Source organism: Megascapheus bottae, chromosome 20 (genome assembly GCF_031878675.1).
Source record: "Megascapheus bottae isolate mThoBot1 chromosome 20, mThoBot2.hap1, whole genome shotgun sequence".
Classification (NCBI taxonomy): Eukaryota; Metazoa; Chordata; class Mammalia; order Rodentia; family Geomyidae; genus Megascapheus; species Megascapheus bottae.
The window spans coordinates 7,292,287-7,364,375 of record NC_143528.1 but is presented as its reverse complement, the minus strand read 5'-3'; the positions used below and the strand labels follow the sequence as shown (position 1 = coordinate 7,364,375).

The 72,089-nt window shown below is 37.6% G+C and overlaps 1 long non-coding RNA gene across 1 annotated transcript; it reads left to right on the top strand.

Moving 5' to 3' along the window:
• The first annotated feature begins 20,330 nt into the window (after positions 1-20,330).
• Positions 20,331-60,413, top strand: LOC150049129 (uncharacterized). Its single transcript, XR_016538963.1, has 4 exons — positions 20,331-20,397; positions 42,143-42,233; positions 50,384-50,585; positions 59,407-60,413. It is a non-coding gene; the product is annotated as an uncharacterized LOC150049129 (long non-coding RNA).
• Positions 60,414-72,089: the final 11,676 nt, after the last annotated feature.

The following is a 72,089-nucleotide window of genomic DNA, read 5'->3' as shown; positions in this document are numbered from 1 at the left end:
GATTTTCTTGTGTTATATAAAATTAATAGTAAATAAACTTGCATGGTTTGCTCCTGCTAATGTTTCTTTATCTATTGTGTTTTACAGCCAGAAGTCCTAAGTGAGTTGAGGAAGCCTCACTTCCATACCACTGATGAGGAAAAAAAAACTGGTACAATGTTGGGAATATTCCATTGGCAGAACCCAGCAAGGGTTAGGAACCAAATAATTTGTTCATCTCAACAGGAGATAGAGTGGAAGTAATTGATTGGAATATTTTTCAATGATTTTGCTTTCTTGTAGAGGGGTAGAGGGAAGGAGCTGGAGGGCTTTAGTCGACTTGAGAAAAATACATTACTTGTTTGAAACATCCACTCTTACCTCCCCAGCTGGCTCCCTTTCTCACTCAACTCACAAGATTAATACGGCCAAAGAGGTAATATTGAACTGCTAAATATTTATGAAACTTGTAAGGTGAATCATTGTATAAGTTTCTGGATTCGCCTTTTTCATCGTCCTTTCAACCACTTATAAAACAGCCTTGGAGGTGTGTGTGCGTGGAGGTGAGGCAGTAGGAAAATACAGATACTTTATTGAAGTAAAGATCAGATTTTTGTATAGTTTTGGCAGAAGGCTGAGAAATCAGCTAAAAGTTGAACATGCTCACACACATTGTATGAATAACATTTTCTTTTAGGTAATGCCTCTGGAATCTACTCAATTTGACAATGTGGAACCAGCACCGCAAAACTGGATTTATCGGAAGAACTCAACTTTTCTGGTCAGTGACTGTGTGTGTGTGTGTGAGAGAGAAAGAGAGAAAAAGAGACAGAGAGAGAGAGAGAGAGAGAGAGAGAGAGAGAGAGAGAGAGAGAGAGAGAGAGAGAGAGAGAGAGAGAGAGATCTCCAGGGCCTGGAACCTGTACCTGAGCTTTTTGTTCAAGCCTAACAATTTACCAGATAAAATGGTACAAATTAAATGATTATATTTCTAAAGGATCTAGCAAGACATGGGCAAGGTAATATTGGCTCTGGACATACAAAATTTCCTCTCTCCACATCCATAATGTTCTGATTAGCCAAGTTCAGAGAATTTGCATATTCTTCCATTTAGATGAGGTAGTCTCAGACAACTTCAACTTCACGGAAGGTTTAGACTTTTATTTTTAAAGTATCTAAATATTTAGATCCTTTCTTTAGAAAGGAAGCTCTAACATGATGAATTGAAAATCTGATGATTTCACTGTTTTTTTCCCCAGCTTCCCTACATAATTTCAAGGTAGCCCAAGTAATAGAATTCTAATGTAACTCTAAGAGAAAAGAAATTGCTTAAATTATCCTGTTTTAAGCTGAGTTAAACTTCAATCTATGGCTAGCTAGTTGGTATCTGAAAGTAAATACTTCCATAAATACTTTGTCTTAATTTATTTGCCATATTTTTTGCAATGGGAAAGAAACTTTATCAACAAATGGAATAATAATATTAAAAAAGACTAAAGACAGCTTTGTCTTGACTCTAGGAAAAGTGATATTTCATATTCCTGTCAATGTTTCTAAACCACTTTTGGAGGAAGAGGATTTATTTTGGACCCTGGATGCAGATTCAGGGGGTTTAACCTGAGATTTAATCATGGTCAGATGGCTCCATTGACTCTAAAGCTATAGCTCAGCAGAAACATCATGGTGGAAAGGCATGGCAGAGGAAAGCCATGATCTCATGACAGGAGAGGATAGGGGGGAGAAGAGAGATATTATTACAATTACTATTTGACCACATTGTTTTCATGTCTGGGAAGTCTGGTCAGTAATAGTGTCTTTAATTTCTGCCATTTCTCTTCTACCTTAAGTGACTTTTCATCCAAACGTTCCTCTAGTCTACTAATACTATTCCTGTCATCCAGGGCATCCAGAGATGCCCTGCTCCAGCAGAGTTCTTTGCTATATTTATTGTGACAAGCAGAAAAGACATTCTGCTTAAAGCTTGATTTTTCCTATTTATACACGCAGAAAATATCATTCAATTCTTACCTCTCCAAGTTGCCAAGTTGGAAGTACAGATTTATAGAGCTTACATAACATTCTGTCCCTTTCATAATTATAGGCAATGATTTAGTCTCAGTTTGTTATTATATGGCTCTAGAAGTGTACCTTCAAATAGTAGCTATGAATAGAATTGAACTTAGAAGTCAAAAAAATGAAATCATAATAAAAATGTAGATGGGGGCACAGTACACCCTGTCATTGCACACAAATATTTGCAGGCTAATTTCATACTTGGTGATGTGTAAATTTCTGACCTTCTTTAACAGATTTGAGGTCTCCAGCCTAGTGTTTTGGAGAATTTTAATATTTTTAGGGTTTGGGGAGATTTTTTTTTAAAAAATCAGTGAAAGGGTGAGGAGAAAAGGAAAGAGAGGAGGAAAGGGAGGTAGAAAGATGGGAAGCGATGGAGACAGAGTGGAAGGAAGAGGGAAAAAAAGAAAAAAGAAAGAAGGCAGCAGAAGTTGGAAGAGATGGGAGAATAGAAGGGGGAGAAAGAAAAAGAGAGGCAGATTTAAAATGAATCTGAGACATACATTCTCAAGAGATATCTTCAAAATGCACAAAGCATAATTTTATGAGGTAAAAAGCAGTTACATATATACATATAGATATATAATGTGCTTTTGTATTTACAATAGAAATATGTACTTGTGTAACATTAAAATTTACTATGTTTTTGTGTTTGACAATACCATGGCTTAAACTCAGGGCTTTGGTATTTGTGGCTTTTTCACTCAAGGCTAGAGCTCTACTTTTGAAACACATCTTCAGTTTTAAAATTTCATCTTTTAGAGGGAATAGCTAGGAAGAAATTGACTAAACGCATATTCCTGGGCCAGGAGTTTGGCCTAGTGGTAGAGTGCTTGCCTAGCATGCATGAAAGTCTGGGTTTGATTTCTTAGTACCAAATACACAGGAAAAAAATAAAAGCCAGAAGTAGTAGTGTGACTTAAGTAATAGTGTTATCCTTGGGAAAGCCAAGGACAGTGCTCAGGCCCTGAGTTCAAGCCTTCTGGAAAATGTATATATATACATACATATATATATGTATATATACATACATACATATACATATACATATACATATACATATACATATATTCCTCCATGAACTTCAAGAAAGGGAGGGAGGAAAGAGGTTTTTCTTTGTGATTGTTGTTTTAATGTACTATATGAAGTTCTTTCTTCTTCCTTTGTTCCTTGATGTTGTCACTGTATCTGATTTTGGTACCTGGTGTATTGCATATACGTTATTTGAATTAGGGACGTGAAGGGAAACAACAAAATGGTGAAGCAAAGGACAGAGCATAAGCCAATGCAACAGTGATACTCACATGAAAATATGTTGGAAATGAACTTTACAATTTTAGGGAGAAGGGCTGGGGAGGGAAAATATGAGGAAAAACCAGGGAGGGTGTAAAAATGTTCAATAAAAAATGAACTCACTACCATAATGTATGTAATGGTAATCTCTGTACATCATCCTGACACTAAAATTAGATTAAACAGACACTCCTCCAGGAGAAATATAAGAAGAAAAGGTGAGAAAACACTACTTCAGGAAAACGGCATAACACACTGAAAAGTAGAATCATGTAAAAGTCTTCTTAAAATCAAAAAGAATCCAAGTCAAATTACGAGAATGAAATGTGACAGAGAAGTAAAATCATGAATTATACAGGGAATTAAAATACACATTAATTTTCAATTCACATCCATATATAACATAGAGCAATAGGTCCAAGACTTGTGACCAGAAACTTCCTAGTAAAAGAAAGAGGTTTAATGTACTATGCTATCTCTCATCCCTTTCGCTATCCCTTGGTTATCTCATATTGTTAAAGTATTTCACTTTGTTACCTGATATATCGGATATATTTATATTTGGTTATTTGAAATTGGATAGGGAAAGGGGGAAAACAAGGTGAGGGGTGGAGGAGGGAGGAGGGAAATGGGAAACCAAGACATGTGAAAGGGTATCAATGTATGTGAATTAATGCACCTTCTATCTGGCAAATATCATGTAACCCTTCTATTAATTACAACAAAAAATATATGAAAAAAGAGGCATAAAAGACAAATGTTTCATCTACTGAGTTAGAGAGGAATAGATAGGTTTATTTGATTAATTAACATTATTTTGTATTAACTGAATGGAACAAAACTTCACTGTCAGTTCTGCCAGGTGTGGTGCCTATAATCTAAGCATTTAGGAATCGGAGGGAAGAGGATGGAGGACAGTCTGGGATACAGGCCTTTTTTCAAAGTAAAAAAACAAAACAAAACAAAAAACCATCGGTTTCTTATAATAGATCTAAAATGCTTTCCTATATCTGTGATAGGAGATTGTCATTTTGTTCATGTTGACTAAGGCTGCTGCATATCCTAGGTCAAAACAGGAAAGAGTGTTCTGTCATCAGGGCCTGATTCATGAGGATGCAAGCAGTGCTGGAAGTCAAGCAGCTTTATGCATGGGAAGCTTCGGGCTGGGCTTTGACACTCTGCTGTGCCTAAGGTGAAAGTTACTATACACATAAACTTGTATCGTCTTTATGGCACTCAGCCTTGAAGTGAGGAAACCAGCCCTGAGAACAGAATGGCAGATGAACAGACACATTAGGACTTTTGAACAAATAATTGCCTACTCAATTTAAATTCTCAAGGTAATTATGAGAAAGCTTCCTGAGCCTGCAAAAGCGACAGTCCAGTGTTTCCTGCATGGGTCCTCTGAGGATAAAGATTCCCTGAGCCTTTGCATAACTCAGTGTGTAAGCTGTTTAAATTCCAAAATATATCCTTATTTAACAAGCAGTGTTAGGACCAAAGTGGGGCTGAAATCATGACTAGACTGATCTCTCATTATAGTCACAGCATGGACCAATTTGATCATTACCTGATCACTGTGAAGAGCTGCTAGATAAAGGTTGAAAGATGCACTAAAATAAATACAGTATGTGATGAATTGGTCTTACATTAGACAGCGGAGAGATCTTGAGTAGTATATGCATACATACCATGCTACGTATAGATGCATGCATACCATGCTACACATGCATATGTGCATGCATATATAAATATATATAAAGACCCACACAAGGCAATGTTCACAACTGCTCCTATTGGCTATAAAATTCTGTCACTTTATGTTGCAGAATGGATGATGGATAAGTGTGACAGACTGTCTTTAACAGAGTAAAATTTGTGGATGAGCCACCAAGGTTTTGCTTCTAATGTTTTATAAACTGTCTGCAGTCAGTGGCGCTCAGGTGGCTGGTTGTCCTGCAGAAGCTGATGATACTTTAGATGTTGGAAGTTTGACTGTGGTAATGGCAAAGACAAATATTGACCGAGAATGCCCTCTCTCTTTCTCTGCAATAATCACAAAGAATGTGAATGGTCCTGATCAGATCCTGAGGTAGCTCTGATCCATTTTTTATGCACAGGCTCTGTTCAGAGATGGCAGCAGGGAGTCAGGAAAGAGGTACTCAGCGAGTTGAATTGTCTTTCTCCCTCAGGGAGGCTACAGTTCTTTGCCGATCATATGAAGGTGTGATTCTCACATTTAATGAAATCCTGAAATTTGAAGCTTTTAGTTAACATCTGGTCCAAAACAGAGAAACTCTGGGCAGACAATGAAAAAGGCATCAAGTCCTCCTCTCCAATGAAGGTAGCAGGAGAGAATGGCTCAGTTCCATTTGCCCAGCAGGGAGAAGGCAGGCAGAAGGAACCCATTCAAAGTGCAGGAGACTCATGACAGCTGGCTTCTGCCCTTCTCAGCCTGCGTCCTCTAATCAGGTAGCTGTTCAATTATGTCCAATGAACCCTAGCTGAGCAATTAAAAAAAAGAGCAAAAGCTTACAGAGAATGGCTTGGCTGGAAAAATTGATAAATTTGCCTTTGCTTGTGACTCAAGGCGCTGTGTAAGCTGTCAAATGTTACTCTGGAGCTGTGGCTTACAGGAGCTTTTAAAGGAAACTTACCCTTTTCAAAAGGAATGGGCCCAGATTTATACCCACTGGTAGCAGAAGGTCTCACTCCCTGATGGTATTTCTCCATGTTTCCCTCCTCTCAATAAGAATTGCATCTTTCTGGGGGTGGTGGCAATTATCATTGCAGTGGCTTGAAATGGCTGTATTTACAGTAAGATCCCACTGTACCCTTTTCCCTATTTTGCCTTCACACTCTAAGGTTATTTTGATTCAAGAACTCATTCAAGAAAACTTTTTTTTAGTTGTTAGCTCTCCTTTTCTTCTGCAGACATTTTTGTCTCCTCTATTTTGTCTTACATTTGCTGTTACAGCTGACCTATCAGACTTCCAAAAACAAATATTTCAGAAGAAACTATGCCATCAGGATACAGAGACTTGGAACAGAACCTTGAACTTGCTATCCTGTTCACTGAGGAAATGGCTGTGACTTAGACTATCATTGAGTGTCAAGAGCAGCTCTCCCTGTAGACAGTTTGTAGAACATGTTTGTATTTTTGTAAAAGGATACAAATATAATGTATTGAAACCTTAAGAATATTAGAAACATTGACATAAGATCCCATACATAAATTTATATTCAGGAGAGTTAAAGATGTCTGTCAAGTGTGCAGAATGAAATTTAAAAGGGAATGGAAAAAAAGAGGAAATAAAAATAGGATACAACCTTGAACAAGGAAAGACCATCTCATTAATAATAATGATGACAATAATCAAAGTAATGATAAAAGTAAGGATACTGGCTAAATTACTGAGAGGAGACCAAAATATACTTTTCCAAAAATGGACCTTTGCATTGTACAGCTCATTTTAAGCCAGATGTTTTAAGAAAACGCAAATATGAGAGTTCTGAAAGCAGAAGAGAAAATACTATGTCATAAAAAAATTGTTTTATGAAGCAACTTTTGTATGGTGTCTTCTCACTCTGCCAGAAGGAATGATGACTGAGTCAGAAGAGATTGTGAGAGTTACGTCAGCAAGATGGCAGAAGAGGTCTGTGCAAGGCTAGACTCTTGTGGACACTTCAATTTGCACTTGTCCATGAGCCAAAACTTCCTTCACCAGAGCAAAGCAATCCAGGAGAATGATTTCTATAACACATGTGTATTTCAACCAAGCAAAAAGAGGTACATTGAAATGGAGAAGAAGGATAGGTTACTATTACTCTCGCTCCCCTTTGGCAAGCTTGCACAGCAGAGCTTGCAGAGAAATACCTTTCATGTGGGGAAGCAGAGACAGTAGCTGCTGCAGTCTCAATACTATCCCCTGCCGCCCCCTAGTGCCAAGGCCCTTACTGTGGCGTGAGAGCAGGCTAGCCCTCATGGACTTTAATGAGCTTTAATTAAAGACAGGCCATGTAGAGGAACAAAAACACAAAGGGCTTGAATGAAGTGATTAAAGCCTATGGAGCTATTTGAACATCAACAAATACTATGTACATTTGGAAATTTAAGAGGAAGCAGAGGAAGTAGAAAGGGGTGGAAAGTTCATTTAAAGGGGAAAAAAAAAGCTAAGTGCTGAAGGCTGATATGTTTAATCTTAGCATAATCTTACAATATGACATCTTTCTTCTATGTAGAAATACACGGATTTCTGTGTATGGTAATGTTTCAAGATTGATCTTGGTCATGAGGTTTTGAACCATCTGTTCCTTGGCACATGTGTCTTTTAGTCCATACCCATTGTCCTCTCCTTCACAGAGAAGGAAATTGGCCTTTGACTGAAGCTGGAATAGCAATGGGCCTTTAAGTTCAAATAAGTTTCTAAAGATGCTTGGAATTGTCCCATCTCAATGTAATAGCTCAAAAATTAATTGGGAAAAATTTACCTTAACTCCCACTTTTCACATGATAGAAATAAATATTATTATGGTACAATTCCTTGGAAAAATCATGTAAAGATTAATATGTTCTTTTATATACTCCATGATCAGGTGAAGGAATACATGTTCTTGATAAGATCAAAGGCCCTGGGAGAAGGGTGCATTCTTTTCCTTGTATATGGCTAGGGGGAAATATGGTAAGACCGTAAATTGGTCTTGGCTATATTGTGTTTCAAATATACTGAGGTATTCTAGTAGAGATAAGTAGTTAACACTTAAGCAAGGAGAATAACAGATATGACCATTGGCATATTGAGAATATTTAAAAGTTTGGGGGCTGGGAGTATAGCTCAGTTTGTATAGTGCCAGACAAATGTTTATAAAGTACCCATAACAACCAGACCTTGTTATTGACACGTAATTTTTCTTCCCATAACTTACCCCATCATAAAGAGACTGGAAACTCATGTCTCCAGACTTAATTATGAATAGGAAAGTTCCATCATACCATTTGGAACGTATATAATCAGAGAAAGTATTCTCTTTAGGCAGGACTTGGCTTCCTGTTCTCTGGCCTAATCATTCTTTACTTCCGAATTCTTTATTGGGGTCATACCTTTCCTATTTAGTCCCCTCTGATTTAAAGTAATGCTCCAGAACAGCTCTAAGTTTAATTAATCCACTTGCAGGCACAGACACACTGGGGTTGGGAGGAGAGCAATGAGATCAAAGAATGCAGTTCTCTTCTGAGCATACTCAGGCTGTTCAACACGCCTGTTTGCTATCCTTTTCCTTACTTGCATATCAAGTTCCTTCCACACCTTACAGCAGTTTAGACCCAAGGATCAAGTATCTTGAACTTCTATTATTTGTGTCGATGAGTATGCAACCTAATTGAGCTATAATAGCTAAAAAAAAATATACAGCACTCTTATTTGTCAAAGAATGATCTTTCTTTGGTTTCGGAATAACTCCAAAATTTCTTCTCTTAATCACTGACTGGTCTAATAGTATCATTTAATGTAATGACACTCTACATCTTCTGAAATAGCTCCTAAAGGAGCATTACAATGAGCAGAATATCGATTAAGCAAGATTATAGCATTTTGTATAAAATTATTTAAAGCTATTTTAAGACTTCTCTGGGGACTCTTTGCATATGTAAACCTATATCCCAATTTACACATGGGCACCAACATATATGAAAATATATCTATGAAATGGTATATTCTCTATGCATCAAGGCCAAAATGATTTAGTCTTTTCAAGATATGTAGACTATGATTTAAAAATGCTTTATTTTTAGGTAGTTTATAAAGGAGTTGTCATTCACCACAGTAGTTTATGAAGACAATGCATCTTGATCAATGTCACTCCTTCCAATATTGTCACCCATCCCTCTCCAACCCACCATTTCTCTACTCTTCTTAAATTCTGTAGGATATATATTGACATTTTTTTGGAGGGTGGGGCTCATGGGGCTTGAACTTGGCCTGGGCACTGTTCCTGAGCTCTTCAGCTCAAGGCTACTGCCCTACCCTTGAGCCAACCCTCACTTCCCCTTTTCTAGAGGTTAATTGGAGATAAGAATCTCAGGTCCTTTTGGGCCCGGCCTGGCTTTGATCTTCAGATTTCAGCTTCCTGAGTAGCTAGGATTACAGACCTGAGCCACAGGCGCTGGCTTATATTGAGATTTTTTTTTTTACTTGATTCTCCCCACCATTCTGCTTTCCACAGAACCATATAATCTTTGTAATACTTTAGTTCAGCCCAATCTTGTTTAAGATATTTCAGATAACACCTTCCCTGTGATTATTTCCAACTTAAAAGCTTGTACAGAGTTTTCTGACATGGAAAAGCAGTAAGCTTTCTTTTGATGTGGTCTGCTGCTACATCTTTTATTATTATATCAAGTCTTCCATAATTACATTGCCTTAAACACTAGATTGAGTAACAAGAGATATTATTTTAAGAAACAATTATGTAACTCTTGATTATACCTGCACTAACTTCACAATCTTACAAAAAAAGTCATTATTTCCATCACATGGAGATAAATGGATTTCTGTTGAAAGTGAATCATTTTGACTTTGAATTTTTATATCAAGTCTTTCCTAACACTTTTGCCCCCTTCTCCATTAATCATTGAAACTGTTTGATAGTTGTATTTGGCATAGCAATCATAAGGCTTTTAAGTCTTATTTTTCTTTTTTCTTTCTTTCTTTTTACTTTTTGCCCATTGCTGTGCTTGAACTCTGGCCCTGGGTGCTGTCCCTGAGCTCTTCAGCTCAAGGCTATCACTCTACTACTTTGAGCCACAGCACCACTCTCAAATTTTCTGGTGGTTAATTGAAGATGGGTCTCACAAACTTTCATGCACAGGCTGGCTTTGAACCACCATCACTAGATCTTAGCCTCTTGAGTAGGATTACAGGTATAAGCTACTGAGATATGACTGGAAATAACCTTTTGCTTTCCCAGGAAAATATCATATTTTTGTTCTACAGAGCATGACAAATAATAACATAACACTGCTGTTGCAGAAGTAGAATAAATATTTCCTTTTCATTCTGAAATCATTTTTAGCTTTTCATATATTTTTATAATTTCTATAGATGAGTGATAATTATTATTATTATAGATGAGTAATATTATTATTGTTATTGAACAAGGACCAGGAGGCAACTGGCAAAAGACAGAGAAACTGCCCTGTCTTGCTTTGGTGTCTCATCCTGTTGTATGACTGCAATGAACACCTTTCAAGAAGGGCAGATTCATTGGTCTGGGGAAGAGCGTGAAGGAGGGACATTGTGAACTTTGGTATTCACTGTAATAGTTCCCCTGCCTAGGAAACGAAACTCAGATCCACAAAGGCTAAAATAAAATAGAAGAATTTTAATAACTATGATAGGGGATTGGCATTTGGATTCAAGAAGAAAATTCTGGCTGAAACACTGAAAAGATTTAAAATAATGATACCTAAGAGGCTGGAATCTCTGATGTAAAGAAGAAAATATTTTTTCGTATCTTATTTTTCTATCATTTTATATGTCAAAAATCTGGAACAATTTCCCAGAAACTTTATTAGCCTATCAGAACTTCAATATATATGCAGAAGCAAGCTTTAGTGACATTCCTTAGTACCTGTAGGACATGTGGTCATTAGGGTTTGAATTTGGCCTTGCTTTGACTTTATGATCCTATGTTTACTTGGCAGTATTCTAATTTTCTCTATCTCCATGGAAAACTGTTAGGCCTCGTGTTGAGTTCATTAGCATGGCCCAGTAAATTAAAATGTGGGAGACAGCTTAGAAAGAACAAGAGAACACTACATTCTTTGTTAATGAAGCATCTTAGGTGAACATTTTTCTCCCCTAATCAGGCTAGGAAAAACAAAGCTCTGTTCAGCAAGGTGCCCGTGCAGGAGAAAAGAAGGGGAAGAATCACTGATTTTGTAAATGAAGTATTCAGACTCTCAGGGAGGAGTCTGCATTTGCCGAACTGTCCTCAGTGTTTCTGGCTGATTGAAGAGTCACTGCAGTTCAGTGCCTTTAAATGTGTTTATGTGGGGACTTCTGAGATATGTTAGGAGAGCTGGATTTTGAGAAAACAAATTTTTGAGTGATGATGAGGGATCGACATAGGTGCACGTGCATAACTAGTTGTATTTTAGCTCAGCCTCTCTGTAATACTATATCAGCCATAAAAAATATCTGACAATATGTCTCCAGGCTGAAGACACCCACCCATCCAGGCTCAAGCGCCACAGAGTGACTGAAAACCATTTACAGCTTCCCATCAAGCAAGGGATAAAAGGAAGAATCTCCAAGCAAAGTAATCTGGTTCTAACATTTTTGTCTTTTTTCTTGCTTTCCTTGTACAAATTTCACCATGAGCTGTACAAATGCTCTGTATTTCTATAGACATCATGTCAGATGTCAAGGTATTATCCTTGTTGTCTTAGGTCTCTCATGACCATGACATCCCTTCCCATCACTCTTAGTGCTGTCACAAAATTTATTTCTCCTTTTAAGATAGCTCTAGCTCTAGTGTGGCATCAGATACCTGTAATCCTAGCACTTAGAAGACAAAGCCAAAAGAGGATTATAAGTGGCTGGGACTACTTAAAAGACCGTGTTTCCAAAAACACAGGAATACATAATTAACTCAATTAATGAATAAGTAACTGAATAAATAAGTAAATATAACCTCAATACTACACACACACACAGACACACACACACACACACACACACACACTTAAGCAGGCTTTATATTTTCACTGTAATGTACAGCAATAAAAGTGACCATGAATGCTAAAATCAAGCATAATGGTATTAACAATAATCAAGACCATCATGATTGCACTATGCTTTTCAAACTGATTTGGTCAAAATATTTAAGGGCTGGGAGTGTGGCCTAATAGTAGAATTCTTGCCTAGCATGTCCAGAGCCCTGACTTCTATTGCTTGGTACTACATTACAGAAAAAGCTGATGGTGCTGCTGTGGTTCAAGTGGTAGAGTGCCAGTCTTGACAAAGCCAAGGACAGTGCCTGGGCCATGAGTTCAAGCCCTAGGACTGGCAAACAACATATTTAAAATAAAATTATCAAATATGATTATACAAAAGTAAAAATAGAGAAAAATTCATTTATTTGATATGAAATCATTAAAAATCATTAGGAAAATAGATGACCTTTTTTTTAAAAAAATTGGCAGAAAATGTATACAATAGTTTGATGTATAGAATAGTTTGATGTATAGAATTGCATGGTGGCAATTTAAAATATAAAGCAAGGACCCAAGCCATGGTGCTATGGTTTCAAACTCTGTGTCCTCCCTTAATTTATATGTTGAAACTGTCTTTAAAGGTGAACGTGTTAGGAGACAGGGAGCTTTGGTAGGTGATGATAAGAACACATGCCCTTGCACAAGAGGCTCAAGTGAGCTGATTTGCCCTCTCCACATCACTAATAATTAAGTAGGACACAGAGGCACAGTGTTTTCCTTAGGATTCTCAGCATCTGGGACTCTGTTTACAGTATCTGGACCAGCCTATAACACTTGATCAACTGTCATGTTCCTAAATTGGGGTCCACTTGCAAAATTGTATTCTAGGGTCTTTGAATATCATGAAGATGTCAAGATTTTCTTTAATGTTTAGGGAAGTTATTCCAGCATCATTTCTCCCAGGGTGTCTTAATCTTTTCCATTCAATCTCTTTCTTCATTCGATTTTTACTGAGGTCCTCTGGATATCACATACCCAGGGGAAGGCAGCAATAGGTTAATATCCTCACAGTTGATTATCCCTTCTGTAATTCTACATTAAATTCTTTTAGTTGAAATTTCACTTCAATACCCTTTTTTTCATTTGTATGTATGTGTATTTAACCATTAGACAATTCTCTTTTATTATTATTTATATTTGTAAAATGTTATTTGATCCCCTTCTTAGGAGACAAGACATAACACAAATGAACCTTTGTTGTCTTAGATTATGAAAGTCTGAATTAGACCAATACATTATGGATGTGGATGAGTCAATATGTTGGAAACATATCCAAGAGGTTAAAAAAACAACAACTCCTCCTTACCATTTTACTACATTTTAGGAAATGAGACAAAGAGAAGAAATAGTTAAAGCTGATCTTCAATCTTTGCTTTCCCCGTGCATTAAATTAAGCAGTTGCAAGAAAAAGCCAAGTTCCTGCCAATGCAGAGTTCTAGCAGCAGAGTATCTGTCACATAGCTGATGTTTGTTAACTTTTAACTTTTTCTTTCCTAAATCATGTGACCTTCCTTTGCGTTCTCCCTAGACCACTGACTTTACAAACGAATTCCTTTTGCAACCAACAGCATGACCTAAAATGATTTTAGGGAATTATCTGAGTATTCATTTCTTAATTGTTAGTGATTTTTAAAGTGTTCAGTGTGTAGACTGAATATGATGAGAATATACCCTGAATGTAGAAGTGGAGGCAAGAGGGTCGTAAGTTCAAGGCCAGTTTGGGAAACGTAGTAAAACCCTATCTCTAAATCAAAAAGTAAATCCAATGCCTTGACTATACTCAATCCTTCTGATTTACATGGATTAGATGTTATGAATTAGTGGTTAAATTGTCTGAATTTTTCATAAGAATCCACTAGAAAAAGTAAATTCTAAAGGGGAATGGTACTAAGTGAACTCATCCAAGGGCTAGGCAACATTTCCTTTTCCTTTGTCTATTTTGACAGCTTTCTTGTTTGCATTTCATATGGGCACATTCTAGGGAGAAATGCATTTTTTGGTGTGATTCTTGACAGACATATTATTTAAGATTTGAAATGCTTTGCCTCCTGAGACCTCCAGTCACATTTGTTAATGTTTGATACTCTACTCATAAGCTTGCTAAACACATTTAATGAGCATCCATTCTCACAATAGCTCATATGTGGCCAGAAAATGTTATTTACAGCTTCTCAATGAAGGATGTGTCACAACAAGAGCTTAGATCACAGGCAAAAAAAAAAAAATCTGAACCAAGAGAAGTTGGGATCCAGTAACTTCACATAATGCAATGTAAAAGGCTCATGTGACCAAACAAAAATTGTGATACTGTAACATGTACGTAACTGGCCATATCAGATGTTGCAAGGTTCAAAGATCCAAAACTCAGAGGGAATCAAAATGCTTTGTTATAATCTTATAGATCCAAGAAAACATTATTCAAATTGAAGAAAGGAGACCTAGATAATCAGAAGAAAAAAATATTTTCAATGGGTTGGCATGAGAATAAAAAAAGGTATGAGCAGGAGTTGCAAAATTACAAAGGTGAAGGAAGAGAGACAGGCAATCTTTTTATGATAAGGAATGAGCTGGGCACTAGTGGCTCATGCCACTCTGCATTCTTTCTTCACTAACAAAATGACAACCTTACTATAGAAGAAATTAAAGTTAACAATGTCAATTCTCAACTTCCTTCAATTTGTTCCTGAAAGGAGTCATAAAATATGTTTATAAAATTTCCAAAATGTACGATATTTATAAGCAATTAGTAAACTTCATTTTTACTCATACACTATCATCTAGAAGACTAATCAAAGTAAATATTATTTGTGGATGTGGTGTTCTATACAATATAAATGTATATATGTGTATGTCACATAATTTTAACCAGCTCTGTATATAGACATAGGATTATGATTTGCCATCATTTCTATGTAGGTATATCTTTTAGGAATACATTTACCTTCTATCTTTGTAGCTGGACCAATGTCATAAAGACAGAAGATCCAAGTTGTCAGGAGATATGATAGCACCTGTGACATAGATAGGTGATGGAAGGAACAAAAGTGTGAAATGTATGAAAAGAAAAATACTCAAAATTAAATAGATAATTTATTGGCGGGAAACCTTGACATGGTCCCAAACATTGACAACTTTCTAATATTTTATACATTCCCAGTCACTTGTAAAAATGAGAATTGGTTTCTGAAACAATGAGTACTTAAAACATATTTTATCACAGCAAATTCAATATAACGACATTAGAAATCAGGTCATAGTTTTTGATGGAGTAGAGATCTGGCATTACTACAAATATATTCAAAATCCATACTTTATAATTTTTTTCTTTTTCTTTTTTGGCTACACCAAACTGGTACACCTCTAGATTATGTCGTGATCTCATCAGAAAACTTCCAAATATGAACAATACAAGAAACATTCAGTAGATGGCCTACTCGTCAGACTATAGATAGTAGAAGATAATGGGTTGGAAATCCTCAGGCACTTAATCTGTGCCCAGTGTGTTTGGGGGATGCTCTTGTCAGACCAGAGAAGGTCAAGTAGAATAGAAATCTCAGAAGGCACATCAAGAAAATGGAAATTAGGTAAAGAATAGGGACTCTGGTCAGCTTTTGGTGGCTAATTCCAGTAATTCTAGCTGTCCAGGAGGCTGAGATCCAGAGGACCAAGGTTCTTTTATTCATTTATTTTTATTGTAATTAATAGAAGGGTTACATTATATTCACCAGATAAAAGGTGCATTACTTCAAAACATTGATACCCTTTCTCAGGACCAAGGTTCTAAACCAGATAAATCCAAAAGACTCCATGTCCAAAATACATAAAAAAAAAGTCTGGCTGGAGCTATGGCTTAAGGAATAGAACACCAGCTGAGCAAGAAAATTAAGCAAGAGGGTAAAGCCCTATGTTCAATCCCCAGTACCAGAAAAACAAGCAGACAAAAATAGGGATTTAGTATGAATTATGACTTAATGAGCCAGGTAACTTCAGAAAGTTATATTCAGAAAATATTTCTATTATTCTTTTCAGATTTGACCTCTTTTAGTTGTTTAGTCATGGAGAGGCCCTCTTATTATGGGTGCCATCATAAATCACTTAGTAAGCCATCAAAGGTGTGTGGCATGACATAAAGTGACAGAGTCACTTTGTGTTCCCTGAAACCTTATCACATACGACACCAAGCATTGGCTGTTGAAAGTGGACGAGAGATTTTTACAGTTCCGTAAGAAAGATGCTTCCATTCAGACTCTCACTTTCTGTGGATTTCGTTATGCGCAGTAAATTCCAGACTGAAAATATTAACTGGAAAATTCCACACATAAATAACTTATGGGTTTAAAATTTTACATGCATTATTTATGATAAACCCTAGCACTATCTTACTCCATCCTGCCTGGGAAGTGAATCTCACCTTACAGTAAATATTACACACCAGTTTGTCATTAGAAGCCATCTCAGTAGTCAGATCATTTGTTCCAAGCTGACAGTGCTGTGTTCAAACAGTTCTTATATCACTTAGTTATGACATAAAACCACAAGAGTGATGATACTAACCTTTTATTTATCATTATTATTTGTGTGTGTGTGTGTGTGTGTGTGTGTGTGTGTGTGTGTGTGTGTGTGTGCATGTACTGGTCCTGGGGCTTAAACCGAGGGCTTCAGGCTGGCTAATGCTCTTATCACTTAAGCCACTTGAGCATCACTTTCACCTTTTCAGTGGTTAGAGATAAGAGGACTTTCTACCTGAACTGAGTTCAATCCATGATCCTCAGATCTAAGCCTCTGTGTAGCTAAGGTTACAGGCATGAAACAGTGGCACTGGAAATGCTAACAATTTAGATCCTCCAAAGAGAAAGTAAAAATTCCCTTAAGTGGAAAATGTGAATGACAATACATTAAGATACTTCGACCACATTTATGTTTTATAAATGATTTTTATAGCTGTTCTATTTTATTTATTTTTATAGTTTTTTATTTTAATGTATAGAGGGGTTACAGTTATATTTTCTAGATAGAAGCTGCATTAATTCCCACACATTGATATCCCTTCTTATGTTTTATTCCCATTTCCCTCCCTCATTTTCCCCTCCTATTTCAAATAAACAAGTAAACATCCATATAATATACCAGGTAACAACATGGGATACTGTAACATTATAATAGCTGCTCTATTTTTAAGTCAATTGTTATCTGTGCTTAATTTCTACATTAAACTTTAATGTAGACTTACGTACAGGAAAAACATATTTTGTACAATGTCCTGGACTACCTGATTTCAAGCATGCACTGGAGCTCATAAACTCTCATGGATAACAGAAGTACTCTCCATTCCTAATGAGCTGCATGCAGTGGAAGACACTTGTTTTGACCATTCATACTTAACAAAAACTAAATGACCCAGTCATGGTACTCTAGATTAGGAAATATATTTATAAATGCACATACATATTTGATTTCATACATTGTTTCATCTATGTTGTATATAGTGTCAGGGAAGTACTGGTTAGAAATTGTGAATGTTACCAACTCAGGACAGCATTCTGCCCAATGACAATAAGTCCTTGGCATTATTTCCACATATACTGTCTGTGAACTCAATGAGCAGAACGTGTGTCATTGGATTCAATTAACTCCCAGGTTTGGACACATCAGAAGTGTTGAGATAAGCTAAGTTGATGGGTGTTGTTAGGTCCCACCCTCATGCCGGCTTTGCTGGGATATACACTTGATGGCAGCAATACCTTGATGAGGGCACCCTTCCGTGATGAGATTTCATTTCTATTTAGTTCATGAAGGCTCAGTAGGCAAGCCGGCATTTTAAATATATAAATTGACCTAACTTGACTAATTTAGAGGGTATGAATATATGATTTGGAAGTTTACTCATTTTTTATGCTAACACTAAGTTTACAAATAGATGGGAATTCTCAAAGTGGGTCTTCAACAGAATAATTACACAAACACAGTGGCATAGTAGAATAAAATGTACACGGATGGGTTCTCTCTGTCTCAATTAGGCTTCATTTAGAAGTATCTTCAGCTTTCCTATGGCACCCCTGAATTGGTAACATCAGTTGTGTTATGCTTTGGGTTCATTGTAAAGTCTAAGATAAGCTTCCTTAGGTAAAACATCATGGTGGTCTGACAGCAGAGGGCTCAGTGTCTGTTGGAGGGTAGTATATACAACATGGATATGAAGACAAGGGGATGATATATGCCTTACAGGGACAGAGAGCGAGGCAGGAGATTTCATCAGGCTACCCACTAAGCTGCACAATTTAAAATGCATGAATTGTTCATTTTGGAAATTGCTTCCTGTAATATTTCTGACAAGCAAAATATACAACTGAGCATGCTGTAAATTTTTACCCAACATGCAAGGTATCTTCATGTAGGAGAGTATCTCTTTAAACAGTTCCCTTTTTTCTTCTCCCTTTTCCTCCTTCCTTTGTTTCTTTCTTTCTGTTAAAAAGTATAAAACACTGATTTATCATTTCTACATGTTAATTAAATTTTAGAATAAAAACTACAAATCCCACATGACCCATGCATGTAAAGAAGATAGAAATGAAAGGGGTGTATGTATTTGTGAAATTAAAAAGAGAACTGAACAGTGTATCTTTGGAAAATGAGCAATCGCTCAAAAACAGAAAACACAGATGTAATCAGATTTCAATTCACTCTAGCATCTTTTCAAATACTTTGCATCTGATATGAGCAGGAATAGGAATATATTATATCAAAATGACAAATAGAAAGGGCTTACCCAGCCGACAGATGAGGTTCTGAGTTCTGGGGATGGTGCTATTTAATGCATTTATGACTATTCTTAAGCATATTCTGAACTGTACAACAGTGATACAAATAGCTACTGTATCTCAGTGCAGACACATCTGCATACAATGCATATGGAAAGTGCATTTCCACTGCACACGTTACCCTCAAATCACCAGTGTTAATGGTTATCCAAAAATTTTATTGGAAAAACAAATGCTAGAAACGAAAGCCACGGTGTAGCTTCTGGGAAGAATGGCTGGCCTCCGATTTATCACTAACACATATTTTAAATAAGTTTTTTTTTTAAAAATCAAATGTAAGCTGCGAGTTTCATGATGAATTAGACTTTTAGCATGGCATTATTTTCCTAAGTATCAAGGAAAGAAATTATCATCTCCTATCTGATATGGGTTTAAGGGTCCTTTCTTTTTCATGTATTGTCAGGATAATGTATAAAGGGGTTACAGTTACATTCGTCAGGTAGTAGGTGCACTCCTTCTCACACCTTTTAAAGGAGAGACACAAAGAGGAAACTCATATGCTTCAATTTAGCCAACCAAGTTAGAAAGGGACCCAAACAGAGGATGAATTCCAAAGAAAGACAGTTGATTACATATTAATGGCAGATATTTTCTAAAGTTCATTAGAAATGCACACCAAAAAAAAAGAAATACCTGCCCATGTATGTGTACTGGTGAACCTAAAGCTCTTTGGGATGTGTGAAATGTCTTGTCTTCATTTTTTTTTGTAGCTTTTGAATTTGGAAGCTTTCCTGTTTCGTTATATCTTTTTTATAGCAGCAATTCTCACGTTTTTATAGCATTTTTATGACCCATAGAAAGGCCTCTTGGTACAATCTTTGGCAATGTTTCACCTTTGATGCTGTCAAGCAAGGATTCACAACAGTCAAGAGCAAACCTTCATCAAGGAATACAATCAAAACCTAACCAGTCCTAACCAGGACTCCCAAGTCGTCTGCTACTAACTTGACTTTACTTAGTTCCCAAAATGTGTAGCACCTAAGCTGGGCCTAAATCATTAGTACCTTTTTTCGTAGTTGGTAACTTCACAGGTTTAAGCTCTGTCTCACGACATCTACCTGAGAACCAAATTGCTGGTGCATTTCATGAAATTCACTAAGACCTCAATCCATCTAATATGTCTTCTTCCTGAGGTTTCAATGGCCAAATTTCTTCTCTAATGAAACCAAAACTTCACAGTAAATTGTATATGAGATTTCTAGGGTATCAATAATTTCTTTCTATGGAGTATCTCTCAAATTTCAAAGCCTGGTGTACTTTATCTGAGCTTCATGGGATCAGATATTGAATGGGGCCCTGTCTAAACTTACCCAAACTCTCACACAAGGTTCTTTGTCAATTTTCAAGGCTGTCTTAACATTCTTGTCATTCCAGAATCTTCAAGGAGGAGACTGAGATCTATTTGTCAAGAGAAGATTTGGAAACTATAAGGAAAAGGCCAAGATTCCCACGCAAATGGTGAGCTGGAATAAGATAATTCATTCTGCCTTTTGCATTTCATCCCCTAGTCTTGGAAGAGCATGAATAGTATTGTCATATTAAGAAAGAAATGGAGGGGCCGGGAGTTTGGCCTAGTGGTTAAAGTGCTTGCCTAGCATGCATGAAGACCCGGGTTCAATTCCTCGGTACCACATACATAGAAAAAAGCCAGAAGTGGTGCTGAGGCTCAAGTGGTAGAGCTCTAGCCTTGAGAAAATCCAAGGACAGTGCTCAGGCCCTGAGCTCAAGCCCAGGACTGGCAAAAAAAAAAAAAAAAAAAAAGAAAGAAATGGAGCCACTGGATGCTGATAGCTCACATCTGTAATGCCAGTTACTCAACAGGATTAAGTGAAGCCAGGGCTGGCAAAAAAGTACCTATCTAGATAGATAAATAGATAGATAGATACATAGATAGATAGATAGATAGATAGATATTCTGTGAACCTTTCCAATTCCAAACAATAACCAGAAAAATCAGGGCGGATTCAAGTGGGAAAGCACATGTCAAGCAATCCAGCCATGGTGTAAACCCCAATACCACCAATAAATAAATAAATAAAGAGTAAAGGAAGAATGAAAGAATCAAAGGTGGTAGGAGGAGAGGTGAGGAAGAAAGCAAAAAAGGGGCAAGTGAGGAAGAAACATAGAAATAAAAGTAAAACCAATGGAGTAATTAGAAAACCTATATGAGAAACATACTATACCTACGAAGAGCTCCATTTTAATTCCCTAATTTCACATTCCCAATTATTTGTTTCATTACATGTTGGAAATTAAGTTCAAAGCCCTTTCTTTTGATCCCAGAGGCAGTATGAATGTAAGTCAATCTGAGAAGCCCACTACATTTAGCAAACAAGTGAATAATCCTGAGGATATCAAGGCACTTAAATCACTTCTCTTTTCCACATCCCTCTTCTCCACACTCAGTGCTACATCTTGGTAACAACAATTCATTTTAACAGACTTCTAAAAAACGAGAGAGTTCTTAAGCTCTGTGATTTTAGTTATAATATACTTTATTTCTTTTTTCTTTTCTTTTTTTAATTTCTTTTTGTGGGTCATGAGGCTTGAACTTGGCCTGAGCACTGTCCCTGAGCTCTTCAGTTCAAGGCTACTGCCCCACCTCTGGGCCAGGGTGTTGTCTCTGAGCTTTTCAACTCAAGGATATTGTCCTACCCTTGAGCAAGCCCCACTTCCCATTTTCTAGTGGTTAATTGTAGATAAGAGTCTCAGGCCCTTTTGTGTCCAGGCTGGCTTTGAACCTTGATCTTCAGATCTCAGTCTACTGAGTAGCTAGGATTGCAGGTGTGAACCACTGTGTTCAGTTTTTATTGTATTTCTTGAATTCTCTTTATTCCTATTTCTACGAAGAGAGCTTTTTTTTTCTCAAGGCCAATATTAGAAGCCATATCCATCCTGAAGGATTCTCTTGTGGTAACTGGACTATCTCAATCAGTAAAATGAATCAGAACATTGTACCAATTTGTCTAGTTTTAGTTCATTTGCCAGTTCTGGTGGAAAAATACTAATGCAAGTGAATAATTACATCACTATTATCTTACATAGTAATAGTGCTAGTAAATTTTCTTTCTTTTAAAAAAATTTGTACAAAAGTTTGAATTCAAAGCCTCACAGTCTCAGCTTTATTGCTTTGCTTGAACTATATGATCCAGTAATGGCTCTTACTGCCTACTTAAGAGTTGGAATCTCACCAAACCTTCTGCCCAGGATGGCTTTGAAGCCTCAATCCTTGACAGATCTTAATTTCTTGAGTAACTAGGATTACAAGTGTGAGTTGCTAACATCTGGCAGTAAGTCTCACCTATCCTTCAGAAAATAGTGCCAGACTTTCTGAAAATCCAGCCCCTTTATCAAAAGCATACAACTTGTGAAATGAAAAAAAACTTATTTCTAGAAATTTTCTAATAGATGTATATACTCATTTTGCTTCATGTGGTATTGGAGTTGGAATCCAGGACCTTGTGCTGGTTACAAAGGTGCTTTGTCACTTTGTGCCACTCTTGCAGCACTTTTGGCTTTGATTACCTTGATGTAGGGTGTCATCTCTGCACTGTCAGACTAGACCACAGACTTCTTATTTGATAAAAACTCTGCCATCCCATCCAATCTTTCCTTTTGTGACATTTTACCAAGGCTGATCTTGAACCATGACTGTCCCAGAGCATCCTAATACATAGCTAGGCCTATAGGTGTAAGCCACCATGCCTTCATCTATTTAGTTTTTGTGTTTCTACATAACAAAACTGTGAAACTGACATATCATTACTGTATATGCATGTGTGCATACACAGGTATAATGTATGCCAAATATGGTGCTTGTTATAAAACATACAATTATGAGTGCAAAAATGAAAGATAAAAATGTAGCATGCTTTGAATAATGCCATATAAAATAATATATCTGCACATCAATTCCGAGATAGTCCAGGGACACAGTGGTGTTAGAATGCTAAGATTCGATTGTGGCCCTGCAATAAGGACTCAAGGAAATGCAAGTCATTTCCCAGCATTTCTGGCGATTCCCAACAGTTCATCCACTCCCAACCCAGCAGCTACTTTTAAGGGATAATCATTGTCTTCTTTTCTTTAAATATATTTTTGCACTGTGAAGACTAAAGAAAATCCTCCTACTTTTACAGGATAATCATTGTCTTCTTTTCTTTATATACATTTTTGTATTGTGAAGACTAAAGAAAATCCTCCTCCTTTGTTGTTTCTGAGAGGGAGAAAGAATTTGACAAGTAGTACTTATAACAAAGCTCTATCGTTATTATTGAGGTGATACACAGAGGGGTTAACATTTCATGTGTTAGGGGATGAATCCATTTCTCTTTGAATGAGGTCACCCTTCCTGCTGTGTTCCTCCAGTGGGGGGTAGTGTTTTTAAGATTTCACTGATATGGGTGTTTGTTCTATTTTTAAACAGTTTACATAAACCATAACTTTACTCACACAAAGCAATGAGTTTCGTGTATCTCTTTATGGAAGAAAGGAGATTTGGGGGTTGGTTAAATTGAATTTTGACAACTTGTTGTGTCTCCATCTTATAAATCTCCTCCTCTCCCCTGCTGCTTTCTATCTTCCTTAATCTTCACTCCTCCCTCTGTATGCTTCAATACACTAGTAACCCCTGCCAAGAGGTCAAGAACATCAAACATCATTATATATTTATTGGTTATTACAGTCATAATTAACCACGTTGAAGTACATTTATTTTCACAGAAGCAAAATGGAATGGAAATATGCCAAAAATTAAATTCTTACTATGACTTTTATTACTTTTTCTGACCTTTCTTTCTTTCCTTCTTTCTTTCTTCCTCCTTCTCTCCCATCCTCTCTCTGTTTCTTCCTTCCTCCCTTCCTCCCTCCTTTTCCATTCCCTCCCTCCTTCCTTCTTTCTACCTTTCATGCCAATCCTAGGGCTTTAACTCAAGACCTGGATACTATCCCTGAACTTTTATGCTCAAGGATGATGCTCTATGTCTTGAGCCATAGCTCTGCTTCCAGCTTTTTGGTGGTTAAAGAGAAGACTCTTACAAACTTTCCTTCCCTGGCTGGCTTTAAACTGTAATCTTTTTTTTTTACTTTTTTTTATATATTTTCATTTTAATTAATAAAAGGGTTGCATAATATTTGCCAGATAGAAGGTGCATCAATTCACATACATTGATACCCTTTCACATGTCTTGGTACCCATTACCCTCCCCCCAGCCCCCACCCACCCCCCATTTTGGTTTTCCCCCCTTCCCTATCAAATTTCAAATAACCAAATACAAATAAATTCAGTGTATCAGATAACAAAGTGAGATACTGTAACAATATGAGATACCCAAGGGAGAGCAAAGGAGATGAGAGATAACATCGTACATTAAGGACAACAATCATTTGTTATATGGCTTTTGTTTCAATATCCTGGAGGTCCTTCCAATTAGCTTCATACTATATGGCCTTATGTATCAAGGTTTTGCTCTATTGCAGATCTCTGCTAGTAGAGCCCAAGGTTTCTACTGATTATGACAAATGAGGGAAACCATTGAGCCTAAGTTCCTTTGAGTCTGGCTTACTTCACTTAATATGATTTTTTCTAAGTCTTTCCATTTCCTAACAAGTGGGTCGATGTCTTTTTTTCTGACAGCAGCATAGAATTCCATTGTGTACAAATACCACAACTTGTTGATCCACTCATCAACTGAGGGATATCTAGGTTGGTTCCATATCTTTGCTATGGTGAATAATGCTGCAATGAACATTGTTGTGCTAGTGGATTTAGTATGCCGTAGATTCTGGATGGTTGGGTAAATGCCAAGTAGTGGAATTGCTGGGTCATAGGGGAGTTCTATGTTTAGCCTTTTAAGGCACTGCCATACTGCTTTCCATAGTGGTTGAACGAGTTTGCACTCTCACCAACAGTGTAGTAGTGATCCCTCCTAGCCACATCCCCTCCAGCATCTGTTATTATTCGTTTTCCTGATTCTGGCCATTCTAACTGGAGTGAGGTGGAATCTTAGAGTTGTTTTGATTTGCATTTCTTTTATGACCAGAGATGTGGAGCATTTCTTCATGTGTCTATAGGCCATTTTTGTTTCTTCTTCAGAGAATACTCTCTTTAAGTCTTTGGCCCATTTTTTAATGGGATGGTTGTTACTTTGGAGATTACTTTTGGAGTGATTCAATTTTTTGAGTTGTTGATATATTTTAGATATGAGGCCTTTGTCCGTTGTTTGGTTGGTGGATATCTTCTCCCACTCTGTAGGCTTCCTAATTAATTTACTAGCTATGTCCTTTGCCATACAAAAGCTCTGCAGTTTAATGCAGTCCCACTTATCCAGCCTTTCTCTGATTTGTTGCGATTCTTGGTCCTTATTAAGAAAGTTTCGACCTGTGCCAAGGAGGCCTAGTGTATCTCCTATTCCTTCTTGTAAAGTTAAACTGTAATCTTCAGATTTCAGCATCCTGAATAGCTAGCATTACAGGCAGGAACCAACAGCATCCAGGTTCTTCATATTTTTATTTATTAATTTATTCACTTATTTGAAGTGCTGGGAATTAAATTGAGTCCTAAGTGTTCTAACACTGAGCTGTGCCTTCAGATTATTAATTATACTGTATATTCTTAATTTAGAAGAAAATGAAGAGATTATATTTTTTCTTACAGAAAAATGATCTTAAAATGCAATTGCCTCATGATATGGTTAGTTCCAAAATATTTATATACTAGATCACAATTTGAAGACTATTATATAAAACAATGGTATTTCTAGGAGGGCCTTTATTTTTCCATATATTTTTATTGTAATTAATAGAAGGGTTACATTATATTCACCAGATAGAAGGTGCATTACTTCACATACATTGATACCCTTTCACATGTCTTGGTCCCCATTTCCCTCCCCCTAGCTCCCACCCTCATCATGTTTTCCCCCCTTCCCTATCCAAATAACTAAATATGCATATATCAATATATCAGATAACAAAGTGAAATACAGTAACAATATGAGATAACCAAGGGACAGCAAAAGAGATGAGAGATAACATAGTACATTAAGGACAACAATCACTCATTATATGGCTTATGTTTCTATATCCTAGAGGTCCTTTCATTTAGCATCCTACTGTATGGCCTTATGTATCTAGGTTTTGCTCTATTGCAAGTCTCTGCTAGGAGAGCCCAAGGCTTCTATTGATTATGACAAATGAGGGGAACCATTGAGCCTATGTTCCTTTGAATCTGGCTTACTTCACTTAATATGATTTTTTCTAAGTCTTTCCATTTCCTTACAAATGGGGAGATGCCATTCTTTCTGACAGCAGCATAGAATTCCTTTGTGAACAAATACCACATCTTGTTGATCCACTCATCAAGTGAGGGACATCTGGGTTGGTTCCATATCTTTGCTATGGTAAATAGTGCTGCAATGAACACCATTGTGCTAGTAGATTTAGTATGTCCCTGTTTCTGGACAATTGGGTAAATGCCAAGTAGTGGAATTGCTGGGTCATAGGGGAGTTCTATGTTTAGCATTTTGAGGCACTGCCATACTGCTTTCCATAGTGGTTGAATGAGTTTGCACTCCCACCAACAGTGTAGTAGTGATCCCTCCTGGCCACATCCCTCGGAGGGGCTTCCTTAAGATGGAACGTTGTGATCAGACTTGTTTTGAGGATAAGATTGCATGATGATGAAAATGAAAGTGCTTTTAAAATTTAGTTCTGCATAAAATATGCTATCACTGTGATGTTTTATGATACTCTGTTATGTACAATTTCTGCTACTAACCAGAATGTAAAAGTCTAGAACAGGATGCAACAGAATCTTCATATAGAGGTACAAAAAACAGCTAATATTCCAAATCCCTAAATTCACAGACATCCTGTCTAAGGAATCTCGCACCTCACACCACCCAGAATCTTTCTTCGTTTTATTCTGTGGCTGTAGGAAGAAAAATAAGACAGTTGAAGCCTCATGATAATCAGGATCATAAATCTAAGAATTTAAACAAGAAACTATTGTCACATAATGGTGTGTTTCAACCAAGAGTAACAGATATTGAATAGTGTCTCATGTCTTGTGGTGTTTCTAATCTAATCCTTTAACAGTGCACATCAATCAATAAGAAGCAAACTGATTCATGAAAAAAATAATTAAGGAAAATAGAGTTCATAGGAGGAAGCTTGTAAATATTTAGAGTACGACAAGTAGTCTGCAGTTTTCAAATCACTTCAGAAAAGATTAAAGTCAAAACCCAGGTTTTCTGCTCATTGACTTGAATGTATGGAGGTTTTCATCCATGATGGATTTCTGGAATTTTTTTTAGTTGTCTGAAATTTTAAAAATGGTGTTTAGATTACAGGAGGGAGAACAAATTAAGGACATTTCATCAAAATACAGTGTCCCTGTCACTATTTTAAAGGAGTATTATCTATGAATATAAAACATACTTTCAGGTCTGTGAAGCTTTAAGGTTATTGCACATTTTATTGGCCTTTCTTAGGCTCTGAAACTAGAAATTCATCTGCCTCTAACCTTTCCACCCCAGTCAGCTTCATACATAAGTAAAGAGTAAGTTGAAATTACAGAGAGCTGTAAAGAAATGGAAGTTCCTCACTTTCTTCTTTCAAAACCAATATTAAAATATATGAGCTGCAATTGTCAAACTAAAAAATTGCCAGATGATTCATAAGGAATGAGTAGCCAGCAGGCTGGCTTGGATCCTCTCTCCCATCACCGGGTTGTAAGGGATCCTTTGGAAGAAAGATGATTAGTTCCCAGCTGAGTCAGGCAGCAGTGAAGGGGGGGTAGGTGAGTAACGTAAGGGATACATCCAGATGCTGGACATGGAAGATAAAGCCGCTCCGCACAGCATGCTTGGAGAGTACATTTCTTAGTAAACAGCTTGCAAATGAAACCCCAAAGGACTCAATTTCCCTTCCTCCAGTTCTTATCTCGTATGCCTTCCCCAATCTTCTCCCTAAGGAGGAACGGGCATACCCATACACGCATCAGGCAGCCTTTTAACTTGTCAGGGGTTTAATTCTAGCTGAGACAGCCAGATATTACAACTAAATGGCTTTACACAGTTGAGGATGAACATCTCCTCCTGTGCACTGAGCCATGGTTTTGATGCCTAATTTGTTGTTACATGTCATGGCAAAATTGATTATTGTCACCAGTCTGCCCCCTAGGCAGAGATTTAGGGCAGCCATGTTTTCCCATTCTACCTGATTCGGCCTACAGGGACAGTTTCCTCATGAGAAGTTCTGACCCCGCATTTCCTGTGGTTTGCAGTGAACCTGGACTAGGAGTAAAGAAGGCAGGAAGTCTTTTGCTTATGTTCTGCATCTCTGGTCACTTGGTGTTGGATACTGGTGATGGACATGCTTCATTCATCCACAATTCAGTGAGGTCCAGCAGCTGTTCTTTTAAGGTCTCATCTCTTGACAACAGTGAACAGAACGTATTCACTGTTCCTGGTAAACTCCAAAGAGAAGGCAAATACTGCTGGAATTGAGTATTGTCAAGAAGGAGTATTAGAAAATTTCACTCAAAGAGCTAGTTAATTTAGTGGGAAAGGCAGTGCTGAGATATGGCCTGCTAAATATTAAAACTAGCTCTGGAATAATGTAATTAGAAGTGTTGGTAATAGCCATAATCCTGTAAAAACATGAGGAGTATACAAGTGAAGAAAATTAGTAATAGTTGGGATCTGGTGGCTCATGCCTGTAATCCTAGTTACTCAGGAGGCTGAGATCTGAGGATTGAGGTTCAGAGCCAGCTCTGGGACACTAGTCCTGAGCGACTCTTATCTCCCATTAACTACCAGAAATCTGGAAGTGGCAATGTGTATCAGTTGGGCAGTGCCCAGGCCCAGAGTTCAAGCCCCATGACTGACATAAAAAATAAATTAATGAAAAAGAAAATTAGTTCTCAGAAACTAAAGTTGGTATCTTATTATAATGACACTATCAGAGTGGGAAATGATTTAAGAAGATAACTGTATGTTATTAAAACTTTCTGTGACTCTGTCCTATTTAGATAAAATAGACTGAAGGAACAGCTTTAAATGACAATGGTTAAGACCATGAATGATGGAAGCAAAAAAAAAAACCCAATAAACTAAAGTTAGCACACTGGGTATGACATAATAACATTTTGTGACTGAGGAGAGAGTTGCTCTATTCTACATGGTAATTATTAAAAGAAACTTGAGGATCTGCTCATAGTAATAATTCAGCATCAAGTAACAGGTATGGGCCTGTGGTTTGGACAAGTGTCCCCAAAAGCTCTGTGGGTTAAAGCTTTGGTCCCAGTGAGATGTCATTGGAACATGGTGGAAACTTCAGTGGCTGGAGTCCTGTGCGCTGTTTTTAGGTTATTTAGCCCCTTCTTTCTCCGTCTTTGTTCCATGGAAATGAGAGTAGGTTTACTCTAACACACACACACACCCCACAACTTGCTGCCCTAGCAAGCCCAAGCCAAAAGGTCAACTAAAACATGGACTGGAGCTTGAATAAATGGTGAACTGAGGAAGCCTTTCTTCCTTGTAAGTTGTTGTTCTCCAACCCTTATTACAGTAACAGGAAGCTGACTAGCACACAGGGTTAACCAGAGGGAAGCCATTAGAGAGTTCATAATCAACAATATCAACCAATATCTGCACTCTTGCTGAAAGGAAAGAGTCTCAGCCAAGGCCCTGCCTCCTACCTAGGGAGCCTTTTACAAACACCATGTAAGAAGAATATTTTGCCCTAGCCCTATTCTTTTTTCCATATATTTTATTTTAATTAAGGGTTACATTATATTCACCAGATAGAAGGTGCATTACTTCACATTCATGGATACCCTTTCTCATGACCTGGTCCCCATTTCCCTCCCCCTATTTCCACCCCTCATCTTGTTTTCCCCGCTTCCCTATACTTTTTCAAAAACCAAATAAGCATATTTACACTATATCAGATAACAAGGTAAAATACTGTAACAATATGAGATAACCAGCAAAAGAGGTGAGAGATAACATAGTACATTAAGGACAACAATCACTCATTATATGGCTTTTGTTTCTATATCCTGGAGGTCCTTTCATTTAGCATCATTCTATAAGGCCTTATAAATCTACTGTAAACCTCTGCTAGGAGAGCCCAAGGTTTCTACTGATTAGGACAAATGAGGGAAACCATTGAGCCTATTTTGCTTTGAGTCTGCCTAGCCCTATTCTTTGCTCTCTCTGCATTCTATTTACTATAGGTGAGCAGTTTTGTAAGACCATATGCTTTGTCTATCACATTCGTCCTTGCCACAGATCTATGAGCAATTGAATCATCTGAGCATGGACTGAAGCCAAGTAAAAATAATATTTCCCATTTCAAATGGTTGAGTTTTCTCTATTTTGTCACAGCAACTACAAGCTGACTACCACACTTTGTATGACTTACCCCAACAAATTATGTAAGTCATCCATCCTGTGAGGACTTAAACCCTCTTTGTGGGTGGTTAGCTTATCACCACAAAAATGTCCTGAGATGACAGGATAAAACAAGTCTCTCAATTAGGTAATTAGCTATAAGAAACAGGAGAAGCCCTGACATGGAATTCAGGTGAAAATTAAATAAAGATTCCAACGAAATTATGTCAAATGTTTTTATTTGCTTTCTGTATAGGTTTAAAAATGTATACTTTATCCATCAATGGTAGCACAGCACAGAGGTGTTAGGATTTGCCATATCCATATATGTGTACAGTGCATCATTCCTTCCTTCATTTCTTCCCCCCTCCCCACATATTTGTTCCTGTACTCTTCCCACTTTCTTTTTTTGCATTAAGTATTATAACTTTATTCATCCACTATTCCTTCTTCTGCTGATTTACCCTCTTCTCACTAACTTCCACATTCAAAACAAGTTTTGCATTTCAGGTATTTATTTTGTTAAACTGCTAATTGTTTACAAGTGTTTATACCAAAGAGATTCACCCTTGCATAACTTTAATGATCTGAATAGTGTTGCAATGAACATGGGTATATAGGTGCCTTTACCCTTTCTCACAAATTTTCTGATGCATGTCCAGGGATATTATCAACAGGTAGTTTAGGTTTGTGAGGAACCATCATAATGATTTCCATAGTGCTTGCACTGATTTACACCAACAGTGTATTAGGGTCTCTTTTTCCCTTACTCACAAGAATTTATTCTTGTTCGTACACATGATGATGGCCATTCTAACTTAAATAAGATAAAATTGCACTGTTTGTATGAGTTGAGTTTCCTTTATGGCCAGTAAAGTTAAACATTTTAAATATATTACTCATTCTTTGTATGAGAAATGTCTATTTTGCTTATTTATTCATTTGTTGATTATGTTATTGATGTTTGGTGTTTAGGTTTTTAAGCTTCTTGTTTATTCTATTGATTAGACCCTTGTCAGAAGTATAACTTGCAAATATTATCTTCTATTGTATTAGCTGTCTTTTCATCTTAGAGACAATGTCATATTTGTGCATACAAAAAGACATTGGGTAATAACTAAACCAGATATACATATGGGATTCAATCTACGTATTAAATCTTGAGTAACAAACATATAAGACACAGTCAAGAGCTATAGCATCACAATTCTAGAGTCTTTTCAAATAGAAAACGAAAAGCATTCAATTCATTTTCATACTAATGTACCAAGCATTTTATTCCTCGTGGTTTTGGAGAGAGTCCTGTCTTTTTCTGAAATTCAATGGTTTATCCAAAGTGACACATTTCCAATTTAGGATTCTAGGACCTTGAAGAGTGCATTCAATTCTAGCATTCTTGACACAAAATGGCTCTTAACACAAAACACACTACCATAAGACTTCAGAATGTTTGGAGCACATAAGTACTCCAAAGTTATCTGGGATAGAAAAAGAGTAAAAAAGTGAAGTATTTAGAGACATGAAGTTTAAAAAATGCTTTCCCATAGCACATTTAATATATACTTTAGCGACAAAGTGCAAAAAACAAGTCACAGGAAAAAGAATCTTTAAAGGTCAACTGGTTTGAGAGAGCAGGCAAGGAAAGCAGTCTCAAGTTTACTGTGTTTTTGATATATGGATATGATCGCCATCTGAAAAGACTCTGACTTAGAGTTGACTGAAACCCAATCAAAATTTGGAAAAGAAGGAAAGCTGATGTTGAATATGTAAGCCCATCAATGTTGTGGTATGTCTTAAAAGGAAAAGATTAACAAACTATAAAAGGATTCATGACCAAATATAATGAAGAAGAAGCAACATACTTTAGATGTATATTAAAAAGTGAGTGTTACAATGGCTGATAATTACAATCCTAGCTACTCAGGAAGCTGAGATCTAAGGATAGTGGTTCAAAGACAGCCAGGGAAGGAAATTCTGTGAGACACTTGTCTCCAATTAACCACCAGAAAACTAGAAGAGGTGCCATAGCTCAAGTGGTAAAGCACTAGCCTTGAGAAAAAGAAACTTAGGGACAGTTCTATAGCACCCAGGCTCAGAGGTAAAGACCTAGGACTGGCACCTAAAAAAAAAGAGAATTTAGTTATGATGCATTTCATTGGCAAGTCTCCATATATTCTTTTGGCATACATATACATGAGCATACTCTCATACATCATACATGTTAACAATCTCATTTTTGCTTTCTTCATTGTGTTTTTTGGTAGTACTTCTGTATTCATAATAAGCAGAAATTTACCTAGAAATCCACTGTTGGAAAACATGTAACTGCATAAATTTGAAATCATGGTCCTCTAGAGAAATAAAATCAATAGACTAATTTCTACAGCATTGAGACTAAGAGGCTTATTATGAAGAATTGGCTCATGTGATTAGGGAATCTGAAAAACTCCCACACCTCCAAACTGGAGATTCAGGAGAGTTTGTAATCTGGTTCTGCACACCTAACTGCTAAGTTCATTAATAAAGTTCCATTTCAACGATTACTAGGACTGAGATTTAGGAGGACAAGTTTCTTCATTTAGAGTACAAAGGCATAATCAAAGATGATGATACATTTTTAAAGCCATTATGCAAAGTAATAGATGTTGTCACCTATGGGCTGATATAGTGGATTTTCAATATCATTTCTATATATACTGTGGGTCATGGGGCTTGAACTTGGCCTGGGCGCTGTCCCTGAGCTCTTCAGCTCAAGGCTAGCACCCTACCCTTGAGCCAAGCCCCACTCCCCATTTTCGAGAGGTTAATTGGAGATAAGAATTTCTAGAGATTAATTGGAGATAAGAATCTCAAGGTCCTTTTAGGCCTGAGCTGGCTTTGAACCTTGATCCGCAGATCTCAGCCTCTTAAGTAGCTAGGATTACAGATATGAGCCACCTCACTCGGCTCCTTATTTTTTTTTGTCACTTGTGGGGCTTGAACTCAAGGCCTGGGCACTGTCCCTGAGCATCTTTTGCTCAAGTCTAGAACTCTACCACTTGAGCCACAGCATCATATCTTTCTGTTTATGTTGTACTGAGGAATCAAACCCAAGTCTTCATGCATGGTAGGCAAGCACTCTACCATTAAGCCACATTGCCAGCCAATATCACTTCTTTTTTGGAAAATAAAGTGTTAATTATAGATGGCAATTGATACTATGCCTTTAGTCAAGTACGAAAGGCAAGAATATCCAAGAAGAGGAACCCAAAGCTATATTTAGGTTATATAAAAGACCAGGTGAGTTTTAACAATTATATCCAACCAATACTGTTGTATTAATCAAGAGTAAGCAGTAGATGAACCTTTCATTTATGCATAAAGTCTAGCATGTATATGAGATGAATTTTAGTAAGACAGATGTGTGCATGTGAATATGTGTATGTGTATGTGTATGAATGTGTAAATAATAGCCCTTACAGGCAAATGAGAAAAATGAAAAAAAGTGATGAAATAGAAGTTTTCTCTATTTTAAGACAGGACTATCAATAACAATAACTTTTCTTGGGAAAAGTACACAATTCCAAAATAGCAGGTACATTCACAATATGTTTCGTGAAAAGTATTGTCTATAATTAACATTTTTAAAGAGAAACTGAACAGTTAAAAGTCAAAACAAATAAAAATCTCATAAGTCTAGAAAAGTGTATAGCTAACTGTGATTTCAAAGACTTATTTTTAAACTTCTAATCTGATACAGAAGTTATTTATCATAGTTTCCTCCATGTTTTCTATTTTGTGGCATCAGATACTAAACATTCCCCATCGACTATTTTTCCAATGAGTAGGTTTATGTGGGGTGGATGACTCTGATTAACATGATCAGATGTTATTGTTTTATTCTTATATGTGTCTCATATTGATAAAATAGATACATTTCTTTCTTTATTTATTTAGCAAGTACTGCAGCTTGAACTCAGGGCCCTGAGTCACTTAGCTTTTCACTCAAGGCCAGTGTTCTACTATGTAAACCACAGTTCTACTTCTGACTTTTCAGTTGTTTCTTGGAGATAAAAGCCATCATCCTAAAATGTCAATCTTTTCAGTAGCTTGGATTACAGGCTTGAACTACTGGTCACCTGGCCTTAGCATAGATATCTCCAATTTCCAGAGGGAAAAAAAGAGGCACAATTCAAGAGGAAGACATTTCCAATCTATCAGAATAAGTAGGTGGGTGACCTGGGAAAAGATGGGCTTTCTTTTATACTACGGTTCCAAAAATATCCCCTATGATTTTCTCATGATTATCGCATGGGCGATCATAGCTTTGAAGCCTCCTTAGAGTTACTTAAGGTGGAAATGATATGTCAGTTGTCCCCTTTCCTGTTTTCCATGGAACAAACAACTCCCTTCCATTTTGATGACAGGAGCAGCCTTTTCATAGCCGTGCGGCACCTTTCTATCATGCCCTGCCTGAGATGATAACCAGATCCATTTTGCTTGGTTCTTCTCTTCTATTGCTTACCCAATGAAGAAAACATTACTCTAATGGTTCTCACTATGTGCTATCTCTCAGCACAGCTGTTGTGGCATCCTTTCCAAGCTCAACCATTAAGGAATCTTACCAATGATGGAGCCCGGGGAGAGCAGCAGTGCCAGACTCTTGCCCTCTAATAACATCCATTTCTGCCTTTCCAGCTAATTCCAGAAAAGACAGCCTGTCAGTCCAGGTTTCAGGGCCTATAACTCTTCTTTTATTGTCACTCTCACGCCTCCTCATGTGAAGCAGCTTGTGAGCCAACTCCCAAACATAGCCCATGGAGGCAAGCCATGGCTTGAAGTCATCCTCCTTATCAAATGAACCCATAGAGTTTGAGCAAAAGCAAGCAAGCCTCAATAAAGGCAAATCTCTTTTGGCAAGTGGGCCACTAGTCAAGATACCTGTAAGACAAAAAAGTGCATGGTATCAGTGGCTAAAGGATGGCAAAAATCTCTTTCAGATGCTTCTTAGCACAACAATTTAATTTGGTGTTCTTTGCTTAGAAAAAGTAATAGGGAGTGATTATCACTGGGATTTGAAGCTCGGTCTACTGATTTGAGTGGTAAATGAATGACAAAAATCTCTAATGTATATTTAAAATGTTGAGAGGGTATACTCACTTTTGTGAAATGTGTATCTAAGTATATATAGATACATATCACAGAAGTGAGCATTCTCTGTTAATAAAATTAATTATACACAGAGACTAAAAAATGCAGAAAGAGAGAGGAAATGTTAACAAATTGCAATCATACTATTCAGATACACTGTGTAGAAAATGACATAATTTGTGGGTAGGAATAGGAGGTAGAAGCTAGTAGAAAGTATAAAGGAAGAGATGACATTGTCTAAAAATCAAAATGTACTCATTATGAAATGGTAACTCTTCTGTACAGCCCTGTGATAATAAACATCAGAATATGTTAAAATTTAGATAGCTTAGATAAATAGATTTAAGTCATATATAAATCTAAACAATGAGTATGAAGTAGGCATCATTATTTCCCAATTTATAGATAGGTAATATTGTTTTTAGAAAATATTGATAAATTTATTATAGGTAAAACAATGAGAAAGCATAAAGGCATAGAGTGATAACTTCACCCAAAACCTCTGGCTATTACTTTAAATATATATGTATATTTCATAAGATATATGCCACTAATCAATAGTAGTTATTTTTAGAAATCAAGATAACCTATATCTCAGAATTGTTTTAACAATAAGAAAATTGAGATTTGGGCATGAATTTTGGCATGTCAGATTTTCTGACATCTCAAGGTAACTGAACCAAGACCCAAACATATCACTCCAATATATGAACAATTCTTTTCTCATTCTAGAAACCCAGAAATTGTACAAGTAACAAAATTTATAGAAAGCCTAAGCTTATCATGGTGACTTTTTGTTTGAATTTTATCAGATTTCAGTCCTGGACTCAATGTGCTTACTATAGAAGAGGAACATTAGGCAATAAAACTCTAATCGGTGTTGAGAAATAACAAGAGGAGGAAACTCTGGAGCTGGGGAATGCTGATGGCAGTGGTATAGAAATAAAATGCACCCTGTGTTCACATAAATTGCTTTACAAAACAAGTTAACATTGGCAAACAACAATGTTTCTGTTCAGACAATGTTTAAGGAAAGACCACCCTCATATCAATATGAAGTTCAACAGAGGGAAGATTAGTTAAATGGAAAACAGAAATATGGAAGTAATTTAGAACAAGTTAGCTTATAATCAGCCTACTACCCAGGCCATAATAAAAGTATAAAACTTACACCTTTTGAGAAATTGGATTCCTCTACCATTTAAAAATGTCCAGAGAGCATTGTGGACCAACAGAATCCATTCCTTTGGCTCTTTACTTTGTATTAACACCACACATGTACAGTCAAAACCTACCTACGCTGTGAATAGCAGGGTCATCAAAAGCTCACCTTATGTGCTAGAAATGTAGTTTAAAGTGCTTCTTTACCTGAGTTCCAACCCCAGTACAAAAACAGCAACAACAAGCAAATAACCGAAAACAACAGGCACTGTTCTAGTGGCATTATGTACGTTATAGGATGACTGTAACATGATCTCCATAATGAAATGATGAGAATTTAAGTAATTGACCTAGCTCATATGGCTATAATAGTATTGAGCTGATATTTGAACTCTTGCAGTCTCGCTCCAGAGAACATTCTTGTCTCCAAGACAATATGTTCCATCCCAATTATTTTCAAATTATCTATAGTCACAATACATTTTGTTTTGCTTCAATTTATAATATATTGTAAGCAAATACTTCCATACAATATATTGAAAGGCAGCTAATAGAAAAATGAAATTGAAAAGATTCCCAAATACCACTCCAACTATTAATTTAGTATTAGATTGAACATGCATAAAAGTTGTCTGTTAAATTTTTACATTGTCAAATGCTTTCTCAGGACCTACTCCTACTTCTTTTGTATGTTGTGATGCGCATGAGCCCCTTTGGAGGCACACTTTGAGCTGCATTCTCCTAGGCTTAGAAGGATTAGCCTAGAGTTTGTCAGTGAAACCAGGCAAGAGTATGGCTCCATGACCAGGCCAATGCTGGCATCATGATGCTCTCAGACTGTATTTCTAATCAGTTGAATTAGCCAATATGTATCCTAATTAATAAGTTTAACAAATGGAGAAAATTGAGCAATGAAAATCAAAGTTCACTCCATACCACAATGAAAACATGTTTACTGCATCATCTTATAAACCCAACTTCTTTTCTTTTTCTGGCATTCCCTTGTATTACTTATAGTTTATACTCTATCATTTGACCCACATCTATCATTTGACCCCATTGTTATGTTGGTTAGCTTTGAACTATGATCTTCCAGTTGTCAGCATTCTTATTTGCTAGGTTTACAGGTATATGTTAACAAATTTTATATGACTTTATTTAAGAACTCAGTATTCTTTACTCCAGTATGTTTTTAATGTTAATATGAATTTATCTTTTCCTTCCTTTTTCCCCATAACTTAGTGATGGCATATTACCTGAGTAATAGTAGATAACACAATAAATATTTGTAAATAGAAACATTTTTCTAGAAAATAATGAATGCATTTAATTTCTAAGTACATAGTATTGTTCAACACTACATGGAAACTTCATAAATCTGAAATGACAATATGTTCCTTATTAGAAGAATAAGACTAAAGGAAAGGTGTTACAGATTAAGAAGTTAAAAATGTGCTGCTTTGATATATTTATAATTTAAATGAACTTAAAGCAATGGCATATACTAAAAGATGTATCTAGTCTTCACCTTGCTTCTGAAAAAAATTTCCATGTAAAAGATTAACCAATTCCATTGTCAATGGCAATTATAAAGCTAAAGGAATTCAGAACAAACCTTGATAAAATTATTTTTCTACTCCATCTAATTAACAACACTAACTAAAGCACCTGTACTTTTTTTTCCTGTTTCTTGTCCAACTCAGTACATAAACAACTGATATAAAATTTGTCTTGAATCCATTTGTATGCTTTTCTTCTGCTAATCTGTGTGATGTCAGTTTAATTAATAGATAATAGACTCAGTCAGGACCCTGAGAGGATAGAAGTAGCATGTTGCCTTCTCTAACTAGACAGGCATCCAAAGGGTTGGCTTATTTAAACAAAGTAGGAGAGATTAGGAAGGAAAGAGTTAAGCCCAAAAGTGTTTACCAGTTTTCTTTATTAAAATTTTCAAATATTTTAATCCTCATGCTGTAAACTTAATGTTCTTGTTGTTACAACTTGGAGGCTTTAAGTACTGCATGATTGCTCACACAATAAAGACTGTCTTCATAATAAAGTTTTGTATGAATGTCTTTAAATCAAGAGTGCTAAGATTCATGTAATTCTTTAAAAATACAATTAGTTATTATTTTCCTAACATTTCATAAGTATGACTCATGCATAATGAGAGCATGCAGCTTGTCACATAAGGAGATCTGTGAATCTATCTTAGCTTCTACTAAATACTGAGAAATTTAGTGGTAATACTGGATAGGAATGGAAAGGCAATAAAAAAAAGAAATATAAAATCTAGCTGTACTCAAATGGCGTATAGCATATAGCATAGAAGCCATTGTTACAGCTCTCCATTAGGCTTGGCAGCTCTCAGGACCTCTTCTAAGCGACAAGAGGCCACAGTGTCTTACTGTTACCTCCTTGTAGGCCTTAATGTCTCTACTTCCTCATTTTTTCTCCTGGTCACTCCCTGGAACTCTTCCACTGTCCTCTTTTCACTACTGCTATAGGGACAGTGGCTGCTGTCATTTCTCCCATGATCATCTCACTCTAGAATGACAGATATCAAAAGTGATAAAGATAAGACAAAGAGAGCTTTATTTTTTTCAATTAAAGTGAATGTTACTGTCAAGGTGGGGCAACAATTACAGACATGACCTAGTGAGCACATTTCTTGTCAACCATTACTATACGCTCCCTCATTTTTCTCCCACTTTCCCTCTCACCTGTAATCCTCCCTACACAGGAGCCTGAGATCTGAGTATTGCAGTTCAAAGCCAGCCTGGTCAGAAAAGTCCCTGTGGGATCCTTATCTGTAATAAACCACACAAAAACAGAAAATAGAGCTGTTGTTCAAGTGGTGAAGTGCTAGCTTTGAGCACAAAAGAGCCACAGGAGCAGTGCCTAGGGCTTGAGTTCAAGCCTCACAACTGCCAAAAAATAAATAATAAAACCAGAGAAATAATGAAAGAATAATAAAGAAGGAAACATTAAAAATGTAGAGCTGAAAATTATATGATGCATTGTAACACATAACACAAAATATTTAACATATATAATATGCATCTGTTATTATGATGTTATGATGTTATCTCTAATAAATGATATGAACATACACATATCAATTGCATTTTTGAGTTGCAAACCCAAGAAAAAATTCCTCCCACTCACCATAAAAACCTAGTGAAAGAAAACAAGGGAAGAAGAACCCAGACTTGCATTCTGTTATATTCCTTAGTCCCTGAAGCATAGTGAAGATTCAACATCATCAGTTATATTGCTAGTGACATTTGACACCAAGAGTACTTATTGGATATGAAGTTCAAAAGATTTTTGTTTTCTTAGAAAAATTGCAGAGTTTCTACAGTTACCATGTAATGATTTTCAATTAGTCTATGACTCTGATACATTCTCCAGTTTATTTAAGTCTCAGGTAAGAACCCAGAGAAAGCCCATGTCTTTGAGAAAAGTATCATTCCACCAGGAAAGATGCACTGGCAGACTGAAACCATAACTAGCTGTACAACAGTGGTCTTGTTCCAGGGACCCAGCTGAAGATGTCAAGAGCTGGGGCTCAGGCAGGCCAAGTCAGGAGAGAAACAGCCCCAAAAGTAAACTAAGCTAAGTGGTGCTTTATAGAATAATTGCTTTGCATCATAGTTCTTCTCATGTTTTCTACTTCCTAGGACCTTTGACAAAGGGTTTTGTTTAGCCTTTCTTGGTCAATGAAATTTTATTATTGCACTAAAATGTCTAATTCCCCAAGGGAACATTTCCTTGGAGTTTTAGTGCACACTGGGGTAACTCACCAAGCCTTCAATCTCAAGTGCCAGGCATGTGCTACTAACTATTGAGGCAAGGATACCCAGCACAGCACAGAATAGCTTTGAAATGCTTGCTGCTCTCAATACCCCTGCCCTTCTCCAAGCAACTGAACGAAGTCCACCTAGGCACAATAACTTCTCACATGCTGAAGACTGGAAAAGTTAGAGATAGTAACATCACCTGCCGTATTAAATTTATCTCTTTCCATACATTTACCTGTAAGAGATCTAATTACTATGTAGTCTAGGGCTTAGTTAACAATTTAAGTTTCCCTATCCAACAGGAAAATGAAATGTCTGTGCTAAAGTGGCTGATAATCCCCTTGTCAAAGAGAAAGCAAGGGATACAAGTTTCTATACAAGTGCCATCTTTCTGGGCACTTGTAGATCTGTTTCTGAAAGTTAAATAGGGTGGCTTATTTCCTACTGTATTTGTAATTTCTTCAATGTGATTTTCTTTCCTCTTTTCTTTAAAATTTTACCCTTTATGTTCCAAAGGAGATGTCTCTTTACCCTTATTCTCACTTCTCCAAATTTTATTGTCTGTCTCTTCTTCCCTAACTTTTGGAGCTCCATAACTGGATTCAAAAACCTGCAGGAACTACATTTGTGACCAGTTCAGTTGTGTATGCTCCTTGCTAAATATCATGATTAAAAGTTTGTATCACAGGATAGAAGGTGATCATAAAAGACAGCTTTGATCTACCCATGCAATTTAAATGGAATTATCTATGTTTTATTTTATGATTGCATTATTTTCCAAAGATCAATAGTACTATATTTAAAGCTTTAAGTTTAAAAATACATGCAGAAATGATTATTCATAAATTTATTCCAAACATTTTATGAGATCTATTTACTTTTCATGGGTCATGGGGCTTAATTCAACCTGGGTGCTGTCCCTGGGCTCTTCAGCTCAAAGCTACCACCCTACTCCTGGACCTGGGCATTGTCCCTGAGCTGTTCAGCTCAAGGCTACTGCCCTACCCATGAGCCAAGCCTCACGTTCCATTTTCTAGAGGTTAACTAGAGATAAGAGTCTCAGGTCCTTTGGTGCCCAGGCTGCCTTCGAACCTTGTTCCTCAGATCTCAGCCTCCTGAATAGCTAGTATTACAGTGAGCCACCACGAGCAGTAAGATCTATTTGAATGATTATTAATAATAACTGAGAGATTTCACTATCGTAGCCAATCTCTAAATGCATAGAGTTATGAGTACCTGGAAAGACACATGACCTACTTGACATACTAAAAGCCAAACCACTCTCTCCACATTTCAACTGTTACAAGAATTACAATAACTGTTTTTCTTATTTCAGGATAGAACAGATATTTATGCTAAGATTTCAGTATTCCAATGGCAAATGAGTCTCACTAAAAAGAGCTGACATCTGCCTGGCTTTCTCCCAAAGCTCACTTCCAATTTTTCCTTATTATTTGACTCTCAGTCCTGTGTCCCCCAACCCATTGTCACTCTAACCTGCTAGAGTACATAAGCCTTTGGAAATTGCCCTTTGGGGATATAATTCTTTCTTTGGTAGAGATTAAAAGAAAAAAAAACATTTCTTAGTCAAGTGATGGTGGTTCACACCCCTAACCTTACCTACTCAAGAGGCTGAGATCTGCAAGATTCTGATTTGAAGCTAACCCTAGCAGAAAAAATAATGAGACTTTATCTCCAATTAACTGGCAGGGATAAAATCATGGAGTGCCAGTTAAGCAAGCAAACCAAATGAACGTGAGGTCTTGACTTCAAGCCCTACTGATATGGACAAAAAGAAAAAGTAAGTACTGTATAAAATAATCTTTTTTAAGTTTTATTTTATTGTTGGGGTTGCAGTTACACTCACCAGGTACTGGGTACATCATTTCTTAAACATTGTTGCCATTATCCTTTGCTTTGACTCCCACTTCCCCTCCCTCCACCCTTTCCCACTCAGATATAAAATAATCTTATCACGGGTGCTGGTGGCTCAGGCCTATAGTCCTAGTTACTCAGGAAGCTGAAATCTGAGGATCAAGGTTCAAAGCCAGCCAAGGCACAAAAGTCCACGAGACTTCTCTCCAGTTAACCACTAGAAAACTAGAAGTGGTGCTGTGGCTCAGGGGTTAGGATAGTAGCCTTGAGCTGAGGAGCTCAGGGACAGTGCTCAGGCCCAGAGTCCAAGCTCCATGACTAACAACAACAACAAAAAATTTGTTTATATTAGTAAGTACAACTTCCATATATAACCGAAACTTCTTGTGCTGACCCTTATATTCAAAATTTAAAGTGAAAATAAGATTTAAAAATTCAGAACAATGACTCAATATTTGTGTACCCAATGTTATAGACATGGTATTAGAAATATAAACACAACTATATAGACATATAAACATAATATTTTATCACATAGATTAATGTGTATCTATGACATACAAACCCTTAGCATAATTTTAATTATGTTCCAAAAATCTAAGTGCCAGTGATTGTATATAGAGATTCCCTCCTTGAATACCTGTTTGTTAAACATGTCATTTGAAATATGATGTAAAAACCAATGTTAAAAAATTCTTTAATAAAAAATTCAGATTATTTTGTATTAGAAATATAAGCAGAACTACAGTTTATAATTATTTTCCACCTTATTCCCTATTCTCTAATCTCTGGTATTATCACATGGACATATTAGGAATCCTTTCCTAATAAACTGTGACAGGGTTTGAAATTCTGCCCTCTATCACAGCTGCATGCCTAAATGAAAGGAAATCAATGTCTGATTCATCTCAACATGATGGTTCCTGTTACAACCTGAATTTGAACATTAATTAATGGTGATGATGGAGGTATATCACAATTATTTAAAAATCTAGAAAGCATAGCAATGACTTAGAAGGATTCTGTCGCTCTCCAGTGCTCTTTCCTCCACACGTGCAACCAGCAACCCCAATGTCAGCAAACCTCTACCATCATTGGCTCTTCCATTTGTCTTCTTACCAGGCTTCTCCAGCTTCATTCTTTGGAAGACATTTAGCACACAAAGAAAACCAGTTTAAGGGAGAAGAAGATAAGTACTGCCATTTCATAAAGGTAGTTGTTTTCTGCACTTAGCTAAAAAAATTAATTTTCTCTATACACCCACATCAATGTTGGCTGCTTCAGCAGATAAGATGCTTGGGAGCAGTGAACATGTTTTTCTTAATTAGGTACAGTTTTCTTTAATTTCCAAAAACCTTTCATCATGGACCAAAGTCTCAAGGTCCCCTGTAGGTGCTCAATAAATATTAAACATGGGCAATCATTGTCTAATGACATTTATTAAGCATGCCTGTTGACATGCAGCTTTATAAAGAAAAGTTTAATAGCCAAAGTCCTGCCTGCTAGGAGTTTATACTACAAAATAGACAACATTCACACAGCATTGTAATATCTTGATAAAATTACTGTGTTCAAATGCATAGGGTACACATGTTCTTAAGGAATTAGTCACATCTTATTTATTCATTTGTGTATTATGCTAGTTATGGAGCTTGAACTTAGGGCCAGGGGTCTGTCTCTGAGATTTTTCTACAAGGCAAGCACTCTACCGCTTAAAACACAGCTCTATTTCTAAGATGTTAGTAGTTACTTAGAGAAAAAATGTCTCACATGCTTTCCTGCCCAGTCTAGCTTTGATCTTCAGATCCCAGTTTTCTGAGTAGCTAGGATTACAATATAATATATGCATCACAGCATCACATATACTATTCTTAAGGTAGAGCTGCTGGCATTTTCTGGAGAGAGAAAGAAAGAGAGAAACTAAGAAAACGGTAGATACAGAGACAGAGAAAGAAAATTACGAATTATGAAAGGTGCTAATTTTTTGTTTGTTTTACCCAAGGGAGTTAGAAGAATCATTTATCATTCCCTGAAATGAGAAAGTCTGTGGTAGCAGTAGGCTTTGATGGCTGGAAAATATCAGGCTCAACATACCAGATGTAATCAATGTTGCATGCTTCTTCTACAGCAAAGAGAGAACACCAGATAGATGTGCAAATAAATGAGTCTAGACTTCAGAGAACAGATCTAGGGGAAAATATGGCCTCATCTGTCAACAGCATACATGATATTTAAAGACCCGTGGCAGATGGAATCTTCAGAAGTGTGAACATCAATGGAACATGAATTCAATGTTAAGAACATAATTGGTTAAATGACAAAATGCCTTAGTCGCCTCAAGTAGAATAGGATTTCTATGCATTTAGCATATTATAATCCGATCTATTTTTTTAGATTTTATTAACATTGATTTTTACATCATATTTCAAATGCCATGTTTAACAACTAAGTATTCAAGAAGGGAATCTCTGTATACAGTCACTGGCACATAAATTCTAGAATATAATTAAAATTAAGCTGAGGGTTTGTATGTCTTATGAGTAACTAAAATAGTAATCTATCAATACATAAAAAATAGATCAGATGTGTAATCTGATCTGAATTTGGGGGAAGCTATTATCGATCATGTGCTCTTTAAGCAAATAAGCATAGTATATAGTATTGGTATATAGTATTTGTGTGCATGTGCATATATGTGCATGCAGGTATTGAAGCTTAAACTCAGGCTCTGGACAGTGTCGCTGAATTTTTTTTTTTTTTGCTCAAAGCTAACACTCTACCCCTAACGCCACAGCTCCACTTCTAGTGGTTAATGGGTATAAGAGTCTTATGGTCATTGTTGTTAAGACTGTTTAATCCTCATATCCTCAGCCCACTAGGTAGCTGAGATTATAGGTACTACTCACTGGCACTGAGGATTTGTGTAGTATTTTTATTTTTCTGTGCTACTCCTAGGGCTAGAACTCAGGGCCTGAGCACTGTCCCCAAACTGTGATCAAAGCTTTCATTCTACTGCTTGAGTTTCAGCTCTGTTTCTGGCTGTTTGTTTAGAGTAGTGTCTTATGTATTTTCATGTCTAGGCTGACATTGTTATTGTTTTTAAATTTTTATTTTATTGTACAGGTGATGAACAGGGGTTACAAGTACATATGAAAGGTAATGAGTACATTTGTTGTCAAGCATTGTTACCTCCTCCCTCATTTTTCTGCTTCAAGATGATTTTAAACTCGGTGATCCTCATATCTCAGCCTCCTGAGTAGCTAAGATTAGAGATGTGAGCCAATGGCACCTGGCTTATATAGTACTTTAAAATAAGATTCTCACCTAACACAAAGGGCAGATCAAATTACAGACTGAACACCAATATTGTAAGCATAGAGAAGGCTGGAGAAATGAATGGAGAAATTATAGCCAACATCTCACCCTGAATTACTAAGGCATCTCTGTGGAATATTGTTCTTATCTGAATCAGGCCGTCTCTCTAGAGATGCTCACTTAATTAAAAATTATTTTATTTAAGTAACTGGCTGAAGATCCCAGGAAAGAGAGTGATGAGGTTCAGTTTCCTTCTTTACACATGTGAGACAAATGTATATATACCTAGCAAACTCTTGTTCATACGCATGAATGTTTTCACTCGTGACAGAAGGTAGCACATCTGAAAGATGTTCAACGAAAGCATTTTTCCATATATTTTTATTGTAATTAATAGGAGGGTTACATTATATTTGCCAGATAGAAGGTGCATTACTTCACATACATTGATACCCTTTCTCATGTCTTGGTCCCCATTTCCCTCCCTCCAACCCCTACCCCGCATCTTGTTTTTCCCCCTCCCTATCCAATTTCAAATAACCAAATACAAATATATCCAATATATCAGATAACAAAGTGAGATACTGTAACAATATGAGATAACCAAGGGACAGCAAAAGAGATGAAAGATAACATAGTACATTAACGACAACAATCACTCATTATATGGCTTATGTTTCTATATCCTAGAGGTCCTTTCATTTAGCATCATACAATATGACCTTATCTATCTAGGTTTTGCTCTATTGAAAGTCTCTGCTAGGATAGCCAAAGGTTTCTACTGATTATGACAAATGAGGGAAACCATTGAGCCTATGTTCCTTTGAGACTGGCTTACTTCACTTAATATGATCTTTTCTAAGTCTTTCCATTTCCTTACAAATGGGGCAATGTCATTCTTTCTAACAGCAGCATAGAATTCCATTGTGTACAAATACCACATCTAGTTGATCCACTCATCAACTGAGGGACATCTAGGTTGGTTCCATATCTTTGCTATGATAAATAGTGCTGCAATGAACACCATTGTGCTAGTGGATTTAGTATGTTCCTGTTTCTGGACAATTAGGTAAATGCCTAGTAGTGGAATTGCTGGGTCATAGGGGAGCTCTATGTTTAGTCTTTTGAGGAACTGCCATACTGCTTTCCATAGTGGTTGAACGAGTTTGCACTCCCACCAACAGTGTAGTAGTGATCCCTCCTGGCCACATCCCCTCCAGCATCTGTTGTTATTAGTTTTCTTGATCCTGGCCATTCTAACTGGAGTGAGGTGGAATCTTCGAGTTGTTTTGATTTGAATCAGTGAAAGCATTTTTAACTACAGCCTGTAATTCCCACCCTTGACTCTTTTAAGTTATTTTTGATACAATCATATTCTAGGAAACTGTTATATTTCCTTCATGGCAATCATTTTGCTTTGTTCATTTTTCCCCAAAACCAAATCTGGAGCAACATCTATAGATAAAGTTGTTAAGTTCTTTTGGGAACGACTTGCACACAGAACACTCATCAAAATCACAAGTATCGGGACAGATCATTCTCCATTCCCTAGGATAAAAGCAAATAACAATTTTCTATCAAACTGATTGTATTTTCATAGGAACACATTAAAGATGACAGTAAAATCAATAATATAAGTTATGAAGCAGTAATGTATGCTCCAATGAACATAAAATTTGCCAAAAAAATGAGGAAAACATCCTGCTTACTCTCTAATGTAATGTGTACCTTAGCAAGCTAGTTGGACTTCATGAGCAACAGTGTCCCTATTTGGACTTCAAAAACTGCTGGCAAGGGTAAACAAAGCAATGAAAGTATTCAATAAAGAATAGGCAGTTTATTATTCCCCAATTAATAGCATTTTTCATTATAATTTTATTAGCTTTTATGGGGAACAATAGATGGTGAACCCTTAAGAGGTATACTGTGATAAAAAATTTATTGGTGTTTACTTTTTTTACTTAGATTAAGATGAAAAGCATCAAATTAAGTAATCACCTTACTTTATTATTTGACCTGAGTTTTACTTTTAAGATTCTAAATTTAGCTTACTGTGAAAGTAATTATACGTAGACAAAGGAAGAGAAACACATGTATTCCTGGCACGCATTCATGATATAACAATACATTTGAAAGAGCACAAACAAGTGAAAAAAAAAAACAACTTTTGTGCCCTTGGCACCTGGACACTCTTGAGTCCATGCTGAGTGAGTGGCTCTCACACACCAGACTCAGCCATGAAATGCTGCAGTATCACCATATACACTGGCAGCCATCACAGAATTTTCCAAGCCAGGAAAGGTTGAAGAGACAGTCACGACTCATGAAAACTTGTTATTCAACTGCTGAACATTGTCAAATACTTTTCAGCTGCCTTACAAAAGGGTCTGTTGAAGAAAAAGATATTTAATTCAATCAAGACTGAAACAAAACTAATTTGACACCAAGTCTTAGAGAATCCCATCAGGGCTAAAGGTTACCTAGCAGTCAAAGACTGTGATAAGCAAAGCACCTTGGGGCCACTGTACTTTTCTATGGAAATCCAATATGATGAAAAAAATTTGATTTGAAATATAATGGTTCAACTCAAAGTGCTGGCTGGTATATCTCCAGAGCTCACCTTGGCTGTTGTTGGACATTGCCTCTGCTTTTCCCTTTAACGTAAGCAGCTCCACGGCTTCTTGGCATCTTAACTTAGCTGGTTTTAAAGTATATTTGTCAGTCCTCTTATGGGAGCACACACAAATGACCATCACATGCTCAACATTTGTTCCAGAGTGCTACCACTTCTTTCTCTTTCCTTAGAACACTTTTTCTCTTGACTCTTTTTGCAGTATATAATTTCCAAATTCATACTTCTGTCCCAGGAGAAAAGCAACTTTGTTTTTCTCTAGTTAACCAGGAGAACCTCCTTGAACCCCATAAACAATTCTAAACTCCAAGAAGAGACATGAAGCTCTGAAGTGATTACTATTCATGATACAGAAACAGAGAAGTCAGCTTTATTTTTCATTTGAATCAGCATTGGAACTTGAACTCAGGACTTACCGCAGATATGGTTTTGTGTTGGTTAATTAGAGATGAGTCTTTCAGATTTGCCATGCTAGTTTTGAATTTCAGTCCTCAGATCTCAGCTTGCTAAATAGCAAGGATTATAGACAAAAGCCACTGACACCTGACTTCAGTTAGTTCATTAAAATAACTTGTTATCTGTTTAGGTCTTAGCATAGGAGTGTCATCTCTAAGTTGTACATCTACAACTGTATTAATCATCCTGCAAGGTTACTCCAGGGTTCTGTCTCTTGGGTTGCCTGTTTGACAGTCCCTTCTCACAAGGGATGACTTTGGTCTGTAAGATTAATACAATATGGAAAATGTGGTGAAATGTCACTTCTAGGATTTCAGAAACTTCCATTTTTGGTTTTTCATCATTTTTTTTCCTGGAGAAACCCATAGTGTGAGCTATCTATAAAGAGGCTCATGAGCCAGAAATTCATATCTTTTTCCAAGAGTCCTCTGTCTATGTAAAGGTAAATCAAACTTATCCTATGTTTAACCCCACTGCCATGTCCTAAATATACACGCACACACTGCCATGTCCTAAATACACACACACACACACACACACACACACACACACACACACACACACACACAAAATGTATTTCCTGGATGCTACATAATTTATAGAGTTTATCTAAGGAAATTTTTTGATCATCTGAGTTAAGTCTGAGACAAGGGATGTAAAGGAATTTGCCAAGAATGAGAATGGCAAACAAAAAGCAAAGGGTTGCTTATTTCCCAAGAGAAAAAAAATGGTCCAGAATATGCAGAAAAAGCCCTGTGAGGTAAATGGAGTGATCCTCTGAGAGCTGGTGTAAAGGGGTGGAGGTATGTGAGGAAATGGGTGGCGGGGTGGGGGGTGAATGGGTCTGTTTGGCAGAAGGAAGGTGTTCATCTCTGCTGAGTCCAGAATGCTGACCAGGATGGGAGTCAGCCTAGAGACAAGTCTTCAGCATTTCTGGATAGAGTGATGTTTTTGGAATAGAAAAACTGAGTTATCAAAAGGTAAGCAAGCATATACATGAGCTGATGGAGTTCAGATACAAAATGAAGTTACTTAATGACTTTACAATCAGACTTTTACTTCTACTTTGCTATTGTTTTCATAAAAACTGTCAAACCCTAGATACTATTGGCCAAGTGATTTCTGGAAGTGTACTATAATAAGTCCAGTTATTCAGGTGGCTACATACATGTTAGACTTCTAAAAATAAGATAGTGCTTCTCAAACCCTACTAAGGTGTAAGGATGCTTATTAATTGCTCCTCATTTATGAATATGTGGAATAAAATGTGAAGAGAGTATGTCAGATCTGTTTACACAGAGGATGCTACAAGAGTTGACAAAAGTTTGTTTCTACCTTGTGATTTTATTAGCTTCAAGTCCTATAATACCTAGGGAAATTTTTCTGGTGGACTGCTTCCTAATTTGAAAAAAGCTGTCAGAATAATATGACTACCTTTAACTTTGGAGTAAAAGGTCCCAGTGGCATTACTTATTGAGAATAGCTATGTATTTATAGGAGTCTTAATGGAACAGAATTTTAAGCTGAAAAGAAACTATGTTCCTCTAAACTATTATGTTCCCTTGAGAATTTCTACCTGGCTCCTGCTCTTCTTTGCATATTATTTTTGCCTAGATTTTCTCAGAATCAATTTCTGAAGGACATTTCATTTATGTCTCAAATTCTTTCAACAGTTCATAATGGAAACAGGACTCCTGAGCCTTCACCAGAGGATAATACCATTTATGTTAGGCTAGATTCACTGTTTCATCAACAACCATACAAAGTTACTTGGCTTTTGTGTCTGTACATGAGGTAACTTCTGCTTGGAATCTGAGAAACCTGGAGTTATTGCTGGATCCATGAATTCACTGATGCACTTGCAAATTTCCTCAGGTACATTTTTGTTTCATCTACACCTTCTCCGATGGAAATGCCAGTATGGCAGATCTTCGAAATAATCATACAACAGCAACACATGGCTGTAGATAATATAGACACAGAGATAAATATCGTGGGATTAAAGAGTTATAATCAAAAAATCCTGTTCAAGAAGCTTAAAGATTCAAGCTATCTCTCTGTGTATCTATGTGTCTGTGTGTCTGTGTGTCTGTGTGTCTATCTCTCTCCTCTCTCTCTGTCTCTTTCTCTCTCTGGAGAAATCTATTAAAAGGGCAAAATAAAACAAAAAAATAAATTTATGATAATATTAAAATATTATTCCCCAATTGAATAGTGATTTCTGAAAGATATGCATATATTTTTCCATATATTTTTATTGTAATCAATAGAAGGGTTACATTATATTCACCAGATAGAAGATGCATTACTTCACAAACATTGATACCTTTTCTCATGTCTTGGTCCCCATTTCCCTCCCCACACTCCCACCCCTCATCTTGTTTTCCCCCCTTCCCTATCCAATTTCAAATAACCAAATACACATATATATATAATAAGATATGCATATATTTTATGAATCTAACTGAACAGATCTAATGATAGCACATATACAAATAAATAGTTTTTAAAATGAGATGGGTCTTCTCAGTAATATGAATATCAGTGATACAAATATAAATATAACCCTAGCTACTCAGGAGGCCGAGATCTGAGGATCAGGGTTCAAAGCCAGCCCAGGCACAAAATGACCTGAGACGCGTATCTCCAACTAACCCCAAGAAAATGGGAAGTGGGGCTTGGCTCAAAGGTTGGGTGGTAGCCTTGACCTGAAGAGCTAAGGGACAGGGACAGCGCCCAGGCCAAGTTCAAGCCCCATCACACACACACACACACTCACACACGCACACACACACACACACACATAAAATAAATATAAAATCTTAATAATGGACTAGGATTTGAAAAAAAGGCTAAGGAATGTTAGACTACTGTATTAATCAGACTTCATTATGAAATAACCACATTTAAAATATGTTTGGCTTACAGAAGTAGATAATAACTTCTTGTTCTTTTATCTGCTGTCACAACTTTATTTGTGAGATGAAGTTAGATCTTCCGCAAATATCTAGGCCAAAGAAAGATTCCAAATGAGGTGCCTTAGTTTCACAGTCAAAAGCTGGGGCTGGGAGTTTGTCCTAGTGGTAGAGTGCTTACCTAGCATGCACGAAGGCCCGGGTTCGATTTCGCAATACCACATACATAGCAAAAAGCTGGAAGGGGTGCTGAGGTTCAAGTGGTGAGCTCTAGCCTTGAGAAAGTCCACAGACAATGCTCAGGCCCTGAGCTCAAGCCCAGGACTGGCAAAAAAAAAAAAAAAAAAAAAAAAGCTGTTGTGAAGACAGTTCACATCTGTAATCTTAACTAATCAGGAGGCTGAAGTCTAGAAAAATGTGGTTCAACAGGGGCAGAAAAACATCACTGAGCTCTATAGCTCTTATCTCTAAGTGAACCAGTGAAAGCAGAGTTGGAGGCATGGCTTAGATCATAGAACCTGAGCCGAGCAATCACAAGGTTCTGAGTTGAGAAAAAATAAAAATAAAAAGACTGTAGCACAATAATGTGAGTGGAAACATCTAGTATTTCCAAAACCTCTACTTGAAAGTGGAACACATTGCACTTGTCAATGTTATATAGAATCAACATATGCTGAACCCCAGTGACAACAGGCAGAGTGGAATACATATACGAATAACTAAATCTAAGTCGTTGCTTTTATTCACTTGACTCAAAGTGCTAAATTAATTAATTAACTGATTTCTTAACTCACTTTCTCCTCAGGGGAGAAATCTCAAGCTTCAATTCAAACATGAACTCAAGGCTTCAAGTCCAGACCCTTTATATAGTTACTTTGATGGGTTCAATTAGAAAGGTCCTTGATCTAGTGACCTCTGAACCAAGTAAATAAGTTACCTGCTCACACTTCCTAAAAATTCCACCTAGTTGGCTAAGAATTAATTTGGTGTAAGCTTTATTCCCAAAATTGACTCTCTTATCTCATTCCATTTCTTTGACTCTTGAATCTTGGTCCTTTTTTTCCTTAGCCTCATCTGAAAAAAGGTATTAGGAAATCATGGGAAAGAATATTCTCATTTTACTTCCCATGTGTCTAAATTTCAGTACCTAATGGACATTTTATATCTCAGAAAATTAAAGAAATTTTAGTCCATGCTGTAATTGTAAATATTATTATCAAAAATTTGAGGTTTCATCTGATTGCTTATTTTTGCTTCATTTTTCCTCCTTTCCTTTTATCAGCTCTATATGCCAACGTGCGCATTCACAATACTTTCCAAGATAGGACTCAGAGTTCATAAGTTTTACTCTCTTGGACATCTGAGGGAAGATGATGGGCTTTTTTCTTTCTTTTTTGATTAGTCTATTGTAAGAGTCCTTTGAAGCAGTTGAAAGGATAATCCACTTCAAATTAATCCCATGAGGTGTCTGGGTCAAACTCTGATTAGGTCTTTACCTTTAGTTTGGCTTGATAGTAATCTCACCAGGCCTTTTTCACTCAAAGCTATTATCAGTCTTTGGTTAGCAAGGAAACAGGGACACATCATGAAAGCCTGTAATTGCCAAAATTTATTTATTGCTTCTTTTTTCCTTTCATATGTAATTTCAAATGAAAATCCTTTTTACTTGTTTTGTTTCATGCTACTATCATTACCTTACATAACCTTCTTAAAGGAAACCAGAAACAACACATCTACCAATGTACTATCTCTCTCTACTACCATAAAATACAGTGTCTATAAGATATTAGAAAAAACAATATAATCAATGATTCTGTCATTGAGATACCAACTCTGCTTTCCCAAGCTGCTATAACTGTTTTCTGGAATCTACACATTCTAAAGGCAAATGGCATGCATTTTAGTTTAGACTTTTGTCTTGTTCTTATTTAATTGATGCTACCTATTTCTGGCACTTATTTCTGCTGTGGTTAACTTTCTTGCAAGTTGACAAGTCTTCAGGTCTCAGTGCTTATGATGATAACAATTCAGATCATGCTCCCTGATCTGCAGTAGCTTTGTTTTAGACTTTATGAGAGAAACCAGTCTGTCATACATGTTTATTTTTGGAGACTGAATTAAAGAGCAATCATAACTAGACAAAATCCTCTTTTGCTTGATTGAGTCTAAGAGTACAGCACACATGATTCTATACAAGTGTCCTTACAGTTAACATGACAAATGTGGCTAAGTGAAGCCAATTCTAAGCAAGTAACAAAAATTACAAAGATGGGGAAAAGTTGAAATATGTGTAAAAGAATAATGCAACTTGCTTTGTTAAGGCATTAATTAGTAACTGATTTTGAAAAAAGGTGCTATGTGTATTATTATATTAGGAGGCTCCAGTATCTGTGTACAGGAGAGAACTGCATATGAAATTTACATCTGAAATGGCTAACGTTAGGAGTTCTGACTTAACAGTTACTCAAAGAGAGTATGATTGGTACAGATATAAGGAATCACTGTCCTGCATAAATTGCTTCAGCAAAGGAACACGAAATTCCTGTACCTACAAAAGCAACTCCATGCATATCACAAAACATGATTCATTGCCAGGCGTGGTGGCTCACACCTGTAATCCTAGCTACTCTGGAGGCTGAGATCTGAAGATCAAGGTTCAAAGCCAGCCCGGGCAGAAAAGGACATGAGACTCTTATCTCAAATTGACCTCTAGCAAATGGGAAGTGGGGCTTGCATCAAGCGTAGGGTGGCAGCCATGAACTGAAGAGCTCAGGGACAGCTCCCAGACCAAGATCAAGCCCCATGACCCACCAAAAATTATATCCATGATTCATTAATTGGACATGTTAAAGAAGGCTAGTTCCAAATTAAAGTAGATTTATTGTAAATTAGAAAAAAATGTAATATTTGAAGTTTCTTTTCTTTTGCTTTGGTTTTGAAGTAATTTTACAAAGGAGCTTCACTGCCATATGTTATTTTATGAGTAAGGTATCTTGATCACTGTTACTCCTTCCATCACTCTCCAATTTGAACTTTAAAAAAGTTATGATAGGGAGAGGGCAGGGAATGTGGTAGAGTAGAAGATATTGATCGGAATACAGTATAAATGTGTGTGGAGATGGTAACAATGACATTTTTCCTCCATATGACTAAGCCAGTACAAAAGCTGCACAATAATGTATCCATGGTATGCTCTCACACTCTCAAGTTTTCCACAGTAGATAACATGTCTTATTGAAACCAAATCATTATTCATGTACCCATGTTTCATGCCTAGAAATCCTACCTTCTCAAGAGGCTGAGAGAGAGAGAAGGAGAAGGAAGGAAGGAGGGAGGTTGGAAGAGGGGGATGGAAAGGAATTTTCATTAGGAAACTGAGAACTTTCCAAATATTGAATTCTCTTTTCTCCCCTCCTCAATTCTTCCTTCCCTTTCCAATGCCCCTCCCCTCCCTTCCCCTCCCCTCCCCTCCCCTCCCCTCTCCTCTCCTCTCCTCCTTTCCTGTCCCCTCCTCTCCACTCCTTTCCTCTCCTCTCCACTCCTTTTTCTGCATGTAGCTCATTCTCTTATTTTTTTTACCAGTTCCATGACTTGAACTCAGGGCCTCAGCATTGTCCTTAGGCTTTCTCAAGGCTAGAGCCCTACCACTTAGACCACAGCACCATTTCTGGCTTCTTCTACATATGTGGTACTGAGGAATTGAACCCGGGTATTCATGCATGCTAGGCAAGCACTCTACTACTATGTTATGCTCCTGGCCCCTAGCTCATTCTCTTTTTTATCTTGTTTTCTCTTTCTCTCATTTTCACGCAGACACATCAGACTTCATGCCAATTTTGGTTTCTGTACTTGTCCCTAAGCATTGTTTCTCTAAACAGATAGCCATAACTTTCTTCCACTGCTGCCCATGCAAATATCTTACAGCATCAAATTTATAAACTTAAAAACAAAAATTAAGACATCCTTTTCTCCATTAAAATACATAGAGTCTAATAAATATAGGATGGAAAATTAACCCAAATTTAAAAAATCTGAAACCATTAACTCATCTTTCACCATAAAAGCTAGAAGAATATTTTTTCTTTGACTTTGCACTTTTTAACCTCGCACAAAAGAGCTATATGTTGTTTACTCAAAGGAAAGATATAGGTTTCCTACAAGTTCAATCAAAGAAGATCTAAATTAGATCATGCATTTCTTAATTTTTGAACTGCTTCACAATTTAACTGCTTTTCCTTGAATATGAAATATTTCCCCCTAAAAAGCACATTTTTCAAAGACAATGTATAGAAAATAACTGGTAATTTGAAAGTTCTCTTTATATGTATATTATTTTTGTCATTATTTCACTTTCAAAGAGTCACAGATGTTCTGCACAATTATCTTAGTTGAGGGGCAGATTTATACCTTCCTGTATTGGTAGCATGGTCAACAGAGAGATTCATAAGCTGAGTAGTAGGCCAATTTGTTGCCTGGATGAATTATATTCAAATAACTTGACCAGATGTCTTGGAGAGCAGTTTATAAGGTTACAGTTTCATCATGATACTATCCTGTATAATAGAGGTGACTAGGGATTCAACCATGACATCTCGAAGCAAAACCCAGGTTTCCAGGGATCACACAAAGCTGATGTGAATTCTGCCCTTCTTTAACCTGTGCCTTGTCATACTTCTGCCAAGGTGGCAGACAAAATTTCGGGCAACTAATGCTTCTCGGCAATGCCTGGGAAAGTTGGCATAAATTCTTCTTCCTCTAAGGAATGAACATACTCCCAGCCATCCTGAAACCACATCAAATAAAATACAATGAGAAGATTGGTATGAGACTTATCCTCCCTTCCTTTAGAATCTACTAAATTACTTTACTAAGATTCTAATCAGAACAGCCACTTACTACATTTTGAAAAAATGTGAACAAAGTATCACCAAGAAAAACTGTGTTGCAAAAATAATAATTTGTAAATAGAACCTACCCTCTCATACAATGGAAGGGCAATTTGCTCTTGGAGAAAATTAAGGCCTATACATGCATCTCTATGCTTTGGACCTTTCTTCACATAGAACATTTCTACGTATACCTAACTCTATAACTTTCCATGTTGTTGTAAGGTAGATAAGAGAAATGGTTACCTGCAGAATTTGCCTTATGTGGCCTTGATTTTCCAAAGAATTCATCTCCTAATTATATCATTTTCCTGTTCATTGCTTAATTGGTCCTTGATCCTGCCAACTTCCTTGGCAAGATGTAATCATGTTGTATATGGACGTGGGACATTTTCAGAAAGGGACCTTTAAGACAATAAGAGCCTAGTGGAAAGATCTGGTGATGCTGGTTCATTGACTACAGCAGGAATGCAGAGCTGATATCAACTTTTGAAGAAAAATGTTTCCATCAAAGAGTACCTATTCTGATAGAACACTAGATTATAATAATGGTAGAAGAAGACAAAGGAGGCATTGACAAAGCCTTTAGCTCCCTGAAATCATATTTAGTGATAAAAGGATATATAGCTGAACCACTCTAACAGATCTCATTCCAATTTGGCCAGACCCAAAGAATGTGCAGTGCTTATGCAGTTCTGTAAAATTTTTCACTGAGAAGACTCATTTCTCATAGCTAGGTCAGACATCTATTTTCTTTATACATCTATTTTCATTTATTTGCATTGACTTACTAATTGATATGGTTCTCTGTGACTTCCGTAGGAGGAATATTTTCTAATAAGAAAAAAAGTCTCTTGACATGTGATATCACAATATCAGAGCATCAATGAGATACCTCTGCTCATTCACTTGTGTAGTTAAACCTACTTTTGTTTTAAGTAGGCTTATTCTTCCATTTTCTGTGCAGCATGGATATGTAAGGAAAGGTTATTGATCACTGAACTTGATGCTTTAGTTGAGCAGCAACATCTACCCTAAGATTTCAAGTGGAACAAAAGGATTTATAATCTGTACTTGTCTAAAAAGTAGGTAGACATTACATGACAAAGTCATCCTGGCAAAGATAAGATATCCAATTTTATTTAATTTGAATGAATTAAAATATAAATAGTTTTAGTACATTAGCTCAAAATTGATACTGGAGTAGTGGAGTATTTCTGTGATTAAATCTAACCATATGCTTTAGCAGTCTTTATAATTGATTAGGGGAGATATTTGGAAACATGTAGAGAAACAAGCAAAAATTAGCCTAGAGGGCTGGAAGTTTGGCCTAATGGTAGAGTGCTTGCATAGCATGCACAAAGGCCAGGGTTTGAGTCCTCGGTACCACATACATAGAAAAAAGTCAGAAGTGATGCTGTGGTAGAGTTCTAGGCTTGAGAAAGCCCAAGGACAGTGCTCAGGCCCTGATCTCAAGGTTCAGGACTGGCAAAAAAAATTAGCCTAGAAATTTATTAGCTAGCAGAAAGGGTGATTCTGATGGGATGTCAGAAGACCAGGATGTTAATAGGAATGATGATGATAACAATTATGCTCATTAGGTTTCAGGGACTCCATTGAGAATTGAATCAGAAGCCATACTGAATCGCAATTCACTGGCAAGCACTCATCTACATTTGGTCCCTTTTATTTTGAGAGTTTGTATTGGAAAATTTAAAGGTTCTAGGCTTCTTAATGTGGAACCGTGTTATTCAAGTCCATTTAGTTTTCTGAATGTGACATGATTGTGACCAAAACTACATTTGCAGTGAGGATGAGACTTGGGAGCAAAATGCCAAGAAGGAAAGTTTTAAACTTACAATGCTATATACTAAGGGCATCTCAGAAATTGACCAGAACTCATTCATCTAAGGCTTCCATGTAATAAGATTTTTTTCCAGTCCTAGACTGGAGCTCAGGGCCTGAGCACTGTCCTTGGACATTTTCAAGGCTAGAACTCTACCACTTGAGCCTCAGCACCACTTCCAGATTTTTTCTATGTATGTGGTATCAAGTAATCGAACCCAGGTCTTCGTGCATGCTGGGCAAGTACTCTACCACTAGGGCAAACTCCCAGCCTATAAAAAGATTTCTTAACAAAACAGAAAGGCTTCCAGATGTTAACTCTGGGCTGCCCTGCTCAGAGAGGGATGCTCAAGGAGTGTTTTCCCAGTTTGGCCATCCAAGCTCTGGGCGATAGCTTCGGACCTACATCTATGGGTCCAATTTGAGATGATAGCAGACCTTCTTTTTACCATCATTTATGTGTGGCTTTGCACACAGAATGCAAGATTCACACTCCACTTCAATTTTAAAAGAAAGCACAGAAGCCACGCGATGTATGACAGAGTCAGAATACCTGCAAGCAGCTTTCCAGTGGATGTTGAGTGGAGGTATGAGGTTAAAGCTGAAGATGCAATGGACTCTAAGAGGCAACAGATGCTAGGAAATTGGATATGGAATATCTAACAGGGATAGACACAGTAAATGAGTGCTACAAATGGAAGGGAAAGACCACATAAGCTACAGTAGGCAAATCCAAGGAAACAGAGCTGCCCATCCGTTTGGAAATTACATCATACTACCTAAGCTCTGAATGACAGACATGAATCTATCGTATTAAATGTTTGCCCTAGGGCTCAGGTGTAGCTCAATGACAAAGCACTTGCCTAGCAAATACAACATCCTGAGTTCAAATCCCCAAGTACCAAAAAAGAAAAGACAAAATGGTGTTTGCACTGATAAGCCTCACTTTTCCTTTTCATGTCACAATCCTTCATTAAAAATAGCAATAGTAATATTTCACTATGTCTACTTGGATTTTGCAGTATATGACTTGCTTTTTGTTTCTAACAGGGTCTTACACCTAGGAGCCTGCCTTGAGTCTTGGAAGAAACTTTGGACTTCAACTTCAGAGCAATACTGAAAGTGAAGGACCGTGGGGACTCCTGAAATGAACCAAATACATTCTGCACTGAGATGCATAGGAGACTCTAGCGTGGGCCAGGGCCCTCTGGCTCCTAGGGTTAAATGAAATATGTTTGCGTATGTAGTGGACAAGGGCTCATTATGATGGTTACTCTGGTCAAATTGAATGGATCGAGAAGTGGATTGAAGATTCAAAACACAAATACACGTACACACACACACACACACACACACACATTTGTGGGCATGTCTATGAAGGCATTTCCAATGAGAAGTAACTAAGTAGGAAAGATGTATCACAAATGTGGTGACATTAACACATAGATTGATGCCCAGATGAGAAAATAAAGTGGGAAAGCCAGTAAGAAGAATACTCCCTTGACCCCTCTCTTCTCTCTCTTCTTTCTTTATCCTCTTTTACATCTGTTCTCTCTCCTTTCTCCTGTCTCCTCTTCCCTCTGTCTCCTGTCCCTACCATAACTGACTAAAACTGTGACCCAGAAGAAACTTTATCTCCCTTAACCTGTTTGCTCATGTATATAATAGGAATGAAACACCAATTAATGCAATTTCATCTCTCCACGCAAACTTCTGAGTCTGCTTCTGTGCATTTCTCTAGCTTGTTGAAACCCTACCACCCATGAAATTTTGTATAGTCTTATTCATCAATATTCTTCAAATTTGCTCCACTCGGTCTGGACCCTCATTCTTATATGGCCTTCTCTCCTCACCCCTGCATTCCATCTCTTCTACATATTCTACACGAACAATTCGTTTACTCTCACATTCAGATATCATTTTTGTTTTAAAATTCTAATCACAAGGAAGTTTGATTTATTTTTATTAATATATTTTTGAACAACAGAGCCCATATTTCACAACAAATGTGAATGCTACGCATCTTCATCAATGTCTTTGGATTTCTGTATCTGGTACCCTGGAGAGAGCTTAGTGTGGTATTTGAGACACTTGGTTGAGGGCACACACTCAGCCTTTGATGATGAGTTCTCTATAACTGAGATTTCTCATTTCAATGGTTCTTCCAAATACTCTTTTGGCTTCAAAAGTGGCTTCCTGTGACCTTCAACTTGTGATATTGGTAAGTCAGTGTTTTGAATAGATTCTATAGATGCCCATCTTTGTTATAACACTAAAACACAAATCAGTATGAGACTTGTGGGCTATCTTCTCAGGTGGTTGAGTCTGCATGACAAGCTCTCTCACTTTGCTATGTCACCATTTCGCCACACCTTTAGTACCTGCCTTTTTAGAAAACGCCTATGTGGTAACAATTGGTTCTGGGTGTTCCACTCCCAGGCAATATTTCGCATTCCAATTTTCCGCCTAGCCTGTGAGGTCCATAGTCTTGTGTCTGGTTTGTTTTTTAGTGGCAAAAGTTTCCCATGTACTTGAACTGCCCTTTCAATTCTAGCCGAATCTTCCTGCATATCATGGGTGTTGTTAGTGGATTGCCTTGCCTTTGGTGTTTGTAGGAGTTTGTTCTTCTTCCTTCTGGTCTTTCTGCTTCCCACCCCAAAAAATACCCTGGTTGTTTTAATTTGCTTAATTCTTGAGTTAAAATATTTCTGAAGGGATTCATTATGGATATTTATGCACAAAGTTTCCTTAGCTAGAGGATCGACTATCCACTCTACAGTGCTTACAGAAAGTGGGGAAGGCCCTGTTGGAAGGCTTTCAGGAAGGCCTGGGATATTTATTCCTCTTTAGGTATGGAAGAATCCCTCAGTGTATGGTTACAACGTAGGCCACCAAGTGACAAAGACACTGTTGGTGGTGACAAAAGTGAACCTGAGTAGTTTATTCTCCTCCCTTAGCCCTGGTTTGCTAGAAATCTAGTGGTTGGATCTCATCTCTTATGATGATTTACAAGGAGGAGATATTTAGTGGCAGTGGTCAAGAAGAACGTCCTGTCCAGCTTTATTTTCTCAACTTTAAAAACAAGATTGTTGTCAATTATTTATGGGAACCTCTGTGGAATGCAAATTTTTGGTGGTCATTGAGGAGGCCTGTGTAATTCTAATCCTCTTGGAATAGAAATACAACCCACAGATGGTTGTCTGCTGACTCTACACTTCACCCTCCTGCAGCTGATCATATGATGTTCATAGCTGGTGGTCATGGAGGAGCTCCTATCAGGTTTACCCTTGAATTGGTGGAGCCCCAGTGGATCACTGTCTGATATTTCTCCCCTCCACTGCCTTAGACATCTAGATAAAAATCCTCTCTGTTCATGATTCTCATGGATGCCCTGTGCTTCACATTTGGAGCAGCAGAAGAAGCCAGAGAAGCCAGTGATCTGAGAGCTCCCACTGCAATCCTTGAGAGCTGATCATGAAATGCTCCTTGTTAGTGGTAATCAAGTAGGATGTAGCCCCAGAAGATGATACTCAGGTGGTTGTACCCTCCACTAATTGAAAATTCTTGTTCACTTGCTCCCTCATGCTGTTTACATAGAAGAGTCCGTACATAGACCTTTCTCTTCCCAGGTGTGAGACATAGAGACATAGCCCCATAAAATGGTTACACAACCATTGGATGATTGCTTTCTCCTCTAATGCAAGGTGCTTGCTCTTGATGTTGACTGAGGAAGCCCGTGCACTTCCACCCCAGAAATGATGACTGGTGGCTCCACCCTACACTATCTGAGACCTCAGGAAAGGTTAAACTCTCTCATGGGCATGAGGGGGGAGGCCCAGCACAGATGACCGTTCTCCATAGCAATGAATCAGCCCAGAAAATGACCTCCTGGTGGTCGTACCCTCCACTGAGTAGGGAAGGATGGTTACATGCTTGTGAGAGGTGGTCATGGAAGAAACTGTGCTTCTTCGGGAGCCAAAATAGCCACAGAGGATGGCATCCTGGTGACCAGGCCTTTGGATCTCAGAGCATGCAGGTCAGACATGAGCTAGTGGGGGGTTAAGCTGTGGTTGCCTTGTCCTTTGGACGCCCATTGGAGGACCAGGTTGTTACTCTATGTAGCGATCTGCATTCTTCTGTTCTATATAAATATTTGTCCAACTCAATAAGTAAGTCACAAACTTACCAATCTTAGCGCACTGAGATCACATTCCTCTTGTTTGCTATGGCCACAGGATCTGAAATTCTAAGAAGAGATGGAGACCAGGAGACAAATTTAGGGGCCTGGCTTTCTTGCAACCCAGTGCCTCTGTGGTGGTGTGGGTGAGACTGAAGGAAATGTGGTGGCAGCTCTGAATGTGCAGAGCCATGTGCTGCTTGCCTTTCTTCCCTTGGTGACCTGCTGTTGGGAATGGCTACATATGAGGAAATCACCATTCCACTGGAACCTTACAATAGCAGTCATACTAGGTGGACAGAAGTGGCCTGTGACTGGCAAGATGACAGAAAAAAAAACACTGGGAATTGTCTTGGGGAAATTGTAAATTCCAGTATTCATCCTCCAGAGATTTTGTCAGTAATTCCTGTCCTCTGGAATGCTTCTAATTCTAGCCTGGATCAGTTAGGGTTGTCTGCAGTACCCTGAGTCCATGCATGGTACAGATGAACATGTTGTCTATCTAATATAATTCTAGCTGTGTGTGGGGAAAAACATATCAGAAACTGTAGAGGAAACTGATTGCCATGAAGAGCTGACAAAGAAATATCTCTGCAAGCCTTTCCACATTCTAAGTACTTGAATTTGACAAAGTTCTCATAGGTCTTAAGTTAATATTTTAATGATGGATACAGAAGGTGTTCACATAAATTCAAAGTTAAGTTAAAGGGGAGATCGTTTTAGCTACAGCTATTAAAGGTGTTGAGTTTCCTGCTTAATTGCCGTCCTTTCCCATCACTCTCTTTGCTATGATACTAGCTTCCAGTTTGGGAAACTTTTCTAGTTGAAAACATGTATTTTGAGCAGCAAAATATAGTGACTGTAATAAGGAACTTTGGGTCAGCCCCCAGAGTCAGTGTTCTTATGGTTGCTAAGGATGACTGTCACTGTATGATGCCTAGGATTCTGGATGTGACATTTAATTGAACCAACTTTTGAAAGTTCTGGTTGTTTCTCCATTGATTGGTAGATATGACTATGATTTGAGTATGCACATATTCTCTCATGTTTGGCCCAGGACTTTTTATTCATTTAATCTTCTCAGCTTCCAATTGGGCCAAAGAAGCAAGCTGACCGTTCAACGTTTGGGAATTCATAGTGTTTAACATTATAGGATGTTTACAAGATTATGCTGGCAGTTTGCAGTCACGCTCATAGAGTTGCCTGCAGCATCAAGGACTTCAAACTGACCCCATCCTTTGGGGGCTTACAGGGAGCCACACACACATTTGATGAAATCTTTTGGGTACTCCTGAGAAGTTTATTCCTCTTTGGCTGTGGAATTGTCCCTCAGAGCACAGTTTATAAACTGTCCACCCACCTTCAGGCACTCACAGCTCACAGTGATAAAGACACTGTTGGTTGTCACTGGGTCAATCTGTGTAGTTTGGTTTCCTCTGCTGCCTCGCCCTGGTAGCTGGGATTCTAAGCTGGAAAGTTTCTTTCATGACACATCAGGTGGTAGTCACTGGTGGTTAGCAGTGAAAATATCCTGTCCAGTCTTACTTTCTCAACTTTAGAAGTCGCCCCACTAATTGTCATATGATAGATTCTCTCTCCATTATTTGGGGGCTCCTGGAGAGATGCACAGCTTGGGCATTCGTAGGGGAGAGCCTGTGAAATATTACTTCTCTTGTGTTGTGTAAACAGGTTGGCTGGGGTCTTCAACTTACACTAACCATGGGGTATTGTTCAGATGATCCTCACTTTTGGTAGTCTTAGAAGACATCCTTTCCCGCTTTCCACTTAATCAGTAGCTGGTGTAACTCCAGACGATGGTCTTCTGATGTCTTCTCCCTACATTACTTGAAAGTTCAAGGTGAAATCCACACTACTGGGTGTGCTCTGGAAGATCCTGCTCACTCCACCTCTTTCTAAGTGGAAGTATCCCCAGAAGAGGGTCTTCTGGCCCCGACTCGAACACTTGAAAACTGATGGTTGAAAGGCTCCCTGTTGTTGGTAAGCATGGATGAGGTGCAGCGCAGCTTTGCCTCCTCATCAAGAAAGGCAATTCCCAAGAGATGTTACTCTGGTGGCTCCACCCTCTGCTCAGTAGGAGCTGATGTTCACATGTTCCTTTGTGATGTCCATGTTGAAGAGCCTGCACATAGATCCTCCTCCTCCTGGATGGAAAATGTAGCCTCAGAAAATGGTCATCTTTTCTCCACTGCATGGGGAGGACGATAGGATGATCCATCTGGATGTTTGTAGGATCTCTGTGTCCTTTCACCCCTCCAGAGTCATGGAAGCAGCCCAGCAAATGGTTCTCTGCTGGCTCCATCCTCCACTAAGCATGCAGACAACTTCATGTGAACACTAAGGAACAACTCGAGCTGTCTTCTCAGCTAGTCAAGTCTACATGACATGCTCTCTCACTTAGTTATTTTACTATTTCACCACATCTTTAGTACTTGTCTTTTTAGAAAAGCCTCTTATAATAACTGATTATGTGCATTCTCCTCCCAGACAGTGTCTCCATTCTAATTTTCCTCCTAGCCTGTGAGGACCTTAGTCTTGCGTCTCGTTTGTCTTTTAGTGGCAAAAGTCACTGAGGTGATTGAACTTCCCTTTCAATTCTAACTGAATCTTCCTGTACATCATAGGGGTTGCTAATGGATTACCTTGCCTTTGGTGTTTTGTAGGGGTTTGAACTTCTTCCTTCTGGTCACTTCTCCTCCTCACCCTCAAAACTCTTTTCCTGATTATTTGATTTTTTCTCAATTCTTTGGTTCATGTAATCCTGAAAGGATTTGTTTTGACCATTTATGTACAAATCTTTACTCTGTCGAGGATAGTCTTGTTACTGTGCCTTCCATTGCACAGAGTTTCAGAGCTGGATACTCACTCTGGGTCTGTGAGGAGGCCCTGCACAGATTACTCTTCTCCACAGCACAGGGAGTCACCCCAGAAGAAGATGCTCCAGTGGCACTGGCCTAGATGTACTGAGGGTGGTGGTCACATGCTCATGACTGGCGGTCACAGAAAACCTCTGTGCATTTTCACCTACATCAGTAGCCAAGGTAGCCCAAGAGGAGGGCAGCCAGGTGGCTAAGCCTAGGCTGTCTCTGCACTCAGGTCACACTCGTTCTTGGTGGTTGAGTTGTAGTTAACTCACCCTTTGGACTCCACTGTCCTGAAATCCCACTGGTGGAACAAGCCATTGCCCTTTTTGGGCCCTATATTATGTAATAGTCTGCCTTCTGTTTATCTATTTAAAATATCTCTAACTCTAAAAATAAGTCACGATTTATACCTACTAAATTCTAGATCACTGAGCTCCTGTTCCTGCTGTCAATCTATGAATAGGAGTCAAAGTCAAGTAAATCCTGGATTAGTCAGGACCTGGGGGAAAATTTAGCCTCTCAATGTCTCTGATAGTATATGAGGGACTTAAGAAATGTGTGGCAGCTGTGACTGTGCTGAGCTACTTGCCCCTTGCTTTTCTTCCCTTGGTGACCTGTAATTCTCTGTTGCTGTTGGGAATGGCTGCATATGAGGAAATCACCATTCTACTGGAACCTTACAACAGCAGTCATACTAGGTGGACAGAAGTGGCCTGTGGCCTGTGGCAAGATGATAGAAAAAAAGAAAAAAAACACTGGGTGATTGCTTTGTAATTGCTTTGTAGAAATTGTAAATTCCAGCATTCAAACTCCAGAGGTTTTGTCAGTGACTCCTGTCCTCTGGAATACTTCTAATTCTAGCTTGAATCAGTTAGGATTGTCTACAACGCCCTGAGTCCATACATGGTACAGATAAACATGTTGTCTGTCTAATATAATTCTAGCTGCATGGGGGGAAAAAACATATCAGAAACTGTAGAGGAAACTGATTGCCACGAAGAGCTGACAAAGAAATATTTCTGCATGACTCTCCACATTCTAAGTACTTGAATTTCACAAAGTTCATAGGTTTTAAGTTAATATGTTAGTGAAGGATACAGAGGTGTTTACGTACTTCAAGGTTAAAGAAATAAAAAGGGGAGAACCTTTTAGCCACTACTGTTAAAGGTGTTGAGTTTCCTGCTCAAACATAAATATGTTTGAAACATATTTATGAAGTGGCAAAACGTAGTGACTTTATGACGAACTTTGGGTCAGTCCCCAAAGTAGCTTTTCTTATAGTTGTTTACTGCCACAGCAGAATGCTTAGGATTCTGAGTGTGACGTTCAGTTGAACCAAGTTTTGGAAGCTTTTGGTACTTCTAAATTTATTGATTGATTGATATGACTGTGACAGCCCTGTTTGCATTTTTTTAAAAAATCCTTTCAGTATCTAAGTGTGCCACTGAAGCATTGTGTTTCATGCAATGTTTGGGGACTCATAGTGATTAACACTGCTGACCATCTTGAAGATAATGCAGGGCAGTTTGCACTCATAGTTATGGGTTTGCTTACAGCAGTGTGGACTGCCGATGAATCACCCAGAGTTTGGCTGTTTAGAGAGAGCTGCGCAGACACTGCTGGAAATCTTCCAGGTAGGTCTCAGGAGTATACCTCTAGGACTGTGGAACTGTCCCTCAGAGATGGTGTAGAATTTGGCCACTGCCCCTTTATGGTAGCTACAAGTCACAAGGACACTGTTGAAGATCACTAATTTCAACTTGCATTAATTTCATTTCCTCTGCTGCTAAATCAGCTGTGGTTGTTAGGAGCTTGGGACTGGACATTTTTGTAGACCTAGAAGATGGTCTTGGGTGACTCATAAGGAGATATTTACTGGCACTGATAAGTGTATCCTGTCCAGTTTTACTCAACTTTAAAGTAGCCCGACAAGATCGTCATCTGATGGTTTCTTCCCCCAGTATTTGGGGACTCAGTGAATTGCATGATTTTAGCACTCATTGAGTTGGCCATGTATAGTCTCTTCTTCAGTCAGCTGGGGAAATGGGACCCAAGTACCATTGTCTGGTGACTCTGTCATCTACTCCCTGGGGCTGTTGATATAATGTTCTTGATTGATAGTAATAGAGGAGACTGTATCAAGTTTTCCCACTTAATTGTTGTTGGATGTAGCCCCAGAAGATGGCTGACTCATGCCTCCCCACTCCAGTTCCTCAGGGTTCACTTTGAGTAACTCACTGCTCATGTTACTCAAGCCTTCTTATTTCACAACTTCATTAATTCAAGTACCCCTTAAAAGTGGTCTGCTCGCACTCCACTCTAATGAACATTGACTAAAGGTCAAAGTTTCTCTTCTGGTGGAAATCATGGAAATGGTCCTGTGAAGTTTCACCTCCTCAGCTGTGATGATAGCCTTAGAAGAGGGCCCCCTAACTGGTCTACCCTCCTCTAACTGAGAACTAATGTTCACTTGGTCTTGTGATGTTCATGTAGAAGAGACTGAACATAGATCTTCCTTCACTTCAATGGAAGATATAGGCCCCCAAAGTCTTTCTCTGGGTGCTTCTGTCCTTACAGTAATGGGATATGATGGTGGTATGCTTGCTATTGGTGTTGATCAAGGGATCCCTGAACAGTAGTGGAAGCTGCCCCAGAAATGCTTGTGTGGTATCCCTGCCCTCTACTATCTGGGCTTTCACTGAAGGATAATTTTTTTGTGAGTCAGTGATGAGGTCCAGTGAAGAGTATCTTCCTCCACAGCAGTGGAAGGAGCTTTAGAAGATGGCCCTTCCCTCTACTACATAGAAGCTGACTGCCACATTGTCTAGACTGATGGTTGCAGAAGCTCTGCATACTTTTACCTCTTCTTCAGGAGCCACCAATTGCCTATTGGATGATAGTCTGGTGGCTAAGCCTTTGGCTTACAATGCACTCAGTTCATGCCCACTTTTGTTGCTGGTTAAACTGAGGTTGCCTTGCCCTTTACGCCCATTTCTTGGTCCTCCACTTGGACTGCAGGGCCTTGCTCCATATGATGGTCTGAATATTCTTTTTCTGTTATAAAAAAGCTCTAACTCTAAAACATAATTACAATTCAAACCCTGTAAATGATGGAGCTTTGAACTTCAATAGGATCTGAAGCCAAGCAAATCCTTGGAACCCTCAAGACCTAAAAGGCAAAATTTGAGGGTTGTCTCTCTAACCACCCAATTTCTTGGTAGTACAAAGGTAGGGATTGAGCCCAATTAGGGCTAAACCTTATAATCCTCGCTTTTCTTCCCCTGTTCCTTATACTTCTCTGTTGCTGTTGGGAATAGCAGCGGGTAAGAAAAACACCTACAGGTGACTTACAAGGCATGGTATGGTAGCTATTCAGGAGAACTTGTCTGTGGCTGGCAGGATGCCGGAATTTTTTTTTTTTAAATCTGTAGTTGCAAATTTACAGGTTGCAGACTACTGGTCTGTATCTTTCTGTCATAAACTTCTGGTTTTATTTGAAAAGTTTTTTTAATGTTTCTGTTCCTAGAGTGATCAGTTGGTCTTCTACACTGACGCCACACAGTACAGTTGAAACACATTGGCTGGCTGATATAATTGTAGCTTTGTGAAGATCAAGGTGTGTGAAGAACTGCAGAAGAAATTCCATTGCAATTACACAGGTTTCCATGAACAGAGGCTAAAGAAATATTTCCTGTGTGCTTACACATTTGATAAATACTGGAATTTTATAAAGTTTCTATATTCTTGGAGTTGAGTTTTTTATTGTAGAGCTAGTGTATAGAGGGATTACAGTTACATTCGTCAGATAGTGGATGCATTACTTCTCACACATTGATTCCCCTTCTCATGTTTTTGTCCCCATTTCCCTCCCCCACCCTCTCCCAATCTTCTTGTTTTCACCCCTTCCCTTTCCTATTTCAAATAAACAAACATATATACAATATACCAGGTAACAAAGTCAGATACAGTAACAATATGAGATTAACCAAAGGGCCACAAAAGAGAAGAGAAATAACATAGTACATTAAGAACAACAATCACACAAGATAAAGATGCTGTTTCCATATCCTAAAGATCATTTTCATTTAGTCTCATCCTATATAATCTTATATACATAGGTCTTGAACTATTGTAATCCTGTGCTAGGAGATCCTACATGTGTACTAATGATTGGAAATGAGGGTCCTTTGGGTCTGGCTTACTTCACTTAGTATGATTTTTTTCCAAGTCTTTCCATTCCCTTGCAAATGAGGCAATGTCATTCTTTCTGATGGCTGTATAGAATCCCATTGTGCATAAGTACTACATCTTCTTGATCTAGTCATCAACTGAGGAGCATCTGGGTTGGTTCCATATCTTCACTATGGTAAACAGTGCTGCAATGAACATTGTGCTAGTGGCTTTAGTATGTCCTTGTTTCTGGACGTTTGGGTAAATGACAAGTATTGGGATTGCTGGGTCATAGGGGAGCTCTATGTTTAGTCTTTTGAGGAAGCACCATACTGCTTTCCATAGTGGTTGAATGAGTTTACATTCCCACCAACAGTGTAGTAGTGATCCCTCCTGGCCACATCCCCTCCAGCATCTGTTGTTATTAGTTTTTGATCATGACCATTCTAATTTTAAGTGATGGATACAGAAGTTGTACATACAAATTCAAATTGAATAGTCCATAGAAAGCAGTGAAGGCTCTTTAACCTCTTCTAGGGAAGATGTGTGCTTTCACTCCCTCATGGCTGTGTGAACAGATTATGTAAATAACTTAAGGAAAGTCACTCTGGGCTCACAGGTTCTGGTGATTTTGTCTATCACTCTGGATAGTGTTTGGCAGAACAGCAGCTCACTTTATGGCAGTTAGGAAGCAGAAAAAGTGAAAATGCCTCTGTCTGTGAAAGTCTTGTTCATTTGTAGCAGCCACGTTTGAATTGGATTCACTTTAAGCACAGGCACTAACTTGAACCAGACCAACCAGATTTAATGACTGTACCCTCATTAACTTTTCATTTTGTACCACACTGTCAACTAATCTTTCTTTTCATTTCTTTCTTTATAAAATGAAGCCCATATCAGCATTAGTGAATTATTGTAAATGTGAAATAATGTCACTTTGTATTCAATAAATGAGCTCCTATTCCACTAGAGAGTGGCATCAACTCAAGGCACATGGAGACTCAGAATGGTGAATCTAACCCTATCTCCATTACATTAAAATCTGCAAACAAACTCCTCACATGATTTATATCATTGTAAAGTTAAAGTAGTAAATTAGTCCATGTGAGGCATTTAAGAATATTTATTATAAATTAGCCTCATTAGTGTCTTCATTTGGTTTCATTCCTAAAGCTCAACCTATCCAATATTTTCTATTTAACAATTCATCAGACTTGTACTTCCAGTTTTATTATATTCCTGACATTTTGAATTAAATATTTATTTGAAGTCTGAGTTTGGAATTTGATTATATACTCTGCTTCAGGGTAACACATTTTCAATGTTGTATTTTTTCTAGATATTATATTTTCATCTTGTAAATAGTAAGCACTCATTTAATCTCATTCATATGAACAATTTCTACATTTGACCCATTTGTATTATCTGGGAGAAAGCTGGTAAAATAACTGCCTTTTCAGGGATTAGAGAATTTGTACACTTTCTTAGCCAAAGTTTAAGCTTACAGGGTATTTCAATCTGTTCTATTTAGGTAGATTTACTATTCAGGTGACGTGAGATTAGACATTTCCACTGTAGTATGAAAGGTGATCACTATCATCAAATCACCATTAGCAACACTGCAACACAGAAGAATTACCTTACATAAAAGAGGTATAAATGTTTGGTGAATAAACCACAAAAGATTACAAACCCAGACATTGCCTTTGCCTCATTGCTTACATACTGAGAAGTCCATTACTAAGTCTGCCTAGACTGTGAATTACAATTCTAAAACAAAACTGAAATTAGGGGCATCAATAGCAATCAGAAACTATTCCTTTCTCAGAAAGTATGAATGACGAGGTCAGCTCAGACTCAAGTAAAAGATGTCCTCTGAAGTTCCATGGGATTCTGGGAACCAACAGAGTTGCACAGATACACTTGCTCTGGACTTTCCTTTATGCTCTCTAAGTGCTTTGGGAAAGTGTACAAAGCTTAATTAGGAGTAATGACTGAGAGATGAGAAACTATTATCTGTTATCTCCATGTTGTACCAATCTTGTAGGATGGAAAGTCCACATTCCCATGGGATAGGAAGAGAGAAAGGGACAAGAAGTACTACACCTGGCTTTTCAATTAGGCGCTCACTAATGATATGACAATGGCCACTCGGAAGCCAGATTTGGTAGTGATAAAACACAAGAGAAATAGGTCTGAATATCTTTACCCTTAAATTATATAATATTAAAGTAGATTGCTCCACAAATCACTGGAGTATAATAGACATCTTAGTGGTAACAAATACAAATGATGAAAGCTCTGACTTGCCTTGTACTGTTTCTTCTCTCTCACTCATATCCTGAACACTAGAGTTTTAAGTATGGAGAAGTTACATGACTGTATTGAATGAACATTTTTGAGTGAGAGACTTTAAATATCTTCTAACGTAAACAGTCTTCCTGCCTCATCCTTTCAAGTAGCTTGCACAATAGGCATGTGCTACCTGGCCGAGCTTAGTACTT